General features: G+C 37.9%; 3 protein-coding genes across 3 annotated transcripts; 2 read left to right on the top strand and 1 right to left on the bottom strand.

Moving 5' to 3' along the window:
* Positions 1 to 22024: 22024 nt before the first annotated feature.
* On the top strand, positions 22025 to 37989 carry LOC109185214 (ethylene-responsive transcription factor 2-like). Its single transcript, XM_019335196.1, has 2 exons — positions 22025 to 22789; positions 37879 to 37989. Exons 1-2 carry the CDS (start codon positions 22061 to 22063, stop codon positions 37987 to 37989), a joined length of 840 nt encoding a protein of 279 aa, XP_019190741.1. The 5' UTR covers positions 22025 to 22060.
* Positions 37990 to 45926: 7937 nt separating this feature from the next.
* On the bottom strand, positions 45927 to 46736 carry LOC109185215. Its single transcript, XM_019335198.1, has one exon. The coding sequence runs from the start codon at positions 46734 to 46736 to the stop codon at positions 45927 to 45929; it is 810 nt and encodes a 269-aa protein (XP_019190743.1).
* Positions 46737 to 57216: 10480 nt separating this feature from the next.
* On the top strand, positions 57217 to 58148 carry LOC109185216 (ethylene-responsive transcription factor 2-like). The gene has a single exon (XM_019335199.1). The coding sequence runs from the start codon at positions 57217 to 57219 to the stop codon at positions 58030 to 58032; it is 816 nt and encodes a 271-aa protein (XP_019190744.1). The 3' UTR covers positions 58033 to 58148.
* The last annotated feature ends 13941 nt before the right edge of the window (positions 58149 to 72089 follow it).

Consider the following 72089-nt stretch of genomic DNA (forward strand, 5'->3'; position numbering starts at 1 on the left):
TGTGAGCAACTTCTTGTGGTTGCAAAATTTTTTTCCCAATCTTGTGATTTTAGGAGACTTGAAATGATGAACTCTCAATATTATGATTTTGGGAATCCTACCCATTACTCCCACCAAACATACACCCTACCTGTAACACCCCGCGTTACGGCCTTTAAATCCTGGATTAATTATTTAATTAATTCCGTTAAGAATAAATAAAAAGGATTTAATTTGGTTAGGATTCCCTTTAATTAATTAATGTGGTTCACCATGGATCGTGGACCCTTGCCTAAACTAGAGTCTTAAGCCTATTAGGAATAAAGAGAGTGGACCTTCCACTATTCAGATTCAAATTAGGAACCTTAGACCTATATACCTGTTAGGAATAGAATATAGGTCTTTACTATTCAGACTCTGATTAGAATTCCTAACTCAATAAATAGGGGATTAGAAAGCAATTAGAACCCTTACCACCCATAGTTATATTACACGAAAATATTCCCGGGAGATTACCCACCACCAAGCCTAGGGAGATCAATCAGATGAAAATCTTAGAGAAGAACCTTAATAGCCAAGGGAGGATTAATTAAGGCTAAGAGGTAACCCATGTCTCAACAAAACCTATTTTCCTCGCTATATCTTATTCATTGGCTCCATTGATATATGATTATGTGCTTGAGTCTTGAAAGAGCTTTGCCTAGGGTTTATATTGTGTTTATGTGATAATCTCGATGTTTATGTGTTGATCTTGATGTTTATATGATAATCTTGATGTTTATACGATAATCTTGATGTTTATGAGATAATCTTGACGTCCTCGTATTTTGATTTGTCTAGAGCCCTTTCTAGGATCAATATGTGGTTTCTTACGTTTCTTGATGTTCTTGCATAATTGAGAATTGAGTCTTGAGTCTTAGGAGCATGAATCTAGGATTTGATTGTGTTGATTTCTTGGTTTGATTCGTTGTGTTTAAACTCCCAATTGTTGTTGGTATGTGTTGGGATGTGTGTGGACTTGTTTTGGGTGTTAATTGATGAATTCCCGAGTTGGGAAAAATACCATACTACTCATGTATCAGTGGGGGGTAGGTGGGGGGACTGACTCCCCGCCACCTACCTGCTGCCCGTGGGCACGGTTCCAGCGGGCAGTAGGCGGACAAAGGGAGTGCCCGCCGGCAACCCGCTGGAAACCAGCGCCCCACCGGCGGGCAGGATCGGGACATATGTGATGATGTTTGGTCTCGTTTTGTGTTTCCCCGTGCCCCATTGTACCCCGTTTGGTGTTTGTGAGTTTAGTTTGATGTATCGGGTACCGTTCGTACGATAAAAGAGTCTTGTGTATTGCATGCGAGTTGAATTGGTATCCCGTTGGCCTAGGAGGTAGTTGTATGATCCCGTTGGAGTGTCATGAGTGTGTTAATGTCGTTGTTATGGATGGGTTATGTTGGGTTACGTGTTCCCTGATGATTCCCACTTGTTATGTGTTAATGTGGGTTGCTTGTGATGGGCTTCGATGTTGTTGTGCATGATGACCCAATTGGTTGCGATCAATTGGCTATAATGACTATCTGGTTGGTTGAGAACAACCAGGTATTAACCCGATCGGTTGAGACCGGTCGGCTATATAGGCAGTTGGATTGGTTGAGAACAATCGGCTGTTATATATATTAATAGGGTTGCGGTCCATCGTTTGGTTGCGATCAAACATATATATTAATAGGGCTGCGGTCCATAGTTTGGTTGCGATAAAACATATATGATAATAATGAGCTGCGGTTCATTGATTGGTTGCGATTAATCGTTTGGTTCTTCCTTGTGCTGCGGTACAAGTTAAAGTGCTGCGAGGTCATGTCAGAGCTATATGCACCGATCCCTTGGCAATGGAACTCAAGGTTCGGGTCATGTGAATGGTCCTGTGGAACCACCATATGTGTGGGCACCAATGCGTGTCTTATTGTTGATTGTTTGTCTGTGATGGTATCTGGGCATTGATATTGTTTGTATTGCGTAGTCTTGAGACTTTAGGATGCATGCTAGAATCTTTAGGTTTAATTATATTGAATGTATCTGGTATTGCTTGTTGAGTCTGTCCTCGGATTTAAATTAGAGTTAATCAGGATTATATATGTATTCCATTTTTAAAATGAGTTTCTTATATCTACCTATATTGTACTTAACGTGTTGGAGTGGGTTACCAGCTTTATTCGCTGAACATATATTATTTGGCTTTCAGGTATAGATGAGTAGCTTCGGAGCGCGCTAGTTGGATTCGTGGACTTCGTTTAGATAGTACTAGCTTTTGATGAGGTGGCCTGCGTGCCTTGAGTCGTATTGGGATGTTAATTATAGTTTATGCATTGTTGGTTAGTTTAGCCTGTGCATCCGAGTTCTTTAGCTTAGGTGTGGCATAGCACCCCGACTATAATGCTTAGTTTATGTTCTGTTTGGAGACTTATAATGGAATTGCCTTTATTATCTAAGTTTTAAAAGTTTCAAAAATTAGGGGTGTTACAGTTGGTATCAGAGCCTAAGTTCGTCCCTAGGACAATGTCTTTAAGATAAGACTTTAGGACATTAATCTTTAACTCTAGGTGTTTAAGTACTTAGGACTTAATAATCTTAGGACGCGCGGTGAGGTTGTGAGTTTATCGCTTTCAATTTAGTTTCCTATACCTGTTCCTTGCTCAGCTTTAGCCCTTTTAGTTAAGACACCAGGTAAGTAGGAAAGTTTACCTCCGTAACCAAGTAGTGTACACTTACTCGGTAAATCGCCTCGTTCTGGTTCCCTCTAAAGTCCTGACAAAGACTTAATAAAGACTGTGACTAAAGAGAAGGAAGACTCGAATGTCTGTTAAAGCAGAGCAGTTAAGATGTGGCATTTACATCTGGACATGCGGTCAACCGGAAGAAGATAACCTGCTTCACTCTCAACCTGGATTCAATCACCACGACCCCCGATTCGAGTAAGTAGCATTCATCTCCTGGTAAGCTGATTTATCTCGATACGAAGAGATTACGGCAGAGATGAAAAGGAAAAGAGAACTAGGACGTCTATTGATATAAGGAAATGAAGCAGCGGGCGAACAGACGCTGTTGGTTAATCCTTGGAGTAAGTTGAGCCCATTCCGTCCCTTGCCTCGTTTGAACTATTAATCTCCGAATCCATTCACTTGATATTTCTATTTCATTAAAATCGTGTCTTATAACCCTTGGTTATTCTTGGGAACAACTGACATCCATTATGCCTTTGCTTATCCTTTGTTGTACCCAACTCGAATTCTTGGGAACCCAAAATTGTTAGGAGCATCGGAATCATTGCCGTTGCCCTAATCTTATACCCCTCTCCCTTGGAATCCTTATTAAAATCCCATGAGTGGTGTAAACCCAGAACCTACAACAGTTGACTCAGGTCACCTAGACGTTGAGCAACGCCAACCTTGATAACAACAATCGACCACCCCGAACGGGAACCTAGACGTGGGTCGTCGAGCCATCACCCGCCTATCTTCGCAGGGGAAGAAGATCCTATGACCCTCGAGGAATGGATCCGAACATTCGACAAGATCTTTGAAGTAGTGGAATGCCCGGAAGGACGCCGTGTGGAACTAGCCTCGTTCTACTTCGAACATAAGACTGATCTTTGGTGGGTTCACGAGGGACCTGCCTGTAGGCAAGAACCGTGATTCAACTGGGAAACCCTGAAGGCTCGTTTACAGGGACGTTTCTACCCGCGCATGTAAGGGAAGCCACGTACGAAGAATTCCTCCACCTGAAACAGGGGATAACTACGGTGGTGAAATACCATAAATGATTCTTCGAGGTAGCTCGTTTCACACCTGAATTGGTGCCCACAAAGGCGACTAAAGTAGAGAAGTTGTGGAGGGTCTCGACTTCAAGACTCGAAAGGCTTTAACTGTAAGTAAACCCAGGACCCTCAACGAGGCTTACGTTAGCACCGCCGACCTTTACCAAATCCAGCTTCTACAACGGGGAGTTCAGGAGCAGATCCGAAATAAGAGTAACAGAAGTGGGAGACCACCTATAAAGAGGACTAAAACGCTAATGCAAGAAAGTGAAGTAACGCAAGAACAGCGCACTTGCCTAATCTTTAATGCGAGATAAGTATGACATGTTGACTTGTGAACCTTTGCCTCAGCTTAAAATATCATTCGCCCTTGCATCCCAATATCTCGATATTCCAAAATTGTGGAAACCTTTGCCTCGAATCCTTGGTTATCCTTGAAAGCAATTAAACACCCGTTATGCCTTTACTTACTCTTTGATTCATCCTTGGAAACCTTAAATCATTATGAGCTTGAAACCACTGCCATCACTAATTTTATATCCCTCTTTTGGAATCCTTATTAGAACCCCACGAGTGGTGTAAATCCCTTGCTGTGGCAGATGGCGTGAGAATTGGTATTTGTCGGTTTAGTGTTAAGGCGGTTGTTAAGTAGGGATCGACATGTTAGGCGGAAATGAAAGATGCATGGAGAGTATCGTACGCCAAGCTTTGCTGCAGTAAAGACCCCACCTCGGCGTGAAGGCCTTGGTAGTTTTAAGATATCGTAAGAAGTACATACGGCACACAAGGTCGCCAACGTCGTGCGACAACAAGAGCAGTCAACCAAATGTATTCCAAGAAAGAGAAATACATCACTAAGCGTTTTGATCGTTAAAGGATTAAAACGCGATCGAACGAAAAAGTCGAACCCTAAAGAAGATCAAGAAGGCGTGTTGCTAACCAAGACAAGAAAAGACAAAGTTGGATTGTAGCCAACTACCCTATGAAGACTTCAAGATTGATAACTATGAACAAAACTCGACCAATGGATAAATTAGTAAGGGCATGTGCGAATCCTTAGGTAAGGAACCATGGATCGTCTCAAAGGTGCTAACTTTGGTAAACGACCTTTGACCCACACCACATTTTCAAAAAAAGGAACTATCAATTGCATTAGTTGTAAAGTTACAATGGACTCTACGATTCAACCAACTAGGAATGGTTGACAAAAGAATCGCGCAAACCAAGGAGTCAAGTCGGTAACTTGTGACAAGAACTTACAGAGGCCTTAAGTCAAGCACTGAGGGTAGACCAGGTTTCTTACAAACATGGTTAACATTTGAGTATTAAAAGGACTCCTCCAAGATTTTGTAAAGAGCGAGAATATCGAAACCTATGGTACGAGCCCATTCCAGTCCCTAGCCCTTTTGTGTACCTTACCAAAAATCCTCGAACCGTGTAGAATAAAGGAGACATCTTTTTCGCCCAAGAAGAACAAAAGAAGACGGTTAGAGCCTAAGGGACATCTCTTATCATAGGTTTTGTACATCCACCCTAGGATCGCACGTTCAAGGAAAGTGTAAGGAACACTCTGGTATCCAGACCTCAATTACCCTAAAGATCAAATAAAGAAGTAGAACGACTCGCAAGGATCGCCAAGTCGTTTCACAACAAGAATCAGCAACCGACTGCATTTTAAGGAGGGAAGTGTGTTAAGTGCTTCCACTACTAAAAGCATCACCAAAAGGGCGCAACAAAACCAAATTCCGGGAAGGACATGAAGTCTTGCTAAAGAATCTCATCTACCAAGGAAGAGATGAAATTCAAATAAGTCCAGGAAGTCAACCCGAAGTTCCTTGACCCTTAAGAAACCTCAGAAAGGATCGGGAGTTGGGGCCTAAGGATTGGCTTAGCTAACCGACTCAGTCAAGGCTTTTGAGTGCTTGGGAGGAGTATGCATGGAATTCACCACGGGAACCCCTTCAAAAGTGGTAAAGATGGATAAGATTTTAGCTTGGGAAGAAAAGACCAACGAATATCCTAGAGTCAATCAGTACCAAGGCTAAAGAAAGAGGATCATCAATTCGTCATTACGTCGGAATCGGGGCTTCAATCCATAATGATCACTCAAAGTTGAGAATCCTTAACCCTATTCTAGCCGAATTCTTCCCCTCCTTTGTCATTCAAATGCCACTTTGTTGAAGAAAACCCTTTCTACCCTTCCAAACTCATTCTTGATTCCTCATTTCAAATGATTCCATCCATACAAGGAGGCAACCATATTACCTAAGTTGCAACTTTGAAAACTTCGGTCCTATTCTTAATTAACCTTACCCTCGAGTTAAAAACTTAAAATCCTTCGCTCTCTTTATCCTTTTAACCAAATCCTTCCCAAAACCCAGTGTATGTAAGATGGATATCTACGTATCTTTCCCCGTAAAATGTGTCCTCATGAACTACCGTACTAATTTTGACTCGTTATTTAGAAAATGAATTCTAAAGCTTCGGGACAAAGCTTCCTGTAAGGGGGGTAGGGTGTAACACCCCGCGTTACGGCTTTTAAATCCTGGATTAATTATTTAATTAATTCTGTTAATAATAATTAAAAATGATTTAATTTGGTTAGGATTCCCTTTAATTAATTAATGTGGTCCACCATGGATCGTGGACCCTTGCCTAAACTAGAGTCTTAAGCTTATTAGGAATAAAGAGAGTGGACCTTCCACTATTCAGATTCAAATTAGGAACCTTAGACCTATATACCTGTTAGGAATAGAATATAGGTCTTTACTATTCAGACTCTGATTAGAATTCCTAACTCTATAAATAGGGGATTAGAAAGCAATTAGAACCCTTACCACCCATAGTTATATTACACGAAAATATTCCCGGGAGATTCCCCACCACCAAGCCTAGGGAGATCAATCAGATGGAAATCTTAGAGAAGAACCTTAATAGCCAAGGGAGGATTAATTAAGGCAAAGAGGTAACCCATGTCTCAACAAAACCTATTTTCCTCGCTATATCTTATTCATTGGCTCTATTGATATATGATTATGTGCTTGAGTCTTGAAAGAGCTTTGCCTAGGGTTTATATTGTGTTTATGTGATAATCTCGATGTTTATGTGTTGATCTTGATGCTTATATGATAATCTTGATGTGTATACGATAATCTTGATGTTTATGAGATAATCTTGACGTCCTCGTATTTTGATTTGTCTAGAGCCCTTTCTAGGATCAATATGTGGTTTCTTACGTTTCTTGATGTTCTTGCATAAGTGAGAATTGAGTCTTGAGTCTTAGGAGCATGAATCTAGGATTTGATTGTGTTGATTTCTTGGTTTGGTTCGTTGTGTTTAAACTCCCTATTGTTGTTGGTATGTGTTGGGATGTGTTTGGACTTGTTTTGGGTGTTAATTGATGAATTCCCGAGTTGGGAAAAATACCATACTACTCATGTATCAGTGGGGGATAGGTGAGGGGACTAACTCCCCGCCACCTACCCGCTGCCCGTGGGCACGGTTCCAGCAGGCAGCCGACGGACAGAGGGAGTGCCCGCCGGCCACCCGCTGGAAACCAGCGCCCCGTCGGCTGGGAGTGCCCGCCGGCCACCCGCTGGAAACCAGCGCCCCACCGGCGGGCAGCTGGCGGGTGGTACTCCACCCGCTGGACCGGGACATATGTGATGATGTTTGGTCTGGTTTTGTATTTCCTCGTGTCCCGTTGTACCCCGTTTGGTGTTTGTAAGTCTAGTTTGATGTATTGGGTACCGTTCGTAGGATAAAAGATTCTTGTGTATTGCATGCGAGTTGAAATGGTATCCCGTTTCCCTATGAGGTAGTTGTATGATCCCGTAGGAGTGTCGTGGGTGGGTTAATGTCATTGTTATAGATAGGTTATGTTGGGTTACGTGTTCCTTGATGATTCCCCCTTTTTAGGTGTTAATGTGGGTTGCTTGTGATTGGCTTCGATGTTATTGTGCATGATGACCCAATTGGTTGCGATCAATTGGCTATAATGACTATCTGGTTGGTTGAGAACAACCAGGTATTAACCCGATCGGTTAAGACCGGTCGGCTATACAGGCAGTTGGATTGGTTGACAACAATCGGCTGTTATATGTATTAATAGGGCTGCGGTCCATCGTTTGGTTGCAATCAAACATATATATTAATAAGGCTGCAGTCCATAGTTTGGTTGCGATCAAACATATATGATAATAATGAGCTGCGGTTCATTGATTGGTTGCGATCAATCGTTTGGTTCTTCCTTGTGCTGCGGTACAAGTTAAAGTGCTGCGGGGCCATGTCAGAGCTATACTCACTGACCCCTTGGCAATGGAACTCAAGGTTCGGGTCATGTGAACGGTCCTGCGGCACCACGATATGTGTGGGCACCAATGCGTGTCTTATTGTTGATTGTTTGTCTATGATGGTATCTGGGCATTGATATTGTTTGTATTGCGTAGTCTTGAGACCTTAGGATGCATGCTAGAATGTTTAGATTTAATTATATTGAATATATCTGCTATTGCTTGTTGAGTCTGTCCTCGGATTTAAATTAGAGTTAATCAGGATTATATATGTATTCCAGTTTCAAAATGAGTTTCTTATATCTACCTATATTGTACTTAACGCGTTGGAGTGGGTTACCAGCTTTATTCGCTGAACAGATATTATTTGGCTTTCAGGTATAGATGAATAGCTTCGGAGCGCGCTAGATGGATTCGTGGACATAGTTTAGATAGTACTAGCTTTTGATGAGGTGGCCTGCGTGCCTTGAGTCGTATTGGGATGTTAATTATAGTTTATGCTTTGTTGGTTAGTTTAGCCTATGCATTTGAGTTCTCTAACTTAGGTGTGGCATAGCACCCTGACTATCATGCTTAGTTTATGTTCTGTTTGGAAACTTATAATGGAATTTCCTTTAATATCTAAGTTTTAAAAGTTTCAAAAATTAGAGGTGTTACACTACCCTTTTCACATGATTACACCCCACCACCTCAACCATACTCTCAGAATGACTTTTCCTATGACCCCTACTATCAAGACTACCATTACACCCCACCACCTTCACTCTTTCATGAGCATCAAGGCTATAGAATATATATATATATATATATATATATATATATATATATATATATATATATATATATATATATATAGTGTTGCAAACCTAATTCCCAAACTAATGTTGGACAAGTGCTTTTTACAAGCATTTCCACATTTTTTTCCAACTCAAATGAGTTTACTTTTAGAATCAATTTCTCATTCACCCATTATCCGTTTTGAGTGTACAATATATCAATTTCTTCATCTCACTACGAATACTGCGAATCTACTTTGACCCGACCCAAATCGGAAGTGGACCCCATATATATTTGTATCACAAAATACTGAAATAGCCACTTAAATGTCATTTTGTGTTAAAATTTCTAATACATTCAAATATATATATATATATATATATATATATATATATATATATATATATATATATATATATATATATATATATATATATATATATAGTGAAAGGTTCTAGTGCAGTTGAATGCTTCCCGTGCGGTTGATTAATGTGCGTGAGATTTGTACTCAATGTACGTGAGTATTGTGCTTAATGTGCCTGAGATTTGTACTTAATGTGCGTGAGTGTGTAATGTTAATGTGCGTGAGTTTTGTACTTAAGGTGTGCGAGTCTTGTGCCTAAGGTGCGTGATTTGTGTGCTCAATGTGCGTGAGTGTGTTTTTCATCCACTGCTATGAAAATTATGCGCATCCACTGCTGCATTTTCTTCTTGTTTTTGTGTCTAAGTGGTGGAGGAATGAATTTTGTCTTGTTTTGCTTTGCATATTGAGGGGCTGCTAATGAGAGCTTCTAAGGTTTGTGTAAACGCACATATGTTTCAATCTGTGATAAAACAGTCTCCTTAGCTTCTGAGCTTTTCTCAATCTTTACACAGTCTCATTCTTTCAATGATTGTGAAAAAAGGAGACTGTGAAAATATTCTATTCTGCTTCATTCTGAGCTCGTAATTCTGAATTACTCACACACATTATGCACAAACCTCATGCACATTAAGCATAATACTCAGGCACATTAAGTACAGAACTCACGCACATTAACATTACACACTCATGCACATTAAGTATAAAACTCACGCACATTAATCAACCGCACAACCGCACGGGAAGCCACAAATGCACCTGATCCCTTCTATATATATATATATATATATATATATATATATATATATATATATATATATGGAATGGTTCTGGTGCGAAGAAGGCTGCAGGTGAAACATGCGAATAAATCTCAGCCTTAGATCAAGTGTTCTTTAAAAAAAAAAGTTGTCACCTACTATCTTAAAAAATGTGCACCAGAAGGGACAACATTGTGCTTTGAAAGGCACAACAATGTGCAATGGAAGACAAAAATGTGCACTTGAAGGCACAAAAATGCGAAACAATTATTGATAAGACTAAATTTAATATACGATCTTCAACCCAAATCATAAATGACTATAAATAATAAACGAGCAAACAAGATTCAACTCAAATTAGTAATTAGTGATCAAAATTAACTTATCTTTTTTAAATAAAGTTCGCCACCTCTGGAAAACTCAACAATGTGCTCCTGAAGGCTCAACAATGTGTAGTCCAAGGCAAAACAATATGTACTTCGAAGGCACAACAATGTGCTCTGAAAGGCTCAACAATGTGTACTCTAAGACAAAACAATATGCACTTAGAAGGCACAACAATGTGCCCTGCAAGGCACAACAAAATGCTTTGAAAGACTTAATAATGTGCTCTAGAAGGTCAACAATGTGCATTGGAAGAAAATTAATGTGCTCTGAAAAGCACATCAGTGTGCTCTGGAAGGCACAACATTGTGCTTTGAAGGGTACAACATTATTGTGCTATGGAAGAAGGAAAAAAATGCTCTGAAAGACAAATAATAATAATAATAATAATAATAATAATAATAATAATAATAATAATAATTTACACAAAATTATCATAATGTCACCAAGTTTTTTTTTTTTTTTTTTTTTTTTTTAAATAGCTTCATTTTGACCCTGGATCTGAACTGAATTAATGGACGAAATTAAATCCTATTTTCACCTAACAGATTGGGTGAAAAGGTTCCCTTAGAATCCTCATAATATGAGAACCACTCCCCATGTGAGAACTCGTGGACAAATCCACACCATTGATCTATAAGATCCGATGGATGAGAAATCAAGTAAAAAGTGAGTGGGGTCATTTTCATAATATTTCAAATTTTAAAATAAGCGGGGTCATTTTCATAAATATTACAAAAAAACACACGGTGGCAATTTGGTCTTTTTGCATTTAGGTCAAATTTAGGGTGCATGGTTTTCCTTCTTAAGGTACATGGTTTTCCTTCTTAAGGTGCATTGTTTTTGTGCTTAAGGTGAGTGATTTTTGTACTGTGTGGCTTAAGGTGCGTCAGGTGTTGAAAACTTAAGTGCGTCGATCTAAAGCTTTAGGTGCGTGGTTTTCCTTCTTAAGGTGCATGGTTTTCCTTCATAAGGTGTGTGGTTTGTGTGCTTAAGGTGCGTCAGTCTAAAGCTTTAGGTGCGTGATTTGTATGCTTAAGGTGCGTCAATTGTTGAAACTTAAATTGTGCCATTTTAAAACTTTAGGTGTGTGGTTTGTGTTCTTAAGGTGCATGGTTTATGTACTTAAGGTATGTCATTTTAAAATTTAGGTGCGTGGTTTGTGCTCTTAATGTGCTTTGTTTGTGTGCTAAAGGTGTGTAGTTTGTGTACTTAAGGTGAACCATTTTAATGCTTAAGGTGCGTCTTTTTGTGTTAACCGCACAACCGCACATGAAGTTATATATTTATATATGTATGTGTGTCTGTATATATATATATATATATATATATATATATATATATATATATATATATATATATATATATATATATATTATTTATATAATCCTAATCATATGAGAACCACTCTCCGAATGAGAACTTGAGGACAAATCTAAACCATTGATCTACCGGATTGATGGATGGGAAATCAAGTAAAAAATGAGCGAGGTCATTTTCATAAATACTATAAATTTTGTTTATATATATATATATATATATATAGAATCCGGATCAGGTTAGGACCTAATCTTAGGTGAGGACGTGAGGACTAATCTTGTGCGTTTGTTTTTTTGTTTGGATGGTCCAGATTTGAGTTCTTGAGATGACATGGATTGATCTTTTTTGTTAAAGTGGGATAATAGTGTCTTTTTCTATTTTTTTTAAGTGTGAACGCATGTATAATCCTTGGCCAAATTTGTTTCCTATTTTCTTGGATCATCACCGTTGCAATTTGGAGCCGCGATTTCTTCATCATTGATTGAGTGTTCGCCCATGCAAACTAATCAGTATTTTTTATTTTTTTTTGCTTGTTCTTTTGAGTATAATATTGTCTATATTTGGATTGTCGTGTATATGTATAAATGCCTGGGTAGTACGATTGTGCATTCGTGTGTGCTAATTGTGCAACCTAGTGTTGTAAGTTGTGCACTATAGGCTAGCAAGTTGTGCATTATAGCACATAGTTCAATGCATCGTAGAACATTGGATGTTAACTGTATGATTTTTTGGCGGGGTTTGAATGCACAACAATGAAGTTATTGATGCACAACACTCAGTATAGGAATGCACAACATTTTGTATAGGAATGCACATCTTTTAATAAGACTGATTTACCCTAAATTTATATATTTTAATATTTTAAAGGGATTTGTTTTCTTAATCCGTGTGATTTGTTTCTTTTAATCTCAATCATACATTATTCTGATTTAATGGTCTAGATTAGTCCTCACGTCCTCACCTAAGATTAGGTCCTCACCTGATCCGGACCCTATATATATATATATATATATATATATATATATATATATATATATATATATATATATATATATATATATATATATATATATATATATATATATATATATAGGGAAGGGTTCAGGTGTGAGAATAATTTCCCGTCCGGTTGGACGCACCATAAGCATTAAATGGCGCACCTTAAGTACACAAATCACCACGCACCTTAAGCACACAAACAAAGCACCTTAAGAACAAAAATCACTTAACTTAAGTACATAAACCACACACATTAAGCATATAACAAATCACATTAAACACAAAACCCACGCACCTAAGATTTTAAAATGGCTCACATTAAGCACAAACTCACGCAGATTAAGTACAAAACTCATGCATTTTAAGCACAAAACTCACGCACTTTAAGTTTTACCTACTACTCACATTATGACAAAACTCACGCACCTTATGCACAATCCCACGCACATTAGGCACAAAACCCACACACCTTAAGCACAATCTCACGCACCTTAAGCATAGAACTCACGCACTTTAAGTTTTAACAACTACACACATTAAGGACAAAACACACGCACCTTAAGCACAAACTCACGCACATTAAGCACAAAACTCACACATCTTAAACACATATCTCACGCACCTTAAATTTGACTTAGATGCAAAAATTACCAAATTACCACCACGTTTTGTTTTTAAATTTTGATAATCCTAGACCTTGATTTATGCAAGATCAATGGTTCAAATTTAACCCCACAACTGCACCTGGGACAGCCAACCGCACCAGAACCTAATTATATATATATATATATATATATATATATATATATATATATATATATATATATATATATATATATATATATATATATATATATATATATATATATATATATATATATAGGGAAGGGATCATGTGCATTTGTTGCTTCCCGTGCGGATGTGCGGTGGATTAATGTGCGTCATGTTAATATGCGTGAGTTTTGTACTTAATGTGCCTGAGTATTGTGTTTAATGTGCGTGAGATTTGTGCTAAATGTGCGTGAGTATTTCAGAATTACGAGCTCAGAAGGAAGCAGAACAGAAACTCACACACATTAACGCCCAAGCTTCTTGTTACTTCTTCCTTCAATTTGGCCATGAATTCTGGATTATCAGTTACCTTCAATGCAGTTGAATGTTTATATAAATGACGCACGCACAGTAAAATTTGCACAGCAGCAAAGTGTGGATTTCTGTTGTATTATTCCCATAATTCTTAACCACCATAGCTCGCCTCCGCATCATCATCGTCAGGGAGGGGGCAAATGGCTACTGGGGCTGGGGAAGAAGCTGACATCAATATTTTCTGCTGCATTTTACACATTCACGCACATTAAGTACAAATCTTAGGCACATTAAGCACAACACTCACGCACATTGAGTACAAATCTCACGCACATTAATCCACCGCACATCTGCACGGGAAGCATTCAACCGCACGAGAACCTTTCACTATATATATATATAGCAAATTACACTTTTGGTCCTATAACTATTGGGGTCTTGTTATTTCAGTACTTGACTTTAAAAACTAACAATTTAGTCCCATAACTATGCAATTTTTAACACATTTAGTCCTCCGGCCAAATCACTGGTCAAATATCGTCGGAAAATAGTCAAAATAGTCAATTCATGAGGGCAAAATAGTCAATTCAAGTCACTCTTTTCTCCCTTGCACTTGCTCGCCGTCTGATTCAAGCCACCTTCTGGCCGGAATTTTTCCTCGGCTGTCATCGTTGTCATAATAGCCACCAAAGCTTAAAATTAATGTTTTCAACCTCCCGGCGTCGTCCTAATAGCCACCTTCTGTCTTTTCTTTTGATTTATTTTTTCTTTTTCATTATGGGTTTTAGATTTTGTGGATGAAAATGGGGAAAATGATGTTGCCCTGCGTTTACGTGTCCAGCCAATTGCTTTGATGTTTATATCTACATATAAGTATCAAATTGGGGGAAATGATGTTTCCGGCGGTGGTGGTGTTATGTGTTCCATATTCAACCTGCGTTCACGTATCCTATGCTAATGGATGGGGATGAAATCGCCATAGTTATATTCAAAGCTCTGAGCCAATCTACTTCTTTCGACGTTCAACGCCTTGAACTTGTTAAACAACGGATCATTCCCTGCGTGTGGAGCACCTCCTTGGCCAACTCCCGGTGAGATTGTCGCCGAATTTCTTCGCGTACTCCGTGAGATTGCAGTGGTTGCGGTGGTTCAAATCATCCCCTTCCTGAAGCCAGTTCCCGAACACCGGCACCGAAATCGTTAATTAATGTCAAGAAAAAAGTATCCATTGCCCAATAATCGTGTTTTGTGTGTTGTGTTGGAGCTGCAGGAGTATGGCCTGAATCAAAAAACTTTAGTGACAAAGGATTTGGACCAATTCCCAAAAGGTGGAAAGGGATTTACTTTAGTTCTGAACTTGCTTTGTTTTTATCATTTGGAAAACAAAGGAAACTCATTGGAGCTAGATACTTCAACAAAGGGTATTCTTCTGTTGTTGGTGGCTTGAATCAGACGGCGAACAACTGCAACGAAGAAGATGGTGACTTGAAATGACTGTTTTGCCCTCGTGATTAAAAAGGGTTAAGCTTTTCCGGCGATATTTGACCGGTCATTTGGCCGGGAGGACTAAATGTGTTAAAAATTGCATAGTTATAGGACTAAATTGTTAGTTTTTAAAGTCAAGTACTGAAATTAATAAGACCTTAATAGTTATAGGACCAAAATTGTAATTTGCTCTATATAAATATAAATTTAAGATGTCTTGTCCCACCCGTCGGCTTGTCCCAAACACCAATATTAATTGGTGCACGGCGATCCAAAAGAGCCAAGTTGTACAATGACAAATGCAAATAAAAACAAGACATAACACGAGCGGGGGAATCGAAATTAAAAACCGATTTGGATTTTTAAGAAAGACTCTGTCTCTTTGACATTTGTCTTTCACATTTATTTTTTAGTGTTATAGACTATTATAATATAACATCAATCTTTTTTACATAAAAATTGAAATAAGAATCCTTGGTAACGTCATTGCTTGGACACACATATGGAGGTAGTTTAACTTGATTTAAAAGTACCATTGGTTAAACTAAGTAAATGTTTTTTTATTTGGTAGTTTTATAAACTAATGTTTTGATTTGACATATTTATCGATTCAAATGGTGGGTTTATGTTGGTATAGAAATAAAAATGAGTTAATACAATTTTTAGTCATAAATTTATAGGTGTTATTTCATTTTTTTTTTCAAGTCATCCCGCTTAGTCTTAATATTATTATGGTATGATAATTTTTGGTCCTCCGTCAACAAAATGATTTAAATGACGTTAAATACAATGACATTTTGGTCTATTCAGTTATAATGTTAAGTCTTTTTCCTTTTTTAGTTTTAGATTTATATGTATAATTTCATTTTTAGTTTTTTTTTTTTTTTCAAAACATACCTATTGGTCCTAATTTTATTATATTGTGGCATAACTATTTTTGGTCACCTGTCAACAATTATATTTGAATGACATTATTAACCACTCAAAATCCTATTTTTTATCTTCTAGGAAATAAAACCACAAGTCTTGTGAATTTTTATAAAGTAGACTTAAGATTTAGTATGAAGTAGACTTGTGATTTTTTGAACTGCACTATTTTAGATTTTGCAGTAGACTTATGTATTGATAACAATTTTACTACCAATAAGAAAAAAAGGAGGATTTTGAATGGTTAATAATGTAATATCATATTTAATGTCATTTAAACGTATTTGTTGGCAGAGGACCTAAATAGTCATGCCACAGCAATGCTAGTACCAACGAGGATGTTTGAAAAAAAGAAAAGGACTAAAAGTTGAATGACACATAAAAATTTATGACCAAAAAAAGGAAAATAACTTAACATTTAGAACTGAATAGACCAAAATATCATTGTGTTTAACGTTATTTAAACTGTTTTACTAAGAGAGGACCGAAAATGGTTGTCACAATAATACGATTAAATGGCGATGATTTGAAAAAATGACTAAAAATTAACTAGCACCTATAAATTTAGGACAAAAAATTAAATTAACTCCAATAAAAATTTATAAATTGTTAAAAAGTACATAAATAATGTCTACTCTGGGTATAATTCAATTTGCACTTTCTTCAATAAAAAAATACCATATAATTATGTACCACGAATTGATTTTGACATTTTTGTCATCTACTTGGTGATTATGACTTACAATTACACTTTGATAAACTATGAATTTTAGTACCATTTTTCTTATACTGTATTAAAAACTAATATTATAGTTCACAACAACAATGAAATAAAATTTTAAAAAATTACCACGTATAGTTCGTAAAAAATGAATTCAGTTTAATTATTTGTTCACAACATATCTTTTTTAGAAGCTAATATAGCTATTTATCTATCGTAGGAATATACATTAATTGTTGGTTTGTAATTGAGTATATTTATTCAACTGTAATTTGTTTGAGATTAAAAAGAATTTTCCTATCTTGCATAAAAAAAAAAAAAAAAAAATTCCTAAGACTAGCAACATTGTAAAAAAAAAAAAGAATTGAACCGCTATGACGTAGGGCATGTCCTGTTTTGTCTATTTAAGTGGGTGGTAATAAGTTCTGGGCACATTGACTCTTTGTTCTTTAACAGGTTGAGAAAGTATGTATGAATAAAAAAAATGGATATTTTGTGGTACAAATATATGTGGGGTCCACTTTCAATTTGAGTTAGGTCAAAGTGGATTTGGGTTCTTCGTAGGGATAATGGATGAATGAGAAATTGATTTTCAAAATAGACCCATTTGAGTTGAAAATGGAGTTGGGAAGGCTTGTAAGTAGCATTTGTCCTACATTGGGTTGAAAAGTGGATTTGCATGCACCACTATATATACAACATCCCTTTAGAAAGAGTTTAAATTGTATAGAATAGATGACTAGAGGCTATATCTTGTACCCCGGTGTTTGGTACACGGGGTTTTATGCTGAATTTGAGAACTCCTACAATCATTGTTTTCTCTGATCCTCCCTCGTAAAATAATTTCTTATGAAATTTTCTACCAAACACATATAAATAGTCGAAGTGCTCAGTCTGTTGTTTTAGTTAGCCAGACTTTTTATTTGAGTGCTCAAACACTAAGTCGTATTCCATTTTATAATGGGAGACTGACGCTACAACGCTCCTAACACCCTTGGGAGATAGCGAATATGTTTTAATTAAGAAAAATGTGAGTACACACAACTTGAAAAATAGTACAAGATTGTATATGTAAATGTGTATAGGAGGAGCAGAAAATGGTCTCTCAATTTGGCTCTTTTATTGAATCTTTAGAGAATATAATGTGTAGAGAGAGAGAGAGAGAGAGAGAGTAGAGAAGAAGTGGAAAAAACCACCTTCCTAATGAAGGGCTAGGGCCCTTTATATAGGCACTTGACTCGTACTCGATACCGAACAGATGTATAAAATATATAGGGCGGTATATCCGGGGTATGTTCCGTATCAAGTAGCCTCACAATCCGTGCCCTGACGTCGAGCTAACGAGGAAGGGATCAGGCTGAAAGATCCGAGTGCACAGTCCGTGACGAGCTCCTCGAGTCTGAGTTGAGCACATGGATGCGCTGTAACACCCATAATTTTTAGGATAATTTAAAGCATTTCAACTTTAATAAGGCAAAACTAACCATAATGATTATAGAAACGTGGAAGCTAAGGAAACAGTAACGGGCTGTTATACCACATCTAAACTATAACTTTAGATGCACAGGCTACCAACAATCTATCCAACTCAAACATCAAAGTATTCAAAGTCTAAACAGTCACGGCACACAGGCCAAACCAACTAAGCTAAGAGAAGGAAGTAAAGCTAGTCTAACGAAGGCTTCAACTAGCGCGCTCGGAGTCAAACTACTCTGTACCTGAAAAACATTAAGGCGTAGCAACCGTTAGCGAAAATGCTAAGTAACCCACTCCAACGCGTTAAGTACCATATAATATAGTTTATAAGGAAAATCACCTTTGAGACTTAGGAATACATAGATATAGTCTTAGCAACACTAGCTTAAAAACAAGAGATAGACACATCATTTGACTCATCAAGAGATTCACTCAATCATATCGACCAACGGTTGAACAATGGAACAAAACAAGAAGACAATGATACGGATTCAACAACAATCAACGGTAAGGTAATCAATAACAATCAAGAGATCCTCATTAAAGATAAGCTCATAAGCCAAAGAATTCAAGAATCACAATCAATGACCAAGTTCCGACCTTATGCCATGTTCCGACCTTTACACCGCTCCATCCTTATATCAGTTCCAACCTGTACCTCCGAGTCCAACCTGTACACCAGTCCAAACTTATACCACCATAAGTGAAGCATAACTTCTTGCCACCAATACAAATGGATCATAGCTCCTTGCCACTAATAAATTGCCACCGATACATATATATCAAAAATTCATTGCCATTGATACATTTTGAACAAAGCTCCTTGCCACCAATACAAATATCAATCATATCACACAGTCATCGACATAGAGGATCGAGACTCAATAATAGTCCAATCAATGAGTAATCACAATAGAGTACCACATTTGCACAAGCTTACAAAGGTAGATTCAATTGAAGGAATTCAAGAAAGAACACGAAGGAAACATTCCAAGGTATTGCCACCATAACGAAAGACTTTCAAACCAAAGATCACAACGATTAGTAAACACAAGTCACCAATCCTCATCAAGAATATGCAAGATCAATACAAAGAAAGCACATACTAGTACCAACGAATAGCGTAGCTAGCATGCAATTCAATCAAGATAATCAATAAGGCTCATACGAACAACATATACTTCATATCAATCCAACGAATCACAAAATTGGATCATAAACACGATTCAAGACTCACAAGTCCTATCACGGTATTTAAGACATCGTTCTAGACTTACGAAACATCAATCGGGACACACAAGTGCACAAGTCAACAAAACGGAGGCCAAAATACAACGTACCAGTGGGCGGTACGGTGGGTGGCCAACCACCCGCCACCCTACCCACCATGTACCAGTGGGTGGTACCATGGGTGGTCAACCACCCGTGGATCACCCCCCCCCCTCCCACCACCTTCACCCTTGTACCCAGTGGGTGGAACGATGGGTGGAACAGCGGGTGGCACTCTGTCCGTCGGTCTACCCGTGGGTACCGATTCTGAGAGAGAAATTCCCTTCGGGGGAAAATGCAAGAATGCTCAAGTTCAAGTCCAAAACACCTCAAAACTCATACCCAACAACAAAGGAACTTGAACACATAGAATAGCTCAAAAAGTAGCATCAAAGGATCCTACATACAAGCTCTAACATGTCATAAATACAAAAATATGCTCAAAATCACTCAATAGCATCAAGAATGTCAAGAAATCAACATAGCAAGTATAAAATAGATTTTGTAGGACATGAGTTACCTCTTGTAGCCTAAACCACACTTCCTCAACTCCTAAGCTTCTCCTTAAAGGTCTTCTTCCAAAAGATCTTCCAAACACAAACCAAAATCTCAACAAAACAAGCAAATCTTAGATAAAGGTGACGGAAAACTAGACAATAACACTAATAAAGCCTGGACTTACCTTTCCTAAGGTTGTAGAGGTGGAAAGGTGGAATCTTGGAGGTTTTCCTTTGCAAAGTTGGGAGGGTTTTAGGTTAGCTTGGAGAGAAAGCTAAGGTGTAGAGAGAAGAGTGTTTCTTGTCTAAGTGAGGAAGGCTAAGGTGGTAGTAGTATGAAATGTCTTGGATGCCAAGTTAGAATTGTGAAAAGACTAAAATAACCTCCCTTTCCACAAACTAGTTAGGAGGAAGTTAAAGGTTAGGGTACAAGTCATAAAGCACAAAGTCTTTCCATTGACTAATTTAGAAAGGCTAAGGGACTTAGTCAAATTAGGTCCCTCGACTATTCTCAAAAAAATTAGGAAGGAAATTGTAAGGCTAAAAATAGGAATTAATTGGATGATTAATTCGGTTAAAAGGAAAATTTTCCGGGGTGTCACAATTTACACCAGTTGCCTCATTAAAAACCTTAAACTAATATAAACCCATTGAAAAAAAAAAAACTTAACTAAGTAAAAAGAGTACAACTGCAAGTGCAATCCTTTGAACTACCGATGAATGGAATTAGTTGTGATCTAGAGATCCAATTTTAACCTTCCTATACGTTCCATGCTCCTAGTCGGATCAGGGTCAGGTGTTCGGGTCAGTGTCAAATAGTCAGTGCTTTGGACCTATAAGGGCCATTCACTCACAAGCCAAGGAGGCCATTTTTCCTCTTCTCTATTCTCTCACTCTCTCTCTCTAAACATTGAATAATAAAGGCCTTTTAACATAAGAGCTCAAATCCTCTCCTCAACACTTGCTCCTAAGATAATTTATGCAAGGCTAATCAAAGCCATTTCTTTGCCCGATTTCCATACATCTTCGATACACCATCAATATAAATTTGTTTTATCGACTTATTCTCACCTATAGAGCTTGTATACCCAAATTTATCGACTTATTCTCACCTATAGAGCTTGTATACTGGAAATAGTGGTCTTCCCCCTTAGCTTGATCAAACAACTTTGGTCCCCGTCTAATCCTTTTGGTGTGTGTGCGCTTAACACTGATGCCTTAGAGTCCAATACGCAATAGTATAGTCAATTGTTGCAACCTATGAAACCAAAAATGAAATACATAGGTAAATGATAGGATACAGATGGATAGTTGGTCAAACTGTTAATTTGATAATTATAAGATTACAAGTTTGACTCTCAAATAGAAATGTGAGTTTACCCGTGCATATCATCTGAGGGTGGATTTCAATTCACTTGTCACTTAAAAAGTAAAGAAAAAAATTCACAAATTCATAAGGCGATGATGGGGTCTTAAGTTGGGGGTTAATCTCAAAAAAGGGAAAGAAGAAAAAGAAAAAATTAGTTAGCACTTTCGACTATACTAATCCAAGCCATTTAATGATTCATAATAAAGAAATCTTGAATAAGTACGGATGATCTATGGCTTATGATTCATATTAAAAAATTGTTGGACTCTAGTGTTGATTGATGATATATAGGTTAATTTATCAACTGGCATGGGTTTGCAGTAGTGATGCACGTTAGACGCCATTGAGACCACAATCCGACAAAACTTCACCATTGCAGATTAAGGAGCCGTCAATATAAAAACTGCTTCTGCATAAACCCACGTTTGCTAAAACCTTATTCTCTTCAAACTTTTCTTCATTTGGAAAGTACCTGGAAACTACAATATCCATTATACTCAGAATTCTTTATTGCATTAATCACAGAAGCCTTCAATCTTTTCACCAGCGTTCATGAACCTTAAACCGTATAAATACCCCATTCACCCTTTTCGGCTCTCCACCTCAACGCTCTCTGTTTTCCTTCTTCTTCTTCTTCTTCTCTGCTTGCTTTTCACGAGCCCTTTAAAAGTACTCAAAATGATGTTCGGTGATAACAATGCTGATTTTGCTCTTCTTGAATCTATTCAACGGTACTTGCTCGACGATTTTGATGCTCCGGTTTTGGGGTTGGGGGAGAATTGGGGGGAATGGACTGTGCCTTCACCTGCAGAGTACAATTCACCGGACTCCGGCGACTTTAGTGGAAGCTCCGGGTGGTTGTCGTGGGTCGACGAGGAGGAGACACCCTCACCCGTGGTCAAGAAAGAGCCCGAAACAATGGGTTTCCATGAGTTTCCGGCGATTTTGGATTTCACGGCGGTGCCTCCTCCGAAAGTGGAGGTGTCGCCGGCGCCACCACTAGTTGAGAAGCGCTACAGGGGAGTGAGGAGGCGGCCCTGGGGAAAGTTCGCGGCGGAGATAAGGGACCCAGCCAAGAACGGCGCCCGGGTGTGGCTGGGGACATACGAGACGGCGGAGGACGCGGCGGTGGCCTACGACAGGGCGGCGTTCCGCCTGCGAGGAGCTCGTGCCTTGCTGAATTTCCCGCTTAGAATCAACTCCGGCGAACCAGAGCCGGTTAGAATCACAACCAAGAAGAGACTGGCGGCTTCAACGGATTATTGCTCCTCCACCTCGTCTAAGAGGATGAAGAAGGCAGCTCAATCAGTTGAACAAATTAGTTCTTGCTCTTTCCAGATTTGAAAAAAGAAAAGAAAAGAAGAATTAATTGAATTGTTTGTTTGTTAGTTTCTTGTAGCTTAGTTGATTTGTAGTTGTTGAATGAACTAATCCAAAATGGCTAAATTGGTTTCTTCGCAATACAAATTAAATTGAAGTACTCTCATTCTTGCTTTAATACGGAGTATTATTCTTGTTTTAAAAACTTGTTCTCCTTAAACTAAGTACAGTACTATTAAATTATAGACCAATGAATAATACTCCATAAATAAATACATTATCTAACATTGTTTATGATAAGATTTGAAATCTGAACTTTAAATCATGGGTGTAGGGCCCGCCCGACCCATCCATCAAGAGAACATAATTAGCACTCTCAGTTGTGTAATTTGAGTTTGGAAAGTAAAACCGAAATTTGTTTCTTTTAATGGGAAACTCCAGCACATGAGTTACTCGGTTGTGGTGAAATTTATATAAGGTTAAGTTTTGAAATGATCCTCAAATTGAATGTGTTATATGTGCCCTCATACTCAGAATGTTAAATAATGGTCTTTTTTTTTTAATGTGAAACTTGGGTTGAAGCCAAGCATGCTAAAAAAACATTTTTTTTCCACAAAAAACTAAAATAACTTCAAGTCTTTTAGAATTGATTCACCCTGACTTAGCATATTTTAAAAGAATCAAAAGCAGTTTTCAAAAAAAAAAAAAAACAAAACAAAAAAGAACCAAAAGCGAAGGCGGTAAACATTATTATATTACCTTTAACGATGATTTTTCAAAATATTCAAACTCTATCTTTTGAGGACCACATATGAAGTTGAACAAAAAAAAAAAAAAAAAAAAAAAATTAAAGCAAAAGTAAAAAAATCAACTTGGTGGTTCAGCACCTCATCCATTCGACATGAGGTTGGGGGTTCGATTCCCACCCATGTGAATGGAGCAAACCATTTAGCTGAGGTTCAAAATATGAAACACGTGATGATGGATAGCCGAAAGAAAACGTAGAACTCCTCATGAATGTTAACTACTTATTAGTTCATGATTCTCCTGACAATTTAAGGATGCTATGTGATAGATACCCCCAAAATAGCCAGCCGGATTCATCTTCTAGCCCCTACTCGTCATGTAAAGCGTCCTATGGCAGCACCTCTAGCCCCTACTCGTCATGTAAAGCGTCCTATGACAGCAACCCCATTATCATCCTCCAGCCGCTCTAGCCCCCACTCGTCATGTAAGGCGTCCTATGGCAGCAACCCCATTCATCTTCTAGCCCCCACTTGTCATGTATCCTCTAGCCACTCTAGCCCCCACTCGTCATGTAAGGCGTCCTATGGCAGCAACCCCATTCATCTTCTAGCCCCCACTTGTCATGTAAGGCGTCCCCATTATCATCCTCTAGCTGCTCTAGCCCCCACTCGTCATGTAAGGCGTCTTATGGCAGCAACCCCATTCATCCTCTAGCCCCCACTTGTCATGTAAGGCGTCCTATGGCAGCAACCTGCCAGCCTCGACAGACAGCCAGGCCAGTGTGTATTCGACTGAGTACCCTACGGGATTCGAACCTTTCATCCTCTGGTGACCCGCCAGCCCCAGGTGGGGCTTGGTCCACACAGGTAGAGTGACCAGCCCCGACAGACAGCCAGTGTGTCTCCGACTGAGTACCCTGCGGGATTCGAATGGACGACCAGGCTTCGGGGGCGGAGCGTCCCTGCCCGATTGCGGGAGCCCCTAAAAGGCACCTCCGGATTCTGCAAAGGCAATCTTCGTGCATTTAAGCAACTACCTTAATTAGTTTAGACAGTTATGGTAGCAAGTAGGCAACTGCATCAGCCCTATCCCACCTCTAAACTTGGTTTTATGCCATCACTACTTACCTTGTAAGAACTCCATACTCATGTATAAATATCATCATGGGATCACTATGTAGGGGATCGGCATTTTGAGGGCAAAACCCTAGAGAAATAATATCACATTATTTTATCTCTTTTTAAGAACTTTATCTCTCGTTTTTATTATCTCGCGCACTTACAAAATCTAGCACATCTTTTCGGTGGTGTTGGCCTGCCGAGCGGCCATCGAGACTGTAAAAACCAACACTATGCTTATTAGTTTATGATTCTCACCGAAAGAAAATGTAGAACTCCTGATGAATGCTATGCTTATATGCTTATTAGTTTATGATTTTCGCCGAAAGAAAACATAGAACTCCTGATGAATATAATGCTATGCTTATTAGTTCATGATTCTCTTGACAATTTAAGGATGCTATGCTTATTAGTTCATGATTCTCCTGACAATTTAAGGATGCTATGCTTATTAGTCATGATTCTCATGACAATTTGAGGATAGCCGAAAGAAAACGTAGAACTCCTGATGAATGCTATGCTTATTAGTCATGATTCTCCTGACAATTTTTTTTTTTTTTTTTGGGGGGGGGGGGGGGAGGGGGGGGGGGGGCATTATAACAGCCAATCACATTCTTAAAGAGTGTTGCCTAAAGGTTTTGAGAAACCCTCTTACGAACTATGGAAAGTATACGCCCCATTTTTAAATTATTTTTGTGAGGGTGTTTAGCTAAAGTGGGCTTACCACATTATAAGAAGTCTAATATTAGTCCAAAAATTTTAGATGTTGTGTTTGTTGGATATGCTCAAAATAGTGTTGCTTACGTTTTATGCGCTTAGATCATCATGCAATATGTGAATATAGATATGCTTAATTTTTTAGCAAATTTTTCCTTGGAAGTATGTTACTACTTGCTCTAATGTGCCTCTTGCATGATCTAGCATCTTCATCTAGGCCCCTATCTAAATCAGGGATAAAACCACATAGGAGAAGTAAGAGGTGTAGAACATAAACGAGCATTGGCTCAAATTTTATTACCTAGTTAGCAGAACTAGATAATCTTGATAAGATTAATGATAATGTTGTCTATATTCACATATTCGAAGAAAAGCCAAAAACTTTTAAAGATGTCATGAACTATGTTGACTTCAATTTCTTGAAAGAAGCCATATAGTGAATTACACTTAATTAAGTCTAATCATACATGAGAACTAGTAGATTTACCTAAAGTTTGTAAAGTAATAGGTTGTAAATGAATCTTTAAAAGAAAGATGAAAATAGACAGAACAACTGAAAGGTTTAAAGCTTGGTTGGTAGCCAAAGGCTATACACAAAAGTCTGGAGAAGATTTTTTATATACTTACTCTCTAGTAACTAATTAAAATAACCAGATTCGTGTGTTGTTTGCTATAGAATCTATGCATAGGTTACTAGTACCCCAAATGGATGTAAAAAAACGCAATCATGAATGATGATTTGGATGAAGGTATCTATATGGAGCAACCCTAAGATGGGTAACTCTTGGACAAGAGCATTATGTATGTAGACTCTTGGACAATCATGTCATGATTCTCTTAACAATTTGAGGATAGCCAATAACTTTTTTTTTTTTTTCATTTTTCCGTCAAAGGGTTGTGGTGGACGGAAAAGTAGTCAAACATTTTGACCACTATATAATGGTGGTCGGAAAAAGTGTTCTTTTATGACATCCACCAAAGGTGGTCGAAAATACCTTTATATATATACCTCCCCTGTGCATTTTCAAACCATTCTTCTCTGGTTTTTTACCCCTTTCTACTATTTTTTTCGTTATTGTAGGTATTTTTTTCACTAAATCATTCACAATAGTGTTAAAATTGAGTTGTACTACATCATATCAAGCTAATGTATGTGTATATATTCTTAGAACTACCATTTCATAAGTCATTTTTAGATCTAGCTTTGATTTTTATTTATTTATTTTTGTATATATTCTTGTGAATACTTATTTATATTAGAGTTAATTTCATTTTTAGTCCTAGATTTATAGGTGACAATCCACTTTTAGTCCCTTTTTATCAGAACATCCCCTTTTGGTCCTAGTATTATTGTGACATGACCAATTTTGGTCCTCTATGAACAAAATCGTTGAAATTTTGTTAAATAGAATGACATTTTTATCTTTTTAACATAAGAGCGTTGACCCGTTATATTTTTTATGTTTAGTTTTTTTTGAAAAAATTCATAAATGAAGAGCAAAATGTCCTTGTATTTAACGAAATTTCAATGACTTTTTTGATACAGGACTAAAATTGGTTATGTCACAATAATACTAGGACCAAAAAGGGGTGTTCTAATAAAAAAAAAAGACTAAAAGTGGACTGCTACCTATAAATGTAGGACAAAAATTGGAATTAACTCTTTAGATTATTCATTTTATGATTGAACAATGTATAGTGTGTATATATGTATGTGTGTGTGTTTGTATATAATTATTTGTATATTTATGTTTTTTTAACCCTATATTTTTTTTAACCCTACATTTTTTAACCCTACATTTTATATGTGTCTATTTATTAGTATGTATTATTTGTAATATATTTATATATGTATTTGTATTGTATATACTTTTGCAGTTTTTTTATATGGCTAATATACATAAACATTGGAAATGGATATATAAATGATTGTTATCAGAAAAATGGGGGTACACTAATGAGTTCTTAGTGGGTGTTGATGAATTTATAAATTATGCAAGCACACATCTTGTATACAAGGCTTCAATAAAGATTTGGTGTCCATGTAGTAAGTATACGAATAGAGTACACTTGTCTACAGATATGTTCGGGGCAGAATTTTGAACTGAATTACTAGGTTTGAACGTGTCACGATGAGCTTACCCCCTCAATACAACTACATATGAATGAGGGCCCTAATGAAAACAATCGGTATGAACAAATGGTTTTATACTGTAAGTAGTTTTAATTTTTTGCATGTCAAAAACCAAGTTTTGTAAGTAATTATCGGGACCCATCAGACATTCTGAAATATTTTGATCCATTGCTAGTTGCGGTATATTAAAAGTTGTCTTGATATTCTTCATCATCAATGTATATGCCAACTCTATTTCTTCACCGACATTCATTGCTAAAGGTTGTCTCGCAGCATTTAACAAATCATAGAAGTTTTCTGTACTACTATGTGGCTCTTCGTCTTGGTCATTTTTAGCATTTAATGTAAAATGATAAACCAGATACATCAAAAAGTTTTGCACACGTGTGATAACCGCCGGTTGGATGTTGAAATTGTTAGCTTCAATATGAGGAATGTAGATGGAATTGTGCATAGAAAAATCGGGAGTCATGTACTCCGCGATTGTCTTCCTACGGTTATCACCTTGAGCATAGAGTTGGAATTGGCGGGAGCCTTGCCTTTATCAACCGCAGAGGTTTAGGTCTTTAGGCGGGCTTGTAGTTGGGTGCGATGATTGGCCATCTCAGTTGGCGGGTTGAGCCGTAGAGGTGACAACGATCTCAATGGCCTCGTCGAGCACTTCGATTGGCCCTTTATCCTCGGAGAACTCGGAATCGTTGTTGTCCACAAGAAAAAAAGGTTAGCATGTGAAGTAAGAATGAGGGGAAGATTAAAGATATATTATTAGCTTGTGATGTCGACCACTTCGGGTAAGAGGTCAGCTCCATTAAGGGCTTTCAATCATGACCAATGGCTGGCGAAAACAAACCCCATTTCACGGAGAGCATTAGCCGACTCCACGTACATTATCGATGTCGCATGGGGGTTTTTGGGCAGGTTTGAAAAAAGAAGACCCCTAGTTAAGAATAAAGCTGAAAGGGTCGTGAGGAGGAGCGGGTCATACTAAAAAAAAAAAAAACTCTTTTTTCCACTTCTTGTGGGAGTCAGAAAAGCCTTCAAGCACTTAGTAGCCGCTCCGTTGAGATACATAGAGGTAGCCAGGGTAGAAGTGCCTTACCGATTGACTTGGAAGAGTTGAAGGAAAAGAGACATGGTTTGGGGCAAGTCGAGTGCCTCGCATAAGGTCAAGAAGAAAGAAAGAAGACGGTGAGAGTTGGGGACCAGTTAGCCTGGTAAAATTCCATAGTACCTAAAAAAGTAGTAAGGAAAGGATGGGCGGGGACTCAGAACCCATATCGGACTTAACATGAATGGATTCCAATATAACCACCGGGTGAAGGGTCAAAGATATAGCCTTTCCCGATGGTGAGAACAAGGGCGGAGGGCCTTATGAGGTCGTGGTTTATGGAGGATAAGATAGAGTGGTATGCAAGCGGTCGCGCTAGGTCGTCAAAGAGCCCGAGGACTTGTTGGGTACCCACTAGAATGACGGGCGCAGAGTGAATGGGAGTGGGGTTTAAAGGGGCCACCGAGGTAGCGCCCTCCTTGGCAGTCGCCTGGGAGGTGAAAGTATTGGGGTTCATGGTAAGCCATTCACGGCCAGGAAGAGAAGATGAAGAAATTTAAATGTAAAGGCGAGAGAAAAAAGGAGAAGAGGGATCAACCTGAGCAAAAAAAAAAAAAAAGAGGAGGAGACAACGAAAGCGACGGAGGTGAAGGAGGAGACTCGTCAGAGACTAAACAGAGATTGGGAGGAGGATTTTCCAACGAAGCAAAGGAAGAAGAAGGTAAAAAGGGGGGGGGGGGGGTATTTATAGGTGAATGTGGCCAAGGAGATGGCAACACGCGGCGAAGATATAAAGGCTAGGGGGAGAGAACTAACGGTTGAAATGACGTAAAGCGTATCAAGGAAGCTAAGAAGTTTGAATGGAAATTAAGAGTGGAATAATGGAAAGTTTCGACGGTTAAAATTCGAAGGGGAAGAAAGGAGTTGGCAAAATGCTTTGGAGTTAGGGTTGACCGGATGCCTATAAAAGGAGTCGGCGCTCGATCAACCGAGCCTCTTTGTAAGAGGAGTCGGCAAAATGCTTTCGAGTTAGGGTTGATCGAAGGCTTGTAAAAGGAGTCGGCGCTCGGTCATCCGTGCCTCCTTGTAAAAGGAGTTGGTTAAATGCTTTGGAGTTAGGGTTGATCGAAGGCCTGTAAAAGGAGTCAGCGCTCGATCAACCGATCCCCCTTGTAAGAGGAGTCGGCAAAATGCTTTGGAGTTAGGGTTGATCGGAGGCTTGTAAAAGGAGTCGGCGCTGAAAAAACCGCGCCTCCTTGTAAGAGGAGTCGACAAAATGCTTTGGAGTTAGGGTTGATCGGAGGCCTATAAAAGGAGTCGGTGCTCGGTCAACCGCGCCTTCTTGTAAAAAGTGTAGGCAAAATTCTTTAGAACTAGGGTTGATCGGAGGCCTGTAAATGGAGTCGGCGCACGATCAACCATGCCTCATTGTAAGAGGAATCAGCAAAATTCTTTGGAGTTAGGGTTGATCGGAGGCCTTTAAAAAAAGTCGGCGCTTGATCAACCACGCATCCTTGTAAGAAGAGTCGGCAAAATGCTTTGGTGTTAGGGTTGATCGGAGTCCTATAAAAGGAGTTGGTGCTGGATCAACGATGCCTCCTTGTAAAAGGAGTCGGCAAAATGCCTTGAAGTTAGGGTTGATCGGATGCGTTTAAAAGGAGTCGGTGCTCGATCAACTGCGCATCCTTGTAAGAGGAGTCAGTAAAATGCTTTGGAGTTATGGTTGATCGAAGGCCTATAAAAGGAGTCGGCGCTCAATCAACTGCACCTCCTTGTAAGAAGAGTCGACAAAATGCTTTGGACTTAGGGTTTATCGAAGGCCTGTAAAAAGAGTCAGTGCTCGGCCAACCACGCTTCCTTGTAACAAGAGTCTACAAAATGCATTGGAGTTAGGGTTGATCGGAGGCATACAAAAGCAGTCGGCGCTCGGTCAACCGTGCCTTATTGTAAAAGGAGTCTTCAAAATGCTTTAAAGTTAGGGTTGATTGGAGGCCTGTAAAAGGAATTGACGCTCGGTCAACTGTGCCTCCTTATAAAAGGAATCGGCCAAGTGCTTTAATTTAAGGTTGATCGGAGACCAGTTCGAGAGGTTGATCTGAATCAAATGGTTGGACTAAAGCTACAGTAAGTAATGAAAGCTAGAGCGAAGGAAGGCTATGGTAATCTAAGCACATATGGGAAAAAGCAAGGGTGTAGGGCAGTGGAAGAAGCCGGTGAAAGTAATAAATGGCTCAACGATAAAGCTAGATCAATTTCAGGTTGCAAAAATGATCAGTTAGAAAAGCTCGAAGGATCAGGATACTATACACTTAATGAAAAATTGGATGAAAAGGTTCTCGAGATAGTTCTTGGGGTAAGTGAAAGAAGTCTACGCTAAGTCAACCGAGCCACCTTGAAAATGGAGTTGGCAAAATGCTTTGGGTGTGATAAGGAACTCGTAAAAAAGGTAGGTGAGCGGATTGGAGCAAGGGGCAGTTCAAATAGGTGGTTGGCATATACTTTTCCGCACCATGCTTCGCGAGCCACGGAAAAGTGAGGGACTATATGATGGGGTTAAGGATTTGGACCCGAAAGAATGAGCACGAGGACGACATAGTAGAGAAAGACACGTATAGTCGAAAGGGTGGAAAACGGCTGGAGGAGTGATGGAGTTGGTTGATGTTGGTAGGAGCCGACGTCGTAGCAAAGTTAGCGGGGGATAACTTAGCCAAATGAGTGGAAGGACAAGTCTAATAGGAGAAGGCAAATGACTGGGGAAGCCAGACAATCAGAGATGGTAGCCTGATTAAGGTAGCCGGTCTAGTAAGGGATGAATGAGTGTGTTGGTTGGTATTTACAAGGAAAGCTGAATGACAAAGATAGCCAGTCATCAAACAAAAGGGCCGGGTGGTTAAGAAAGCTAGTCGGCACAAGATGATGAAGAATCAACCACTTAAAGGAGGCAGTCGTTAGGAGAGGTCAGAGGAGAAGAATAGTTCTAGTACTCGGCCAGGTGTGGAGTAATGAATGTATTCAATGAAGAGTTAATGACAATGATGAGACCAACCGTTGTATAAGGCAGTTTAGCGCGTATGAAACAGGAAACAAACGAAGTATTCTCAATGATTAAGACATTCATGGCCTCATTTATGGTATTCATGATGAGATGGACGTTTTTACTCTTCTTGCACACGTATGAAATGCATGAGAAGACTCTAAACAGGGGTTGGACATTCTAAATATAGATGAGATTTTAGAAAGTGATTTTCCGGCAAACCGAATATCTTTTCCGGTAGTGTTGGCCCACTGACTGACTGCTCTGGTGGTCATAAAATCAACAGTCACCTATAAATCTAGGGCCAAAAATTGAATTATCTTGACATATTAAACCCAATTAAAACCCTTGGGATAATATGTTATCCTGATTACTAAATAGACAGAAGAATATAGTGACATAAAACTTACTTGTTGGCTAAAATTTTAATTCAATGATAAAACTTAATAAATCATGTTCCTTTTTCTTAATTCATGTGAGTAAATTAAGATCGGATATATGATCCAATGTATATATATATATATATATATATATATATATATATATATATATAAGCTACTTTATGATTAGGAACAAATTATTTACAAATTAAAGAAAACTATAGAGATAACAATTTGAATTTTTTATCCTCAATGATAAAATTATCAAACTATATATATACCGACGCATAATTATTGTCTGTAGACTAAATTATGATCATAACATAGTATTTCATCCTAATTAATAATATAAATATAACAAATTTGCCTGCAAGCTAAACTTCATTATATTACGTACAACTAATCCCAATTGATGTGTCCATACCAAAACTTTATGATCTAGACAAACAACTTAAAATAATTTTAATTAAATCAAATATGTTGTGGCTACTCCTCAATTAATCAAAACTAAAGACTACTAGACAATTATCAAGTTCTTGACTAATATTTAATTTATGTGATTTAAACCGCAGACAAATCAGTCAATTAAAGATGTTGTGGCTATTCTTTAATTAATTCAAAATTGTAATCACTTGGCAAAAGAAAAATTTAAAGCCTAGCAAACAAACTATATTGACATGTGATAGACAATTTGCAAGTATACTCTTAGCAAAGTTGGTCGGAACGAAACCCAATTAAATACCAACTCCTTAAATAGAGTTGCGTCTCAAGGGGACTAGTAGCAATGAGAGGTTTAAGCTAGGGTCATAGAACTAGTGGTAACGGAAGCTTTAGAATTATCTGAATATCTCATGCCATAGTTGATACACTATAGTGTTGCCTTCGGAATAATAGATTTGCAGAGTAACATTGAAAACAGAATAATTACCAAAACATGCAGATCTGAATGAGTCTACAGCTTGTTTTCACTCAATTTACTTTGCAATATTGTATCCAGTGCAACCAGAATTAAAGCAATTAAGTATTTACCCATGTTATGAGATTCCTTAATCCCTATAGCTTAGGGAGTTAGGCTAATTTAATGATATTGTAGTATTGTACTTCAAGGAGAAAAAGTAGGTTAATTTTGAATAGAAGAATAATACTCTAAAAAAATCTGAAATGAGCGAGCCTGCAGTTATTATTGCAGATTAAAAGAACTATAACTAACTAACTTTGTACAACAACTGATGCTTAACCAGTCTTCTTCCACCTCTTAGATGAGATATTTTCCGATGTTGTCGAGGAGGAGCAGTCCGTTGAAGCAGATCTCTTCTTGCTTGTGATTCTAACTGGCTCCGCTTCACCGGAGTTGATTCTATGCGGGAAATTCAGCAAGGCACGTGCCCCGCGCATGCGGAACGCCGCCCTGTCGTATGCCAGCGCCGCATCCTCCGCCGTCTCGTACGTCCCCAGCCACACGCGGGCCCCGTTCTTGGCTGGGTCCCTTATCTCCGCCGCGAACTTCCCCCACGGCCTCCTCCTCACACCCCTGTAATTCTTCTTAACTGGCTGTGCCGGACCTACCGGCGCTGCCGCCGCCACTTTCGGAGGAGGCACCGCCGTCGTGAAATCCAAAATCACCGGAAACTTATAGAAACCCATTTCTGGCTCTTCCTTGACCACCACAGTGGGCGTCTCATCCACCGACGACAACCACCCGGATTCACCGAAGCTTCCACTACGGCAGAAAACCGGGGGAGACGCCACCGGAGCATCAAAGTCGTCGAGCAACTGCCGCCGAATAGATTCAAGAAGAGCAAAATCAGACATAACTTTAGCATAAAAATCAGAGAAACAAAGATGAATGAGGTATTTATACGGTTCAAGGTTACGTTCATGAACGCCCGCAGATGAAAATACTGAGGGCTTTTGTGATTGATAACATGAATATTGTAAGGCGTTTTGAGCTTCCATGCAGTTTCCGGATGAAGAAAATTAGTTTGAAGAGAATAAGGTTATATATTACAACAAACGTGGGTTATTAGGAAAATCTTTCTTTAATTTTATGCAGAAAGCTAAGTGTTTTAATATTGGCGGCGGCTTCAATTCTAAATCTGCAATGGAGTTGCTTTGTAGTATTTTATAGCAACTATGGCGTCTAACATCGATCATTTACATCACTGCTAACCTAAAGGCTCCCGCTTGTTAATAAACGACTCAGATCGGTCAGGTCTACCAGTTGAAAACAAGCCTTTATAATATTTAGTTATAATAATATGTAAGCTGTTGTGAATTGTAAAGGTCCGTCATGTACATTGTTGTATCTTTATTGTTTCATGATGCAATCCACATATGTAAACATAATAATGTAAAGGGAAAATTGCATCTTTGGTCCCTGAGTTATACCCAAGTTTCCGACTCAATCCTTGAGTCATGACCGTATCCATTTTTAGTCCCTCAGTTATGAACGAAGTGGCGCATTTGGTCCCGACTGTTAAAACGGTCGGAAAAATTAAAAAAATATTTAAAATTCGAGGGGTAAAGTAGGAAATTTACATTTTATTCTCCTTCTTATATCAAAACCACTTACACAACATTATTTTTCACTTCTTAGCCTTTTATTTCATGATTGTTCAATTCTAAAAGCATTTCAATAACTTTAGTATAACTTGAAAGGAACATGACTCTTATATAACAAACTTAAGAGTTAGCACAAACAAAAAAACACTTGATTATTGTCTTCCGACGTCTGAAACACACTATCCTATCAATTTTAAATTTTTTTTACTAAGCAACAAAGGTAATCAAACCAGAACTTTTGACATACAAAATCATGTCAAATTTCTCAGGATGCTTTTATGAGAAATTCACCAACGGAATAACTTGAGATTTTTAGTATGTAAAAAGTTTCATATGCATTAGTTTAGTCAATAATCGTTTTTAGAAGTTACAAAAGTTTTACGAATTTTCATAACTGAGACTTAGGTTCATTCGTCATTCATTACTCCGGTTTTAAGAAGACAGAGGAGGTGATGGATATATATATATATATATATATATATATATATATATATATATATATATATATATATATATATATATATATATATATATAGTCAGGATATATGATTCTTGATTAAGTTACTGCAGAGCTTACGAAAGAATTTTACGTACTAAAATCTCAAGTTACTCCCTTGGTGAATTTGTCATAAAAATAACCTGAGAAATTTGATATCTTCTTGTATTTCAAAAGTTATGTTTTGTGTTAGTGTTTTATCTTTTGTGAAAAACCCCAACATATAATTGGCAATATTATTATGACAAATTAAGAGAGGGTTTAGCTTGGTGTCTGACCGTCTTTCAAGACTCAAGAAGACTGATTGATCAGTACAGACATCAGAAGCGTCGTTGGGTCAAGCCGTCAAAGGAATGGTTAAGGAAAGTTTCTAAAAGCTGGCAGATGCGTTTATGAGATGAATATTTTGGAAAGAATATCAGCGAATCATCTCTTGAGGTATGGACTAAATCTCCTTAAAGATTCAAGATCTTTTGCTACACAAGTCCTACCTTTTACAACCAGAGTTATATTTGGAGAGTGGCCAAGTCAAGAAGTATATATACACTTATACTTTCAGAAGTTAGGGTTGCATTGATTGAAACCGCAGCTCTCAATATTGAAAAGACAAACATCTCTGGTTTTTATGCATCTTCTCAAGACATATAGTTCATGGTGATTACGAAGATGAACTTGAGAAGAATCAACACTGCTTAAACGATTGGACGCGAAGATCACTCTGTTGTGGGAACAACGTGGGACTGTGTCAGTGAAGCGGACTGCACCAGAGTTAGCTCTCCATTGAAGGGATTTCATTGGACTTCTGGATGCATGGCTCTCCGACTTCAACAATCCACTAAACCTTTGTATACTAGGTACTGACCTTGTGTGGAGCACTTGGGTGAGATCGTTTTTCTCTACCTTTGTACATTGGATTATGAGTTAGTGGATTGGACGCATCGGTGATCGTCTCCCAGATGTAGATACACACTGTATCGAACTAGGTAAACAAACCTGTGTGATGCATTTACTTTCTGTCTTAGTCTTCCGCATTCCGTTATATCTGATTATCTATCTGAATGATTGTCTGATCGTAAATTTGAGTCAATCAGTCCACTATTCTGTTGGCAATAAAGTAAATCAAATATCATAGATTAAGAGAATATGCAAAACTACATGTGGTATCAGAGCTTTTAAGTCTACACAGTGACTTGATCCATACGGAAAAAGTTTTTTGCATTGTTTCTTAAGAATCTGTTTGCTTGGTTATCTGTTATTTTGTATAAAGGTATTTATATCTTTTAAACATATATTCTATTTCTATTATTTAAACCAACTAAACACTAGAATAACAATTCTAAAGTGTATTCCTTCACTAAACCAAACAATGAAATACAAATCCTATCCTATTCCATTTCCCATGAATAACATTCCTACTCCCTCAAAATTCATTCATTGACCTGAACATGCTTTCTGAGTAAAGGTGTCCTACTAATAACATTGACTTTGTGAAATTTAGGTGGACTAATATTGCATGTGTTTTCAAAATATAAATAAATAAAAATATTGCATGTATTGTACATACACTGCCTCACACGCACAGGTTCGTTGGTGGGAAGGGTTTAGCTAGCTTGCGCCAATTAGTAGCATTTGCTCGATCAATTTTTGGAATATAATCAAACACGGCCTCGCATAGTCGCATGCACGCCCACGAAGAGGTTTGAGCGAGCTGAGGTCTATGTATAATAATATAATTGATGCACAATAGCGCAGCTAGCATAATTCGTATTTTACTAAATATCTGCAGAAGCAAGAAATCTTAATTTAATCGAAACGTAGTTTATGTTTATTATCATGTGGCAGCATTATGTTAGACGCCATTTTGGCTCTAAACGACAAACCCACTTAATCTATCGATCGTAGATCGATTTAGAAGCCGTCAATATAAAAACACTTTCTGTATAAAAGAAAGGTTTTCGGTTTTCCTGGCCATTTCCCACGTTTGCAAAAACGTAACCTAGCTTAATTATTCTCTTCGATCAAACTTTTCTTCAGATGGAAACAACATGGAACCTCCAAACGCCTTACAAAATCCGTACTTTTTTGAATATAATGCCCAGAATTATATTCTATAGTTTATCAATCATAAAAGACCGAAATATATAGTTCCACCGGCATGCATAAACCTCGAACAGTATAAATACCTCATTCTCCCTGTTCAGCTCAACGGTCTCAGTTTTCTTCTTCTTCTTCTTCTTCTTCTTCTTCTTCTTCAATTCTCTGCTTGCAAGAAATAATCGGAAAAAAGAAAAGTTATTACTCAAAATGATGTTCGGAAATGCTGAGGTTATGTCTGCTTTTGCTCTTCTTGAATCTATTCGACGGCACTTGCTGGACGACATTGATGCTCCGGTGGCATCTCCTCCGGTTTTGTGCCGTAGCGGCAGCTCCGGGAGAAGCCCGTCACCTGGCTTGTGTGAGAGTTGGGGGGAAATGGGTTCCCATAAGTTCCCGGTGATTTTGGATTTCACGGCGGCGCCTCCTCCAAAAGTGGCGGCGGTAGCTCCGTCACAGCCAGTTAAGAAGAATTATAGGGGGGTGAGGAGGCGGCCGTGGGGGAAGTTTGCGGCGGAGATAAGGGACCCAGCCAAGAACGGGGCCCGCGTGTGGCTGGGGACGTACGAGACGGCGGAGGATGCGGCGCTGGTATACGACAGGGCGGCGTTCCGCATGCGCGGGGCACGTGCCTTGCTGAATTTCCCGCATAGGATCAACTCAGGTGAACCGGAGCCGGTTAGAATCAAAAGCAAGAAGAGATCGGCTTCAACTGATTCCTCATCCTCCTCGACATCATCGGAAAATGTGTCATGTAAGAGGAGGAAGACGGCGGCTCAAGTGGTGGAGCAATCAGTTGTACAAAGTTCTACATCTTTTCATCTGCAATAATTGCATATATGCTCATTTAAGATTTTTCAGGAAAAAAAAAAAAAAAAAAAAAAAGCTAAGAATTAATTGAATTCTTTGTCTGTTAATTTCTTGTAGATTTGTTGATTTGTAGTTTTGTTTTTGTGTGGCATTCCATATCCTCACTGAGACTAATCTAAAACTGCTGCATTAGTTTCTTTGCAACACAATGTACTCTCGTTCTTCGTAAATTATGGAATATTATTCCTCTCTTAAATTATTTTTTTCTTAATGATGGTATAGTGATTCTTTGGGTTGAAAATATTTAAGAAAGTATATAACAAATATTATATGATAAAAATCATGAACGTTTAAAAAAAAAAAAAATCTTTTCCTTCCAATATTTTTTGAAAACTTTTCCTTCCTATATATATACACTAACAACTTGGTTAGCCAATAGAAAAATGTTTCTTTGTCCCTCCTAAATTTTTCCTTTCATATTTCCCCTCTTATATGACTCCTAATCATTAGGTGCCTATTTAAATTTTTCCTTTCATATTTCCCCTCTTATATGACTCCTAATCATTAGGTGCCCATTAATAGGCTAACCGATTAATTAAAAAAAAAAAAAGAGAAAATGACATTTCTTCCCCCTAAGTAAGTTATATACTTACAGTACTTTCTCCCCCTGAATTATTCAAGTGGCTGTTTTCCCCCCTGAAATGTTAAATGGACATATTTACTCTTAAAATAAATATTTAAAATAAATATTTAAAATAAATATTTCATTTATTTTCCTTCTCCAACAAATTATGACAATAATTTGGTTCAAACCAAACAAATACTATAGCAACCAAACAGAAATATTTCAATTACAATTTAGAATCGAAACTCGATATTTAGAGTTTATTAAAATCGCGAACCGGAACGGACGATTCATGTACCGAACTGAAAAAATAAAATATATTTATTGTTCAATTTAGACTATTTAAAATAAAAAAATAAAATTTTAAAATAAAGACGGTTCAAAATTGCAAACCGGATCCAGAACCGCCGATTCACGGTTCAAGATCCAATTTTTTTTATTCATAATTTTAATAAATTGAAATCCAAATATTAGGTTCTAGATCTGAATCATAACCAAAAACTTTTAATTCAATTGCTATAGTGCCCGGTTCAGTTTGATATGAACCGTGGTCATCCCTACGTATACGCGATAATTTGTTGGAGAAGTAAAATAAATAAAATGTTTACTTTAAGGGTAGAAATGTCAATTTAATATATCAGGGGGAAAAACCACCACTTTTATAATAATTGAGGGGGCTAATGTGCTTACCTAAATAATTGAGGGAGAAAAATGCCTATAAGTATATAACTCAGGGAGAAAAAGTGTCATTTTTCCTAAAAAAAAAAAAAAAAAAAAAAACCAATTAAATGATGCCAAGTCAGGATGAAAAAAACCGTGGGGAAAATAAATTATGGGTGTATATCATTACCCTAACCAATATATGTGTGAGCATGCATAGACACATGTTTGTTTTAATTTTTGTCCCAGGTCTATTGAGATATTTTTAATTTCAATTTATGAGTTTAACAGTTGGGATATGCAAGTTTAGAAGATTCAAGATTGCTCAGTGAGTTTCTACCTACATCCACTTTTGAGAAATATATGTTCACAAAATTGGGATCTGCAAGTTTTAAAGATTTAAGATTGTTGTCTTCAGGGGTGCGACAACATAACTGAAATTGGGCACCCTAAGCCCAACTGCTTAAGAGTAATTTAAGATCAACTTAAAAGATAAGAGTCGAGCACAAACATTCTGGTTAACATTTCCGATTTGAGTGTGATACCTGAACTAGCTAGTTCGAAACGTATTGAAGTGTGTAGTTCACCCAAACAATTTATCACAGTTAATACGAAAGCAATAAATATCAGACCAATAATTGGTGACCCAGTTCGGATATAAACACTCCTATGTCTGGGGGGGGGGGGGGGGTATCACATAAAGAGGTTGTCTGATTCTCCATTCAACTCAAGAGAAACGATATATCGAGTCACAAGATCAAGACGAAGAGCTCTATACTTCACACTACACCATAGCTAAACATTTCAAAGCATCTTCTTTGAAGAATCGGTGAAGAGATCTCCAAACCACTCGAATTGAGGCGCCCCCTCTATTACAGCACCCAGGTGTTATCTTCATGTGATCTAGAGCTTGCAATTAACAATTATTGAGATGATTGACTTGATTTGATGTGAGATTCAACCAAGTCACTCAGTTTAGCTCTTGGTATCAAATATATATATATATATATATATATATATATATATATATATATATATATATATATATATATATATATATATCTTGATTTTTTCTCTATGTAATGCACGATCAATCTGTCTGGAGAATGAAGGAATAAGGGTTATGTATCCTTCTCCGAAAAAGATCTTCAACAGAATAACTGCCTTGAACTTCAGCTCAAACTATCTTACATACTTGACTGGTTCAGTCTTCAATGCTTTAAGTTTGTCAAGAGGTTCCAGTAAACTAATTCCTTCAGCTAATACAAACTCTATCTACTCATTAAATTTAAAAATAAATAAATAAATAAATAAATAAAATAAAAAAAATAAAAAACTGAACAAAGATATGAACAACTGCTTTGTTTCATAAAACATTAACTGTAACACCCCCGATTTTATCAACATTTTTAAAACTTAAAAGCCAAGATAAGCAAACTAATCATTCATTAAACATTAAGCGGAAGCAAGTCTAAACGATGATATTATGCCACATCTTAAAGTACTAAAGATGCACAGGCGAAACATAACAACTAATCCAAAATCCAAAGTCTACGACTCACAGGCCGGACAACAACTATGGGAAAGACAAAGCTACAATAGCTAAGAGTCTTCACTAGCGCGCTCGCCATCTACTCAAAACATGTATAAGATAAGAGATAACACCCGGTCAGCGAATAAAGCTGGTAACCCATCAATACGCGTTAAATAGCATATTATATAGATAGATATAATCAAAAGCGTTTGAGACTGAGGAATATAGTATATATATAGTCATTTTTAAAACCAAGGAAAGATAACATCAAAGACTCATCACATACTCTCAACAAAGACCGAGGATCATCAACCTCAACAAGACAATAGAAACCACAATCAACAAAGGACAACACAACTCTAGATGCAACCTACCATTCACAAGGTAGAGTTCATCATAGACATGCTCAAAGGCATGAAGTACAACAATCACATAATGACAATTCACATAATAGGTCCAAGTTCCAACCTTATGCCCTATTCCAACATTATGGCTACCCCTGAACTTATCACTAGTTCCAACCGTTACCTCCTAGTGCGACCCTGTACTTCTAAGTCCAACCTTATTCCGTCTGGGACCGTCATCCCCCACCAACCTTTACCATCAATCAGAACCGTATTACCACTGATCTCATAATACACGAGGGTGCCGTAAAGTAACAATATTACCACCGATCTCGTGAGCAAAGCTCAATAATATTACCACCAATCTCAATCATAATTACACATAGGCATCATCATCAAGAAGATTAGGGCTCATCAATAGCTTAATCAAGTATCAACAATGGGTACAACGATTTGTACAAGATCACAACATGAGAATCAATCAAGAGATTCCAACAAAGACATGAGGCAATAGTCAACAACAAAGAACAACAATCCAACATCAAAATGATTGGCAACATGAGTTGCCAACCCTCAATAAGAAGGAACAAACCATACATACTAGCATAACAACATCAAACTAGCATGCTAATCAAAACGGGTAAACCAAAATGGTTCCAACGAACCTTTAAGACTCATATTAGTCCAACGAATCACAAGGTTGGACCCTTAGCACGGTTCAAGACACCAAATCCTAACATGGATTTCAAACACATTGTTCTAGACATACGAAACATCAAGAAGACTCGCAAAGAGCTCAATAATTCAACAACGGGAGGTCAAAACATCAAATACCAAGAAGAAAAGGATCACGGGGAACAAATCCCCGCAACCCACATATGTTCCCCGCAGGTGGAGCCACGGGTAGGCCCCCACTCGTGGGCCTGCCCGTGGGGTACACCCCAAAAGCACCACGTTCCCCGCGGGTAGGGCGGCGGGAAGGCCACTGTCCGCCGTTCCGCCTGCGGGGTGCACCCAAAATCTCACACACAACAAAGATATGACTTGGACCCAAGAATAAGCCAAGCAATGGCATTCAAGAAACCTAAATACAAGCTCTAAACATGCATCATCGCAAGATCATGCATCAAATCTCACAAATCACATCAAGAACATCAATAAAAGCCAAGAAATATCAATAACAAGCATAAAATAGGTTTTGTATAGCATGGGTTACCTTTGTAGACCAAAAACCAATTCTTCCTTACACTCCTAAGCCTCACCTTGAAGCTCTTCCTCACCAAGGACTTCTCACCAAACCAAACCACAAGGAAAAACACCAAAATAAGATAAAGATACCTTAAAACTAACTAAAAACACTAAACAACTAGAGATCTTACCCTTTCCTATGTTACATAGGTAGAAAGGCGGAAACTTTAGGTGAGATCTTGCAAGGATGGAGAATCCTTCTTCTAGCTTGGAGAGAAAGCTAAGGTTTCATGTAGAGAGAAGGTGGATGTTTTAGGTTTTAGCTAGCATGGGAAATGAATGAAATGTCTTGCTAGGGATAACTTGAACAACAAAACATATGGGAAAGGTCAATTTTACCCTTACTAAGGTTGGAAAGACAAAAGGGTTGAGGTACAAAGCATAAGGCAAAAGGTACACTTGGTTGACTAAGGAGGCTAGTCAAATTTTAATCCCTCGACTATCAAATTTCAGGATTTTTAGAGAGAAATTACCAAGGAAGGCTAGGATTAATTCCTTAATTAATCACAATTAGAATTTAGATTTACTGGGTGTCACATCCTCTCCCCCTAACAATAAGCTTCGTCCCCGAAGCTTGGGCACAACGAGTTAACAAAAAGGATAGCAATGAACTAAGGTGTGACAAGAGAATGCACAAAGGTGTGACAAGAGAAAGCAATGAGTAACATACAAGAGTTCCAAAGATCAAGAGTAAGGCAAGGCTTCAATGCAACGGAGATTACCCTCAAACAACTTATCAACTAAACAGAACTTAAGGCTAACCACCAACCGTCTACGCTAGGCCTAAACCACATTCAGACTAAGCTCTAACTAGGCAAAACAACTAAACAAACAACTACCAACAAGCCAACAACCCAAACAAACAAAGAAAGCTCCAACTAAGCAAAACAACTAGGCAAACAACTATCAACGAGCCAACCACTAAAACAAACAAAGAAAGCTCCAACTAAGCAAAACAAGCAAGGAATGCAACGGGGTTACCTCAAACTCCAGCCTAGGAGGAATCATCCTCCGAATCCTCAGCATCCTCATCCGAAGCTTCCTCGGCTCCACCTCGACTAGAACTAGCTTCCAGCACATCCAGCCGTTGATTCACAGTGACCAGCTGAGCCTTCATGAAGGAAAAGCCTTCTTCGATCATCCGATTTTTCTGACGTAGAAGGGCCACCACACGCTCCTTGTGAGACATAGCATCATGCTCTTTCTTCGTCTCACCTCTTTTCTTCTCAAGCTTTCTTCACTCTCGGGGTCATTTTCTTCTGCCTCTTCCCCTTCCTCTTCTTCTTCCTCTTCTTCTTCTCCATCACCTCCCAAACTTTGCACTATTTGATTCAACTTCCTAACAGGAATCTCAAGCTGATCAACCAAAGAGCTCCTCTCGGCAGGGGATTTCTTTGTTACTTCCTCCAAGGTGATGTAGTCATTATTTTCCAACTGAAACAGATTGCAACTCCGGAGATTCACGGCATCCAAAACCATCTTGCCAACAGGCTTGGGCACATATCCATCCACTTTCACCCCTTTTCTCAAGAAAATCCAACTCAAAACCATACCGTAAGGCAGGCTTTTACCTCTTATGGTCCCTACAATAATCCATGTGCTGCAACATTAGGGAGGGAAAATTAAACTTCACTTTGTGCTTTAAACATAAGGCAAAAGTGCACTCCAACTTTCCCAACAGGCTACTCTTGTTGTTGTTAAGCAACAAGCAATCCGAGAAAAGCATCACCAAAATCTTCTGCTCAGCAGAGAGCCATTTCCTTTCTGGCCTCGTGGCCTGGGTAAAACCACTCGTTCTACCTAGCAAGAAACTCAAATAATTCTAGTAGCCCATATTATCCGTCTCAATCCAAGAATCTCTACTGTACTGTGAGACCCCAGTGGTCGTCAAACTCAAGAGCTGAGCAATCCGTTTCTCGGTCAAAGAAATCTTTACACCTCCCACTTTCGAGGTGATTTCCAATTTCCCTCCATCCTTTGTCATACTCATGTGATGATAAAACTCTTTTACCAAACTCGGGTAGGTTTCGATTCTAACCGCAAGATACCCATCCAACAAGCCTTGATAATTTAACAAATCCAACATAGAACTCAAAAAAAATTCGGGGTAAAAAGCTTTACCTTCAAGGACCGAATAATGGGCATCCACCCATTCCACTCTTCTCGCGGTTTTTGACCTTCTAGGCATGGTAGAAAAGAATCCAAGACTTCCTCTTTTCTTCTCTTTCTTTTTCTCTCCTTCTCCCTCTCGGCTCCCTCGCGATTCCGGCAGGCGGCGGTGGCAGCGGCATTGGACTCCGGCGACTGGTGCGGTAGCGACGGGCGGTGACCGGCGGGTGGCTGGTGCGACGGGAAGGGAAGAGCAACGGTGGGGTGGGGTTCTCTCTTCAGCTGTACGCACGGGTGAGGAAAAAGAAGAGGGGAAGGGTTTTGGGAAAAATTGGGAAAAAAAAGATTTTAATTTGGGGATTTTTGGGGTAGGTTTTGAAGAAGAGGTTAAAAGAAATTAAATTGGGAGACGGTTTAAGAAACACAATTGGTTTAGAAATTTTAAAGTCCGGGTTCAAATTTCACTAACTATAACTCAGATTTTCCATTCCTAGGAATAGGCTAAGGGTGAGGTCCTAATTATACATATATTTATATTTTTAAAACCTCGGAAACTATAAACTAAGTTTGACAACTCCAAAAGAAACAATCAAACCACGAAGATAATTCCACTCAAAGAAGGATAACAAGGGAACACACGAAAAGGGTACACTCAAGGATAAAGAGGTAGGCACAAGAAATATACCTACACAAGAAAGATACTTGCAGCCTCCTCCTCCACTATGCCCTCAGCCTCAGCCTGCGACCTGCTCATCACAAACACTCTTCCCGAAGGCTTCGTCCCTCCCGAGCCACGGCTGGAACTCCCTCCTGGCGGAAATTGTTTTAGATTTAGTTTGTTAAAATTTTATGAATTATAATTTATGTTTATCTTAGTTTGTTGGTTATGATTAGATTATCCTATTATTAATAATTATCTCATTCATGTGGTTGTAATCTGCTTGTTAATGACTATTTAATGTCATTGCATAAATAATGAAATATAGAGTTGAGAATTTTTGATTTAGGAAACTGAGTGTTTTCTAGAACTCGAGAGAGTTCAACCATGATCAAGTCATAGTGATCCTGACTTATCAAGTGTGAAACCTCACTTGTGGCGTCGCCTCAAATCCTACGTATCACCTTATAACCCAGTCTGGCCGAGGACTTATCAAAATCAAAAAATTAGCCCTTTTCCCAACCTAAATTAAACCTTTTAATCAGATTTCACCTAGCCTAATAAATTGTTCTAAAATATTATTTTAGTCAGAGTGTGAAGAGAAGATCGGGCCAACCAGGATCGCATCATTGCGGTCCCCCAGGTCTGGTGCTAGACAGTAGAGCTCCCTGGTCGGACTGGAGGTGACACTCATAAGCATTGTGGCCTCTCCTTCCACACTTGAAGCAATGGAGCATGTTACCTTGACAATCCCTCCCGATGTGTTCCTTCCCACATCTCCTACATCCGAAAGGTCTCCCTTTCTCCCTCGGTCCGAGCCGATCCTTGCGACTGAGAAGAAGCTGGTCTTGCCCTAAAGTCCTGCCTTGACCTCTTGAAACCTTGTGGCCCACTCCCTTCACTTCTTTTCCTAGCCAACTCATTAGATCCTCTTTGAAGCTGCTGCACTCGGTACAAATCCGCCACACTCACATAGGCTTCATTGAGTGTCCTTGGCTTGCTTACCGTCAGGGTTTTCCTTGCTTCGTAGTTGAGCCCCGCAACGAACTTCTCCACCTTAGCCAACTCGGTGGGGACCAACATCCGCGCAAAGCGGGCCAACTCGAGGAAACGCTTGTGGTATTCCACCACCGTCGATGTCCCTTGCTGAAGGTGAAGGAACTCTTCATACATGGCTGCCCTCACGTGAGACGGGTAGAACATTTCTCTCAGCTTATCATTCAACGCCAACCAATCGAACCCTAGTTCCCCGAGGCACGCCGGGCCTTCATGCACGCACCAAAGATCCGCCTCATGGCTGAAGTAGAACGTAGCCAACTCGACACGGCGGTCTTCCGGGCAACCAACCACTACGAAAATCTTGTCCAAAGATCGAATCCATTCCTCAAGAAGGACGGGGTCTTCTTCCCCAGAGAAGACGGGCGGTGTATGACCTGAAACTAGACGGACCACATCCCGGTGCCCAACAGGTGGCGGCGGAGGGTTGTTGTTGTTGTGCAAGAGAGCGTTGCTTAACATTTGCATCGTCTGAGTCAGGTGCTCATTTGTAGGCGCCACTGGCGTACGAGCACGGTGGCGAAGCGGTGCCATAGCAAGATTCTACAGAAACAACATGGTTACGGCAAAACACGAGGAAGCGCCGCACCCTTACTTGGCGCTTAAAACGAGAAAACTAAGACTAAACAAGAACAACAAGATAAAAACAACAAACGATAAGGAAACTCACATCTCACCGCGCGTCCTAAGCATCTTAAGTCCTAACACTTAGGCACTTAGAGGTCAACTTAGAGTCTTAAATCACGCTTAGCTTCTTAGAGTCGAACTCTTAACACCCTAGGCTCAAACCTAGGCTCTGATACCAACTGTAACACCCCTGATTTTACCAAAATTTTTAAAACTTAAAAGGCAAGATAAGCAAACTAATCATTCATTAAACATTAAGCGAACGCAAGTCTAAACGGGGATATTATGCCACATCTTAAAGTACTAAAGATGCACAGGCGAAACATAACAACTAATCCAAAATCCAAAGTCTATGGCTCACAGGCCGGACAACAACTATGGGGAAGACAAAGCTACAATAGCTAAGAGTCTTCACTAGCGCGCTCGCCATCTACTCAAAACCTGTATAAGATAAGGGATAACACCCGGTCAGCGAATAAGCTAGTAACCCATCAATACACATTAAATAGCATATTATATAGATAGATATAATCAAAAGCGTTTGAGACTGAGAAATATAGTATATAGTCATTTTTAAAACCAAGGAAAGATCAACATCAAAGACTCATCACATACTCTCAAAAAAGACTGAGGATCATCAACCTCAACAAGATAACCGAAACCACAACCAACAAAGGACAACACAACTCTAGATGCAACCTACCATTCACAAGGTAGAGTTCATCATAGACATGCTCAAATGCAAGAAGTACAACAATCACATAATGACAATTCACATAATAGGTCCAAGTTCCAACCTTATGCCCTATTCCAACCTTATGGCTACCCCCGACCTTATCACTAGTTCCAACCGTTACCTCCTAGTGTCACCCTGTACTTCTGAGTCCAACCTTATTCCGCCTGGGACCATCGTCCCCCTCCAATCTTTATCACCAATCAGAACCGTATTACTACCGATCTCATAGTACACGATGGTACCATAAAGTAACAATATTACCACCGATCTCGTGAGCAAAGCTCAATAATATTACCAACAATCTCAATCATAATTACACATAGTCATCATCATCAAGAAGATTAGGGCTCATCAATATCCTAATCAAGTATCAACAAAGGGTACAACGATTTGTACAAGACCACAACATGAGAATCAATCAAGAGATTCAAACAAAGACATGAGGCAATACTCAACAACAAAGGACTACAATCCAACATCAAAATGATTGGCAACACGAGTTGCCAACCCTCAACAAGAAGTAACAAACCATATATACTAGCATAACAACATCAAACTAGCATGCTCATCAAAACGGGTAAACCAAAATGGTTCCAACGAACCTTCAAGACTCATATTAGTCCAACGAATCACAAGGTTGGACCCTTAGCACGATTCAAGACACCAAATCCTAACATGGATTCCTAACACATTGTTCTAGACATTACGAAAATCAAGAAGACTCACAAAGAGCTCAATAATTCAACAACGGGAGGTCAAAACATCAAATACCAAGAAGAAAAGGATCACGGGGAACAAATCCCCGCAACCCGCATATGTTCCCCGTGGGTGGGGCCACGGGTAGGCCCCCACCCGTGGGCCTGCCCGCGGGGTACACCCCAAAAGCACCATGTTCCCCGTGGGTAGGGCGGCGGGAAGGCCACTGCCCTCCGTTCCGCCCGCGGGGTACACCTCCTGTACACATTTTTCCCTTCGGGGAAATTCATCAGCAAAGCCAAGTTCAAGTCCAAAACACCCAAAATCTCACAAAAAACAAAGATATGACTTGAACCCAAGAATAAGCCAAGCAATGGCATTCAAGAAACATAAATACAAGCTCTAAACATGCATCATCACAAGATCATGCATCAAATCTCACAAACCGCATCAAGAACATCAATAGAAGCCAAGAAATATCAATAGCAAGCATAAAACATGTTTTGCATAGCATGGGTTACCTTTGTAGACCAAAACCCACTTCTTTCTTACACTCCTAAGCCTCACCTTGAAGCTCTTCCTCACCAAGGACCCCTCACCAAACCAAACAACAAGGAAAAACACCATAATAAGATAAAGATACCTTAAAACTAACTAAAAACACTAAACAACTAGAGATCTTACCCTTTCCTATGTTAGAGAGGTAGAAAGGTGGAAACTTTAGGTGAGATCTTGCAAGGATGGAGAACCCTTCTTCTAGATTGGAGAGAAAGCTAAGGTTTCTTGTAGAGAGAATGTGGAGGTCTTATGATTTAGCTAGCATGGGAAATGAATGAAATGTCTTGCCAGGGATAACTTTAACAACAAAACATATGGGAAAGGTCAATTTTAACCTTACTAAGGTTGGAAAGACAAAAGGGTTGAGGTACAAAGCATATGGCAAAAGGTACACTTGGTTGACTAAGGAGGCTAGTCAAATTCTAGTCCCTCGACTATCAAATTTCAGGATTTTTAGTGAGAAATTACCAAGGAAGGCTAGGATTAATTCCTTAATTAATCACAATTAGAATTTAGATTTACGGGGTGTCACATTAACAACTTATAAGGGTAAAAGATAATTGTTTTAGAACTTTTTCACGAGTATCATTTTTATTAACAGTAACCTCTAGGTGTATTTAAATGGATAGTCTATAAGACTCTTGAAATCCTGAATATAATGCTCTGAATGTTTATGGTTGTACTATTTTTTCCTTAGCTATGTTTTTCCCTACTGGGTTTATCTTAGTCTAAGGGTTTTAATAAGGCAACCGGTGTAACATATTATTTCACATATATCGCATACTCATTAATTAATTTCATTGACTAAGTTTTTCCCACGTAGTTTTTGTAGCAAGGTTTTATGAGGACATAAATATAGTAAGATAATGGCTAAGGGATAGTGTTATAAATATTTATTTTATGTACGACCATTATCTCATTTTTTTACTATTTTAGTGTTGTTTGTATATAGGTTATTCCCTTTGTACATATAAAAAGCGGTTATTAATAAAAATATACTTATTGCATTTCTAGTTTTTCTCTTTTACTTTTCTCTCTCCTTTATATGTATTGTTCTTGGCATACGATTGCATTAAAATCATCTATGAAGATTGAGCTAAAGAAGTTCGAATTTTAACAGTAATGACTATTTTGTGGTATGAAATTATAGATTACAATTTTTCATTTATAAATTTTAAAGATCTTCTAATTTTATTGCTAAAATGCTTTAATTTGATCAACTAACCAATTAAACTCAAAAATACCTAGTTTGGTTAATTTGAAATTAGAAAATTCAGTTCCACTGCCTGTTAAGACATTTTGCAAATTCGTTTAATTCAGTTTGATTTTTAATTTAAGTAAAGATATAGTCCTCATTATTAAGATTCTGTATTTTAGGCATACTAAAATTCTTTTTCCCTGTATTATTGAAAATATTATCATTTATCATTCATATCGTGACTAGGACTCTTTGTATCCTCATAAATACTTCATGTATTTCAAACATCATGAATTAATCAATAATAAGATTATTCCCAGCACTATTGTTCTCATATGAATGGTAAATGATAATATTCTCAACTGCCGGCCGATGACACAACCTCTTCTTCATGAATCATCTTCGATATTGTCTATCCAACCATAGCCCCGATAAATACCATACAAACAACCCATCACTTTTTATCTCCATTGATAGGGATAATTTCCCGTCCTTCGTGCCCGTATAGTATATTAACCGATCAATGGTTAATATGCCCTGGGCAACCTGGTGTACCGGGCCCCCCTGTGGCAGTTAACTAGCCTCCCTGACCTTCTTTGCTTACCGAGCATCAGTAAAGGATCTCCCCGTAAGCCTCACTGCTACCTTCTCACTCGACCTAAGAAGGTCGGGCCGACCATCTATGGTTAGGAATCTATATCCACGCGGCTATCGCCGATTGAGCCTCCTCAACGCCAAGTGCATGGCTTCCACGTGGCCCGCATGTCCGGAAGTCGTTCTCTTTGCTTCCTATAAATACAACATTTATTGATGTTAGAGGGGATTTTTGGTTGTTTACCTACACGACAGCTACGGGGCTCGGAAACCTCTGACCCACTGTCACGTTGACCGGACTTCATTAGTTAAACTTACAAGCAGGCAGATGAAGTGGTCGTCACCAAAACCGATCTAATCATGTACCTTGTACAATACGCTTAATAATACAACCGTATTTACGCTATCATCCATTGAACATTCTTCCTCAAACTATCTGTTTCGAAAGTCTCTACGTTGATGGCACGTTACCGTGTTCGACTTCATTTATTAAGGCTCTGGACGAGTATTTCGTTGTAGCCGCGCTCCGGATAAGTGTTCTGTTGTAGCCGCGCTTCGGATGAGTGTTCCGTTGTAGTCATGATAGTTCTGTGAGTGATATTATTATTGATCAATCCATGATGATTGAAGTACATGAAGATATGTATTTATAAGGATACAAAGAGTCCGGATAGAATGGTAAATGATAATATTCCCAATAATACAGAGAGAGAGAGAGAAAAAGAATTTTAGTGTGCCTAAAATAAACAGTCTTAATATTCATTCTTCTAAGAGGTTGAACCCCAACCCTAAAGGCTCCCCACACCCCGACTCGACAGAGCATCTGAGAGATACAGTCTTAATATTCATAAACTGTCACAAATATGACTTTTCTTTAAAAGTAAGTGCACTATCATTAAATACTCAATAAATAAATAAATACATTAAATTATGTAATATTTTTTAATGATAAAGTTGAATTCTAAACTTTAAATTATGGGTGTCAACCTTGACCAAGACGACATAATCATGAGCACATTCATTCGTGTTATTTAAGATGCAAAATTAAAATCCGATAGGCTAAGTCAAGCTATAACTCTATAAGGAACCTCATAACATGGGTAAATACTTAATTAATTGCGTTGGTTATGGTTGCACTGCACATGTTAATATTCGGGTTTATAATGATTCTCATTATTGTTAATATCATTTTAATTTTTATAATTATAATACTCATTATTCATTAATTTCTTGTTGTATAATTTAACTCCATATGTGTAACAACTGTTGGTTGGAACAAATGGAAAAAAAAAAAAAATCATTCTAATGAAAAGAATGAAGAGATAAGAAGTGTGACTTTTTTAAGTTTCATCATTTTATAGTTTTAACGGATATAATTTCGTTAATTATTTGTTTGCAAATTTGATTTTCTTTATTATTGAATGTTGCTGTGTAGAGTACGTATTGCATTTTAATTGAGTTTTTTTTCTTGTTTCTTTTTTAATGAGAATAGAAGTTCGGTTTGCTTTTTGTTTTATGAATAACTTTTGATCGAAAATCAATTATAAAAATAAATGTTAAATTTAAATCGTAAATGTTTAATCCTAAACAGAAATTAATGTGAACCTTTAAACCAAATAAAATAAAAAAGTGAACTCCATAATCCAAACCTTGAGTGTAGTGCAATTTTGCTTTTTCAAAGATAATTTTTAATACTAAACGTACACTTTGTAATACTTAATCATGCACTTTTTAACAACTAAATGTGTATTTCTGGAAAATTTTGAGGAGTACAAGGTATAGTGTGAAAAGTTGCAAAGTAAAGTTGTTAATAATTACGAAAATGTAATTGCATTTTTTGTTTAATTTGATCTGATCCGTTTGCTTTTTTTAAATATAAGGCTGGGATTGGTTCTTAGTTTTTTGAGTTAATACCATCTGAGGTCCTCTGAGTATAATGGTTTTGCCACGTTTATCCTAAACTTTTAAATTGACCATTTGTGGTCCTTCGATTTCAAATTTAACCATTCATGGTCCAAGTTAATTAACCACTCATGGTCCTTCAAGTTTCGAAATTTAACCAGTTGTGGTCCTCTTAAAAGGACCATGGTTGGTTAAAATTTAATAGTTGAAGGACCATGGGTGGTTAACTTGGACCACAGATGGTTAAATTTGAAAGTCGAAGGACCACAAATGGTCAATTTGAAAGTTTAGGACTAAACGTGGCAAAACCACTATACTCGGGGGACCTCGGATGGTATTAACTCTAGTTTTCTCCTAAGAATTTGTTCTCATTTGAGTGCAGACTGATCTTAGTCGTCCATTAAAGTTCATCAATGGTTAAGGGTTTTAGTAAAAAAAATACGGGGTTCGTTTTATAATTATTGAAAAATGAAAACTTTTAAGAACGGGGGTACATTTTATAATTATTATAAACTTGAAAGTTTAATAATGATAAGTGTTAGGAATCTATTAGTTGTGTTGTATTAGGACTCGTCTTGTTGTACTCTTATATTATCTTTGTACAGTCCTTTGTGAATAATATTCAGAACATTCAATCCTCATTTGGCATGAGTAGTTTCAAGGTTTTGACATGGCAACAACCGGTGCTAATGACGGTTCTGTTTGAGTTTCTTCTGAACAGACTATCTCCGAGGCTGCTATGTCAGCTCGATTGCAACCTAATAATTCTCTACCCTCCGCTCATCACAACTGTGTATCCATCAAATTAACCTCTCAGAATTATCTTTTCTGGCGAACACAGTTAATTCCTTTTTTACACGGGCAAGGGCTATTAGGGTCTGTTGATAGCTCCTTGCCATGTCCGGGCAAGGGCTGTTAGGGTCTGTTAGGGCAAGTGCTTGGTTTACTCGGTTACACTCTTTCTTGGTTTCGGTTGGCTTTACTCCTTCTAAGACTGGCGTTTCTTTATTTATTTATTCTCGTAGTTTTGTTCAGTTGTATTCTCTTGTATATGTAGATGACATTTTGGTGATGAGATTTGACTCTACTCGAGTGTCTGGTCTTGTTGCGAGAATGGAGTCTGAGTTCAAAATACGCGACATGGGAGTTTCTTCTTTTTTTCCTTGGCATTGAGACGATTCTGTGGTATAGTGGGTTGCTTCGATCTTTCTCAACAGCGGTATATGAATGATATTCTGAAGCGTGCAGGTATGGTTGACTGTAAGGCAGTCACCACGCCTGTCTCTCTATCTTGTACTAGTGATGGTCCTGAGGTTCCATATGTTGATCTCACGCAGTACCATAGTTTGGTTGGGGCTCTGCAGTATCTTACGGTCACGAGGCCTGACTTATCTTTTGCGGTGAACAAATTGTGTCAACACATATATGCTCCTACTACTGAGCACTAGGGTATGCTCAAACGTGTACTCCGTTATGTTAAAGGTACACTTCATTTTGGTCTGCACATCACTAAATATGCTTTTGTTGATATTCCTACGTTTTTGGATTCGGATTGGGCTGGTGATCTGGATGACCAGAAGTCCACGAGTGACTTTTCAGTTTTCTTAGGAAATAATTTGGTTTCTTGGACTTGTCGGAAGTAACGCACTATGGCACGTTCTTCCACCGAGACTGAGTACAAGGAACTAGCTGATGTGTCTACGGAGGTGACTTGGCTAGTTTCTCTTTTGAAAGAACTTGGTTTGTATCCTACGTTTTCAGCCAAGTTGTGGTGTGATAACTTGGGTGCTACATACTTGTGTGCTAATTCGATGTTTCATGCACGAACGGAGCATATTGAGATAGATTATCACTTTGTTCGTGACAAGGTAACTAAGAAGGAATTGCGAGTTCACTTTATCTCTACGAGGGATCAGCTGGATGATATCTTCACTAAGGCTCTCTTTGGTTCGCGTTCACTTTTCTACGGGATAAGCTCAATGTTGTTCCTTATCAACCTTGTGCTTAAGGGGGAGGTGTTTGGAATCTATTAGTTATGTTGTATTAGGACTCGTCTTGTTGTATTCTTATATTATCTTTATACAGTCCTGTGTGAATAATATTTAAAACTTTCAATCCTCATCGTAAAATCCTAGCCTTCTTAAGATGGAGGGTGTAGATGTATGTGTCTACACTTTTTATCGGAGAAGGTGTTCTCACCTGGACCCTCCTATATATATATATATATATATATATATATATATATATATATATATATATAGTGAAAGGTTCCCGTGCGGTTGGATGTTTCCAGTGCGGATGTGCAGTGGATTAATGTGCGTGAGATTTGTACTCAATGTGCGTGAGTGTTGTGCTTAATGTGCCTGAGATTTGTACTTAATGTGCGTGAATGTGTAAAATGCAGCAGAAAATATTGATGTCAGCTTCTTCCCCATCCCAGTAGCCATTTGCCCCTCCCTGTTGACGATGATGCGGAAGCGAGCTATGGTGGTTAAGAATTATGGGAATAATACAACAGAAATTCACACTTAGCTGCTGTGCAAATTTTACTGTGTGTGCGTCATTTATATAAACATTCAACTGCATTGAAGGTAGCTGATAATCCAGAATCCATGGCCAAATTGAAGGAAGAAGTAACAAGAAACTCGGGCGTTAATGTGCGTGAGTTTCTGTTCTGCTTCATTCTGAGCTCGTAATTCTGAAATACTCAAGCACATTAAGCACAAATCTCACGCACATTAAACACAATACTCAGGCACATTAAGTAAAAAACTCACGCATATTAACATGACGCACATTAAGTACAAATCTCAGGCACATTAAGTACAAATCTAATGCATATTAAGTATAAACCTCACGCACATTAATCCAACGCACATCCACACGGGAAGCAACAAATGCACCTGATCCCTTCCCTCTATATATATATATATATATATATATATATATATATATATATATATATCTATATCGATCTTGTATTTTTTTTTGAACTTGTAACCTTCTAATTAAAATAATAATAATAATATCATCAAATCACAGTAGACTTGGCAATTCGTCATAACTTTAAAGTTGAGTTGGTGAACATTTTGACACACGTGCCACTTGGCCCATGCAGCTTCATTTTTTAAATTTTTTTTGGGACAAAAATAGAGTATTTAGCAAATAACATCATTATTCTTTCTTCCAAATTAGCAAAATTGCATGGAAAACTGAGAAAAAAAAACCTCTCATTCGACTGCCCTAAGCTATTGGTTGAAAACATCATTTCTTCAATTTCTTATAAGTGCTTAAATATTTTGAATATGGTGTGTGCTATAACATCTTGTATTTCATTAAACATTAGAGCCAATAAATCTTAATATAATTGGTACACATGCAATAATACCTTGGTAGAACTTTGAATTGATTAGTAATTTAATACTCTGTTGTATCATATCAAAAGTATCATAATTTTTCTAATTGGTAACAATTAAATAATTTATCCAATATTACATTTTTTTCAAAAGTAATTATTCAATCCCTAAATATTAAATTTTAATTTAAAAGTACTTTCATTTTTTTTCTTGAATGCTACTGACTTTATTACATTGTAGTATCTGTTTAAAGATATCGATGCCACAGAGTCAACAACACCTCCACTGAAGCTCGATCTCATAACCTCCCCCATAGTAGAGGTCACTACATGTCATATGATCACAAGGTGTTTGACTTATCAAAAGTATTTTAACTTTTTTTTATAAAATAATAAATAAATTATTCATGATTAATATTACATTTTTCAGTATAAATATTACATTTCTATCGTAACCTAATCCGCTTCCCAGATAAAGAACCGTGATATAGTCTTACAATTCGCTTACTCTTTCATTAAACATTAGAGCCAATAAATTTGTACACATGCAATAATACATTGGTAGAACTTATTTTAATAATCCGTGGTATCAACTAGCACCGTACCATTTGCCCAATTGGGTTTGCAGTGATGTTCAATTCGACGCCATGGACCATGGTGGCGATAATACGACAAAATAAAGCTACTCCATTGCAGATTAATTAGAATTGAAGCCGTCAATATAAAAACATCCATACTTATTGCATGGACTATGGTCTACATAGCTGTGTCCAAAAACAACTATTATTTTATTTAATTTATTTTTTTGTGTGCCCAGTTATAAGATATATTTTTATAATCTATAATGTACATTATTTTAAAATATAATAACATTATTTTAAAGCATAATGTATTATTCTAAAGCATAATGTACATTATTCTAAAACATAAGATACATTATGTTATTCTAAATATTTCATTATTCAAAATACGTAATGTACATTATTCTAACACGTAATGTACATTATGTGTTAAAATGTACATACGTGCTCAAAACCCCATGTACATTATTATGTGTTAAAATGTACATTTGTTATCCTAGATGTTTCATTAATAAATACGTAATGTACATTATTCTAACACGTAATGAATATTATTTTAACACATAATGTGCATTATTTTACTCATAATATTCATAACGATATTTTGTACCGTGGTCCACAGCGTGGGTCCACACAATAATTTGCCATAAAAACAGTTAGTCGCAGCATATATATAATAATATAAAACAAATATTTTCTCAAAACCCCACGTTTCTAAAAGCATCCATCCATCATTCTCTTCAAACTTTTCTGCAGCCGGAAACAGCATGGAAGCTTCAAAACCCATACAATATCCATTCATGTTTGAATGCTACCAATTTTTTATTTTATCAATCGTAAAAGCCCTTAATGTTTTCACCTTCAACCGTATAAATACCTCGTTCACCCTTTTCGGCTCCTCATTGCTTTTCGCTATATCTATCTTTAACAAGAAAATTGGGAAACAGGAAAGTTTAGTTGGTAAAAACGTTGTTTTACTCAAAATGATGTTCGGAAATGCTGAGGTTATGCCTGATTTTGCCCTTCTTGAATATATTCGACGCCACTTGCTCGACGACTTTGATTCTCCGGTGGCGTCAGTAACAGACTACAATTATTCGCCGGATTCCAACTTCAGTGGAGGCTCCGGGTGGTCGTCTCCGGTGGATGAGACACCCACTTCCGTGGTCAAGGAAGAACCGGAGATGGCGTTCTATGATTTTCCGGCGATTCTTGATTTTACGCCGGTGCCTCCTCCGGCGGTGGAGGTAGCTCGGCCAGCAGCCGTTGAGAAGCACTTCAGGGGTGTGAGGAGGCGGCCGTGGGGGAAGTTTGCGGCGGAGATAAGGGACCCAGCCAAGAATGGGGCCCGGGTGTGGCTGGGGACATACGAGACGGCGGAGGATGCGGCGGTGGCCTACGACAGGGCGGCGTACCGCATGCGCGGGGCACGTGCCTTGCTGAATTTTCCGCATAGAATCAACTCGGATGAACCGGAGCCAGTTAGAATCAGAAGCAAGAAGAGATTCGCTTCAATGGATTCTTCATCCTCCTCCACATCATCGGAAAATGTCTCATCTAAGAGGAGGAAGACGGCGGCTTAAGCAAAAAGAATTCATTAATTTTTTTTTTTGTTTAATTTGTTATTTATTATTTTTAGCTTTGTTGATTTGTAGTTGTTGAATGAACTAATCAAAATTGCATTGGTTTCTTCACAACAGAAAGCACTTTCTTTCATCATTTTTTAATTACTTTTTATCCATAAAGTATATTGAATCATAAAATTGCAACTTTAATTATAATGGAGAACCAAACAAAATTGATTAGGTTGATTTTTTTTTTTTGAATATTACTGTCTCTATTACATTGTAATATCTGATCTAATGACTTTTCATATGAGAGATGCCACTTTATATCATCTGAACTCAATATACTTGGCAATTAAATTGATTTAATAATCACAAAATTACAAATTATAGACAACCTCTAATTTTGGATACATTTTTATCATTAAAAAAAAAAAACTTAGCTATAAATCAAAATCATGGATGTCCACATCCACCAACAAACCAAAACGACATCATTAGCACTGTCGAAATCCATAGTAGTTAGTACAACAATTTTAATTGCAAGATGGAGACATGAATAATAGATTTTGTGGGTATTCTTCTCCGAAAAGGTTGAATCCTTAACTCCAAACACCCCACATCCCAATCTAACAGAGTATTTGGGAAGATGTAAATCACGGTGACACATGGCCTAATATTGGTGTGCACAAGGGATCTGTCCACTTTGAACATAATCTCAACATTGTCACCACCGAAGTTCTGTGGATTATGTCTCCATATATGCTCGGAAAACAGTTTCGAACAACAACTCTGTAGCATTTTTATCAAAAATATTTATCATAAACAGTTGTGTATCAATAAAGTCGTTGTTAATTAGCTAGTACTTTAGTAGTATTAAATTAAGGAGAACGATGAAATTTATTTTATGTTAATTGATATCAATATTTATATAATAATATAGATATAGAAGTACACACATTGATATGAATTTGTATAAATGTTTTGTTATTGGAACATCAACTAACACTCCAAAATCTAAGAATCTAATTTTTAAAATGTATCCGTGTTTAATGATTTAAATATCAAACTCCTTAGGATAAACATTTTACATGTTTGGTCTGCAAATATATAGTTTAGAGGAATAATAATCCTATTTAATAGAGAATGAAATATACAAGGAATAAAATAAGAATTATATGCCAAAGACTTTGTGGTCAAGCGACATAATTGTGGCTCTCTCAAATGAGAGATCACAAAGAACATATATTACATTGTAACAGAGTTAATATTACTTAAAAAAATAAGAATTATATTCTATTGCTTAATTTATAAAAGGATTAGGTTTTAAGAATATAATGTATTCTAAAATTTAATTGGTTGGATTAAGTAATATTGAGTGTGAATAATGATAATAATAATAATAATAATAATAATAATAATAATAATAATAATAATAATAATAATAATTGTTATTATAAGATACATTTTCAATACATAACAAAAAATTTCAATTATTTTTTAGAACTTACGAATAATTTAATACTAGGGTTTCACAAAATAGGTATTTCCCTTTCAATGGCAATAACTCATTTCCGTAAATGATATTCTTCATAATAAAATTATTTATTAAACCGATAAATAGATCTATTTTCAAATTAAAAATGTTACTTTGTTTTTTTTTTTTTTTTTTTTTTTTTGAAGAACAAAATGTTACTCTATTTTAGACATATTTTATAAACCAAAAATGTTTTAATGAAAAAATTATTATCGCTTAATTATGCAAACATTACTACTTGTTGGGTAATTTAAATTTTTCTAATTTTATTTTTAAATTGGAAAGCTTAAAATGAAAAAGAAAAATAGAATAGAATTCTTTACTCAAAGCAAACTTTAAAAAAAAAAAAAAACCAACATAGAAGATGTAAAATAATTCTTTACTTAATAATGTTAAAATATAAAAATTATTGTGTAAAAAAACACAAGAAAAATAAACTCTACAAATAAATTTGTGTAGCTCAAACTGTCAAACACATGATCCACGAGGGCTGTAAGGTTCAACTAGCCTGAACCACTTGCTTGGTTTCTGCAACGACATGCGTTGAATGCCAGCTATTATCTCATCCAAATTAAACATTATCCTTCTATTCATACTAAATCTTAATTGACATTATTGTCAAGTCAAACTACTATTTGATTAATGTTTTGTCCCCTCTTAGACTTATGTGAGTTTTACTGTACTATAAGTCCGTCGTCCTCATCGATCAAATCCTCCACAATTTCACATTCCGACGTACTCAACTAATGAGATTTAATTTTGAAGGAGTAACCATAGTAATTCAACGACTTTTTAAGTGAAAATGGAATCTTTAATTTATAAAGGGAAAATAGCACTTTTTTCTCCCTGAGTTATATACTTATAGAATTTTTCTCCCTGAATTATTCAAGTGGTTGTTTTCCTCCTGAAATATTAAATGGACATATTTACCCTTAAAATAAATATTTCATTTATTTTTCTTCTCCAACAAATTATGACCACAATTTGGTTCAAACTAAATAGACATTATAGCAACCAAACTGAAATATGCTAATTACAATTTAGAATCGAAACCCGATATTTAGAGTTTATTAAAATCGCGAACCGGGACGGCAGGTTCATGTTCCGAACTGACAAAATAAAATAAAATACATTTATTGTTGAATTTAGACTATTTTAAAATTAAAAAAAATAAAATTTTAAAATAAAGACGGTTCAAAATCGCGAACAGGATCCGGATCCGCCGGTTCACAGTTCAGGATCCAATTTTTTCGATTCATAATTTTAATAAACTGAAATTCAAATATTGGGTTTTGGATCTGAATTATAACCGAAAACTTTTAATTCGATTGCTATAGTGTCCGGTTCAATTTGAATCGAATCGTGGTCATCCCTACGTATACGCAATAATTTATTGGAGAAGAAAAATTAATAAAATGTTTATTTTAAGGGTAAAAATGTCAATTTAATATATCAGGGGAAAAAACTGCCACCTTTAAAATAATTGAGGAGACTAATGTGCTTACATGAATAATTTGGGGGGAAAAAGTGCTATAAGTATATAACTCAGGGAAAAAATGTCATTTTCCCATTTATAAATATTATAAACAAGTCACATGTGTTATACGAATATCATTTAGAAGAACAATGACATTAGTTTTAATCCTATATACACTGCTGGAAATCTCGCTAAAATATACAATATAATTTCACGATAAATTAAAGTAACTAGAGTGTAGAAGTGATTATAAGTATTATTGTATATATGGTTGTCATCTGAATACAATTTAGCATAATATATATATTTTTTTACTGTAATCTTTCATCATTTTGATAATAATAACGATTTTTGGAAAAGCCTACCTGCAGCCACTAAAAAAAGATGTGGAGATAAATCAACATAAGTTGTCCATTACTAACCGACTCAAATCAAGAAAACAAATAAATAGCTATCACAGGAAGTTAAACTTGGAACCTTTTAGTTATCAAGCCAATTATCATATCGATTTGGTTGGGATTGCCCCTATTTTTTATATTCCCGTAAAGATTGAATCCCCAAACTTAAGGGCCCCACACGTCCCAACCTAACAGAGCATGTGAGATTATGTAAATCACGATAATTCAGTGCTCAGTAGACATGACCAAATGTCGATGGGCACAAGAGATTTGCCAATTTTAGACATAATACTCACACTACCGCTGTCGAGTTTCTAACTTTGGTCTCTTCCCTCAAATAGAGCCTACTGAACCAAAATCGTGCGAACCCCTGGTCTTTTCCTTTTTCTATTGAATGACCAAATTGTTTATAATAATAATAATAATAATAATAATAATAATAATAATAATAATAATAATAATGTTGTAACAAAATAGACTTGACCTTTTCATCTGGATCCAATACCGTTTATGTGTCAAGTTCAGTGTATTGAGTGCACGTATTTGTATTTTAAATTTATTATTAAAGTCAGAGAATCTAGCTTTTATTATTTTATATCATGTGCACAGTATTAGAAACGTGACGTTAGAGTTACCCATTAATGCAATGTGGAAACCTTCTAGAAATTAAGAGTGTATCATTGAAGTTGAGTCAACATCAATCAATGATTATAAAATGCATTTAGATGTATTCAATATGTATCGTCATGTTGTTGGTGTAGACTGGGGAAGGGAGGGGAAAGAAATACAATTTAAAAAATTGATAAATGTACTCTCATAAAGTATAATATATAATGTATGTATAAATTTTATTGAGTAAATAAAAATAAATGACTAAAAATGATGATTTTAGTTTTTAGATCAATCAGAGCATGACGCATTACTATATCAGCACGGAGTAATAAATGGAGTAGAAAGTGAGAATAGATGTATTATTCTACAATTTTTATTTTACACCGAAGTTTTAGAATTTTATTACTCTTCTTCACTTTTCACGCATTTTTTTACCATTTAACTTGAAAATTGTCAAATTTGTTATGAAGACTTAGTATGTGGCCATTATGCTTAAGAGGTAGTTACACTTCCCAATTGATACGAAGCATTTGTTATATATATATTGTACGTGTAAATTTGACAACGAAATTAATGACAATACTCCCGTATATTTTCTTGAGCAATATCAATTATCGTTTTACTTTTCCCTCTCTCTATGTTCGATTACTTTGGCGTTGTTGATCACCGGAGATTAACATAAGGAAGAAAACATTTACGCGTAACACGTTATCAACACGAAGCTCTCAATCAATCCTCGGTGAATGGTACACCCTAATTACATTTTCAGAAATGCCATCCAATGTGAATGTATATATATATATATATATATATATACATATATATACATATATATATATATATATATATATATATATATATATATATATATATATATATGTATATGTATATACATATATATATATGTATATGTATATACATATATATATACATATATATATACATATATATATATATATATATATATATATATATATATATATATATATATATATATATCATGTTTGGGAAATCTGTGCTATTGTGTTTTTATTGCACTGCTATTATAAGTCTTTGATTAGGAGGGCATCTAGATAATCAATTGCATACCCTATTGTCTTTCTGTGCAATGTTCTCTGCTTTCGTACCTCGATTTTGCTTTGTTCGTGTTGACTCAAAGTATTTTGTCAAAGTTATATGCAAAAAAAATTCCAGTTCTATAAAGGAATACCAGTCCTAAGAGGAATAGTTATTGAAGAATACTAGTTCTAAGGAGATTTGTTGTTGAAGATTTTCTAGTTCTATTTTGATTAGGAATAGTTTGTTATTCACGAATCTGTTAGGAGTAGTTACTATAAATAGGGGTTTTCCTTTATTGTAGATCTCAAGCATTCAACATTAATCTTGTGAGGTATGAGAGTCTTTGAGAATAGGATACTAAATTCCCCTAGAAAGTAGTACACATGTTTAGGTTTCAATAGTTTGGTAGGAAAGATCATTCTATTGTGTAATCTTAGGTTCCAAATAGTGTACTTTAAATATTGAGCTTTTAGTGGATTTAGGCTAGTTCTCAAATTGAGAAGTGCCTCGCAGATTAGGGTTGTTTGCTCGAACTGCGTTACATATTGTTTGTGTTACGATTCAACTTCAGTTTTGACATCACTGTGTACTGCGCTTTTATATATTTCAATTAGTATCAGAGCCAAACTGCTTAAGTTATTAGCAGGATCCTAATGGAGTTTCCCAGAGAAGGACTGTCAAGCACCAGGCCCCCATGCTCTCTTTGGTACAAATTTCTCCTACTGAAAAGCTAGAATGAAAATCTATATTTTGGCACAAGGAGAAGGAGTTTGGGAAGCCGTTGAGAAAGAATGGAAGAATCCAGTTGATGATAAAGGTAATCAAAAACCTAAAACAGAATGGAACGAAGAAGAGCGAAGGGAATATAATTACAATTCAAAAGCAATGAATGCCATCTATGGAGCGGTAAGTGAAGATACTTTCAAACTAATCGCTACCACTGGCATAGCTAAAGTTGCATGGGATATACTATGTGATCATCACGAAGGAAATACTTCTGTTAAGCAATCCAAGCTGCAAATGATACAAACACAGTTTGAGAATTTAAAAATGGAAGAAGATGAGGATATCTCACAGTTTAGTGCAAGAGTTTTAGGGATTGCTGGAGATGCATTTAACCTAGGTGAACCTATTCCTGAACCTAGGCTCATCAAAAAGGTCCTACGTTCCCTACCTGAGAGATTTATGATAAAGGTTACAGCCATCCAAGAAAACAAAGATCTAAGCACCTACAAACTCAGTGATCTAATGGGAAATCTTCAAACATATGAGCTTGAGATACTGCAAAAAGGGAAAAATAATGACAAAAGGAATTGCGCTCCAATCAAGTAGAAAGAGAGTCCAGAAATTGATACTGAAACCATGGAACAATCAATTGCTCTCCTAACAAAGAATTTCAACAGAGTTCTCAAAAAATTCAACAAATTTAGAAGCAAAAGTGCTTCAATCAATCAAGGGAACTTCCCAACTGGACAAAATCAATCTATTTCAAAAGGAAGGGAGAGTCCAAAACCTGAAGGAATTCAGTGCTACGAGTGCAAAGGGTTTGGACACATCCAGTCAGAATGTCCAACATACTTTAAAAGGAAGAACAAAACATATGTGACAACACTAAGCGATGACTCAGATAGTGAAAAAGACACCAACACTAACTTCGTAGCATTCACCTCAAATCATGAGAATGACAACGGAAACGAAAATGATATGCAAGAACTGCTAGAGTCATATACCCAATTGCATGCTAAATGGGAACAAATCATCAGAGTGAATCTAGAGCTCATGCAAGAAAATCAGTTTCTAAAAGGTGAAAAAGAGAGAGAAGAAAGACGCCTCAAAGAAACTCAAAATGAATTATTAGAATCTAAAAAAAGAGAGGCCAAACTGTTACAAGAAATCAAGGCACTTGATAGAAGGACTAGATCTCCAAATCCAGCGTCCAGTGAAAGCCTCTCTTCTGAAAATCCTGAGGTGTCACTGTTGGTCCCGATAGAATGAAATGAGAGTCTAGAGGGGGGGGGGGGGGTGAATAGACTCTTTTCGTGAAAAGCCCTAATCGTCACCTTTCGGTGTCTTGGCGCAGCGGATAAGATAGATTCGTTTTAAATACTTTGCACGAATTTGCGTAATTAGAAAAACTTTCGGTAACGGTGATAAATGGAATTATATGAATGCAGAAAAGAAAAGCGTAAGTAAAGAGATAGAAGGGACACGAGATTTTATAGTGGTTCGGCTAATGTTGCCTACTCCACTCTTCTTCCACAACTGTTGGAAGGATTGCACTATCACTCTTAGTGTACAATTACACAAAGACTTCCTTGATCACTAAGCCGGACAGCCTTCGTAGGTTTTTCAACTCCTCGAGTTTACTCCGCCTCTATCAACTTCTTTTCCTGAGTTGAGGTTGGTAGAAAATAATTTCTTGAATTCTCCAACGATGAGGTCTTGACTCTGAGATATGATTGCTTCAAACAAGTGGCAAGACTTCCGTTGAGGTGTAAGAAAAAGATCAATAATCTTCTTCAAGTAACTTAGCACCTCAATACTGGTTCACAAAAGCTTTTAGTAAATTGTAGGTGTTTCAAGAGCTTTTGTAAGTAAGTAAGTCGAGTGAGAATGAACCAGCACCTTCTTAGTTGATGAAGGTGGGTTTGTTGGAAAAAATAGCTTAAAATGGCATGTTAAGTGGCTATTTTGTGGTACAATTATCAGTGGGGTCCACTTCCGATTTGGGTCGGGTCAAAGTGGATTCGGATACTTCGTAGTGAGACGAAGAGATTGATATATTGTACGCTCAAAACGGATAATGGGTGAATGAGATATTGATTCTCAAAGTAGACCCATTTGAGTTGGAAAATGAAGGGAAAAAGTGAGCTTTTGTCCCACATTGCTTTGGAATGAAGATTTTCCCCCCTTATATACAAGAGCTCTTTTGAAGCTTGTAGAATTGTATAGCATAGAGGCTCTCTCGCGCGGGGGGGGGGGGGGGGGGGGGGGTGCAAATCAAATTCCAACTAGTAGAGATTGAAAATGCTTGATTCAAGCCCGAGCTCGTGTGCGCCGGCATCTGCGGGCACGAATGTCGTCCGGAAATTGGCAGGCAAGTTATGCCAAACTTCGGAATAAATTTTCCAACACAAGCCACTGGGTGTGGCCGAAACCTCCCAGGTTTCGGCCTAACTACCAAAGTTTCGGCCACAACACAAGCCACTGGGTGTGGCCGAAACCTCCCAGGTTTCGGCCTAACTACCAAAGTTTCGGCCAAGTGGCCGAAACTAGGTAGTTGCCATAGTTTCGGCCACTTGGGCCGAGACTTGGGACCCATGGCCGAAACTTCCAGTTTCAGCCTGGGGTCGAAACTGGAAGTTTCGGCCTACATGAACCTGTGCAGCTTCTGACCGTTGGCTCTTCAATTCTACTGTTACGGAATTAATTTTCTGAGTTAATTCCAATTTTAAATTTTGAATTGAAGGCCATGCTAATGGTGCTGTTACAGGAAGGTGAAGGGGTGCCCTTAAGTGCCTAATTAAAAGCTATTAAATCCTTCACCCCTATATAAACAGGAGTTGGACAGTAGAGTTTTACACAGAAAATATAGAACACGAAAGTTCATCTTTTAGCCTCAAAACCTCTCTGCTTCTACTCTTTCTTTAAGCCATACTGTGTTCATAACCACGTCTTGCTCGCCGGATTCTTTGTTTGAATGCTCAAACACTGAATCATAGCAAGTTTTATCCTGGGAAGCCTAGGCCACAACGTTTCTAGCATCTTTGGGAGGTGGCAAATAAGGTTTTAAGGAAAGAGTGCTCACTCGACTCTTGCAAAAACCCAACACCAAACACTAGCCTTTTTCTTCATCTTTTCTTCCCTCCTTTCCAGAAAAAATAATAGTCATATTTTATTTGATTATTATTTGTTTTTCCTACCAACGGTTCCTACAGTCTTAAAACCTTATTCCTTGTTTTTCCCGTTGGTTAATTTTTCTCTAATTTCCTTGAAGAAATGGAGAACCCGGAGTTGCCAATCGTTAACAATGGGGAAGAAAATGTTGTTGAGAACAACAATGGAGGAAATGGCAACAATGTTGCTAATTCCCAAGCTACACCAGTGAACGTTGGTTCACAAGATGGTGGGAGCACTGAGGGATATATTCCCATGTCTCAGGTACCTTCGGTACCGAGTGGTTCGGCAGAAAAGCCGGAGAAGTTCACCGGTGTTGGTTCGAACTTCAAGAGGTGGCAACAGAAAATGTTGTTCTACCTAGCAACTCTCGGCTTGGCGAGGTTCTTGTCCGAGAAGGTTCCCGAGTTGAAGGAACAAGATGCACAATCCGTGATGACAGTTGGCTATTGGAAGGATTCGGACTTCCTTTGTCGAAACTACATCCTGAATGGATTGTGTGACACGCTATATGATGTATATCGAAAGATAAGCACATCAAAAGCGTTGTGGGAAGCTTTGGATCATAAATACCGAAGTGAGGATGCCGGCTCAAAGAAATTTGTAGTTGGCCGATTCCTCGACTTCAAAATGGTTGATTCCAAGACCGTGCTAAGTCAGGTAGAAGATTTGCAATTAATATTTGATGAGATCCATGACGAGGGCATGGTGCTAAGTGAAGCCTTCCAAGTGGGATCTGTGATCCATTTGTTGCCTCCAGGGTGGAAGGACTTCAAGAACTACCTTAAGCATAAGCGAAAGGAGATGAATCTGGAGGACCTGATCTAGCGACTCAGGATTGAGGAAGGGAACAGGACGAATGATAGGAAGGCTCCTATCGTTGTTGGCGCTAAGGCCAATGTTGTGGAGCACGGTAAGAGCTCCAAGAGGAACAAGAAGGACAAGCGAAAGCTAGGTTCGAAAGGTGGCGTTACCAAGAACAAGTTTCCTGGTGAATGCTACAATTGTGGCAAGCATGGCCACAGAGCATCTGAATGCAAGACTCCAAGGAATAATAACAAGAGTTCTGAAGCCAATGTTGTTGGAGATAGCAGTCAGAAGGAGGTCGAGATTAGCCTTTCGGCTATGGTGACCGAGGTGAACCTCGTGGGCTCAAACCCTCTTGAATGGTTCATTGATACCGGTGCAACCAGGCACTTGTGTTGCAACCAAGAGATGTTCAACACCTTTGAGACCGTTGAGGGTGAAAAGGTGTGGATGGGAAACTCTGCTCAGTCTGCTGTGGAAGGCATGGGCAAGGTGGTTCTGAAGATGACTTCCGGGAAGGAACTGACGTTGAACAACGTGCTGTATGTTCCTGAGCTGAGGAAGAATCTTGTGTCTGGCTCTCTGTTGAACAAGCATGGCTTTCGCATGGTGTTCGAGTCAGACAAAGTAGTTTTGTCCAAGTTAGGGATGTTTGTTGGTAAAGGATATGTAACTGATGGGCTGTTTAAGCTCAGTGTAATTCCTATTATCAATAAAAGCAAAGTTAACTCTGTTTACTTGCTTGAGTCTTCCAATTTATGGCATGGTAGACTAGGTCATGTTAATTTTAATTCTATGCGTAGATTAATTAGCATGGACCATATTCCTAACTTCCAAATTGACACAAATAACAAGTGTGAAATTTGTGTTGAGGCAAAACTAACTAAAGTACCTTTCAAATCGGTTGAAAGGGAAACTGAACCACTAGAATTAATCCATAGTGATTTGTGCGGTTTTAGATCGATACAAACGAGAGGTGGTAATAAGTATTTTATCACATTTATCGACGATAGCACACGATACTGCTATGTGTATTTGCTTAAGAGCAAAGATGAAGCCGTTGATAAATTTGTTCTTTATAAGAATGAAGTGGAAAACCAACTTAATCGGAGAATTAAGAAGGTTAGAAGCGATCGAGGTGGTGAGTACGAAGCACCTATTGGTGACTTCTGTGCCAGTGTAGGTATAATACACGAGCGTACTGCACCTTACTCACCTCAATCGAACGGTGTTGCCGAACGAAAGAATCGTACATTGAAAGATATGTTGAATGCGATGCTTATAAGTTCGGGCTTACCTCAAGATGCTTGGGGTGAGGCGATTTTGACAAGTAATTACCTTTTGAACAAGGTACCCCGAAAGAAGCTCGATAAGACTCCTTATGAGCTGTGGAACGGTAGGAAACCTTCCTACCAGTACCTGAAAGTGTGGGGGTGTCTTGCCAAAGTATTGGTGCCAACACCTAAGAAAGTAAAGATAGGTCCTAAGACGGTGGACTGTATCTTTATTGGCTATGCACATAATAGTAGTGCTTATCGGTTCTTAGTACACGAGTCACATAATGCGGATGTACACGAGAACACGATAATAGAATCAAGGAATGCATATTTCTTTAAAAATATATTTCCTTGTAGGTCCAACGAGGGACCAAGTACGTCAAAGCGAACGTTTGACGAAACTATGGATAATGATAGTGGGGAATCCGAGAGAGAACCCGAGCTCGAGCGAGACGCAGTAAGCGGGCGAGAGTTGGAAAATCATTCGGTCATGATTTTCTAACTTACTTGTTAGAGTACGATTCGGGTACTCTAACTTGTTTGTTAGACCCGATTTTCTATCTTGTTTGATAGAGAACGAGCCTCGAACGTATGTAGAAGCTGTGACTTCTACGGAAGGACCAATGTGGAAAGAGGCTATAAAAAGTGAAGTGGATTCTATTATACAGAATCACACTTGGGAACTTGTTGATCTTCCTCCGGGTAGTAAACCCTTAGGATCCAAGTGGGTCTTTAAAAGGAAAATGAAACCGGACGGTTCCATCGAGAAGTATAAGGCTAGACTTGTGATCAAGGGTTACAGGCAACGCGAGGGCCTCGATTACTTCGACACATATTCTCCCGTGACGAGAATAAACTCCATAAGAATGATACTTGCCATAGCCGCGTTGCGGAACTTGGAAGTTCATCAAATGGATGTGAAAACCGCTTTCCTAAATGGCGAATTAGATGAGTAAATCTATATGGAACAACCCGAAGGGTTCGTGGTTCCGGGCCAAGAGAGGAAAGTGTGTAAGTTGGTCAAATCGCTCTATGGTTTAAAACAAGCGCCTAAGCAGTGGCACGAAAAGTTTGACCATGCGATGTTAACTAACGGGTTTAAAATAAACGAAAGTGACAAATGTGTCTACGTTAAGGAAACGATAGACGGCTACGTCATTCTTTGTTTATATGTCGATGATATTCTCATCGTTGGTAGTAATGATCGGATGATCAAGTCTACCAAAAACATGTTAAATGCGAGATTTGACATGAAGGATATGGGTTTGGCTGATTTAATCCTCGGGACTAGAATCATTAGGAGACCTAATGGTCTCGTGTTAAGCCAATCACATTATATTGACAAAATCCTTGAGAAATTTAACAAGGATGATAGTCAAGTGGCTAGGACACCATTTGATACAAATAATCATCTAACCAAGAACCACAGAGAAGGTATTTCACAAGTGGAATATGCTCGGGTTATTGGTTGTCTGATGTATCTTATGAGAGGTACTAGGCCGGATATTGCCTATGCGGTTAGTAAACTCAGTAGATATACGAGTAACCCCGGTGCTATGCACTGGAAGGCAATAGTAAAGGTTATGAGATACTTGAGGTATACTCGTGATCTTGGACTGCACTACGGGAGATATCCCGCTGTACTTGAAGGGTATAGCGACGGCGAATTGGATTTCTGATATTAAGGACTCTAAGTCCACGAGTGGCTACGTGTTTACACTAGCCGGTGCATGGAAATCCTCTAAGCAAACTGTGATAGCTAGATCCACGATGGAATCTGAGCTAATAGCCTTGGACAAAGGTTGTGAAGAGGCTGAATGGCTACGCCATTTTATAGAGGATATTCCTAATTGGGAAAGACCGGTACCTCCAATATGTGTGCATTGCGATAGTCAAGCCACAATCGGGAGAGTACAGAGTCATATGTATAATGGTAAGTCTAGACACGTGCGTCGTAGACATAATACCATTAGACAATTACTCACAACTGGTGTTGTCTCGATTGACTACGTAAAGTCAAAAGACAATATAGCGGATCCGCTGACCAAAGGGTTAGGAAGAGAAGTTGTGGAGAAGTTGACACGAGGAATGGGTCTAATGCCCTTGGACTAAAATGTTCTATAGTGGATACCCAACCTAGCTGGCACCTAGGTTCAATGGTACAACTAAATTATGGAACGGAGCGCGTCACTATGGGGGTCTCGGACTCCCTACCACTCCTCGTTAAAACAGTGACTCCCGCAAGAGGCTAGCATATTAATGCTTTAATGATTATTGAGTATGCGGGATACTCGAGAAAGAATCACCTATGTTAGAGAGAAGTGAGGGTCGCTTCAAAGGAGAATTGTTGGGCACAATTCTTTAGAAACTCTCGCAGAACCAGGAACGGTGACCCACGACCAAAACGGGCACACTCATGAGAGCAAGAGCATGGTTGGGAGATTCCTGTGTGAGATATGTCATCGTCTACACAAACGGCAGTCGGTTCAAAGACATCGCGTTCTACCGTACAGCCAGTAGAGTAAACATGTTTTCACGAGGGAAGGTTCAAAGGGTATAGTGACTCCCTACCTATCCTATGCAGGGATCGACCATTTGAACACAGTTGTTTCCGATTTCAAAATACCCCGAAAATCAATTTTTCATTCATGTGGGGGATTGTTGGAAAAAATAGCTTAAAATGGCATAAAATGGCATGTTAAGTGGCTATTTTGTAGTACAATTATCAGTGGGGTCCACTTCCGATTTGGGTCGGGTCAAAGTGGATTCGGATACTTTGTAGTGAGACGAAGAGATTGATATATTGTACGCTCAAAACGGATAATGGGTGAATGAGATATTGATTCTCAAAGTAGACCCATTTGAGTTGGAAAATGAAGGGAAAAAGTGAGCTTTTGTCCCACATTACTTTGGAATGAAGATTTTCCCCCCTTATATACAAGAGCTCTTTTGAAGCTTGTAAAATTGTATAGTATAGAGGCTCTCTCGCGCGGGGGGGGGGGGGGTGCAAA

The sequence above is a fragment of the Ipomoea nil genome, unplaced genomic scaffold (assembly GCF_001879475.1).
Source record: "Ipomoea nil cultivar Tokyo-kokei standard unplaced genomic scaffold, Asagao_1.1 scaffold1317, whole genome shotgun sequence".
Taxonomy (NCBI): Eukaryota; Viridiplantae; Streptophyta; class Magnoliopsida; order Solanales; family Convolvulaceae; genus Ipomoea; species Ipomoea nil.

Coding starts and splice junctions, on each gene's coding strand:
- LOC109185216 (XM_019335199.1), top strand. CDS start 57,217: ATGGAAGCTTCAAAACCCATACAATATCCATTCATGTTTGAATGCTAC.
- LOC109185214 (XM_019335196.1), top strand. CDS start 22,061: ATGAACCTTAAACCGTATAAATACCCCATTCACCCTTTTCGGCTCTCC. Junction 22,790..37,878: donor ATTGCTCCTCCACCTCGTCT/AAGAGGATGAAG, acceptor TCAACTGATTCC/TCATCCTCCTCGACATCATC.
- LOC109185215 (XM_019335198.1), bottom strand. CDS start 46,736: ATGGCACCGCTTCGCCACCGTGCTCGTACGCCAGTGGCGCCTACAAAT.